The sequence below is a fragment of the Impatiens glandulifera genome, chromosome 2, assembly GCF_907164915.1.
Source record: "Impatiens glandulifera chromosome 2, dImpGla2.1, whole genome shotgun sequence".
Lineage (NCBI taxonomy): Eukaryota > Viridiplantae > Streptophyta > Magnoliopsida > Ericales > Balsaminaceae > Impatiens > Impatiens glandulifera.
The window spans coordinates 13087297-13159385 of record NC_061863.1 but is presented as its reverse complement, the minus strand read 5'-3'; the positions used below and the strand labels follow the sequence as shown (position 1 = coordinate 13159385).

At 31.3% G+C, this 72089-nt stretch overlaps 1 protein-coding gene, 1 non-coding gene and 2 pseudogenes across 2 annotated transcripts; 3 read left to right on the top strand and 1 right to left on the bottom strand.

The window, feature by feature from the left end:
• Positions 1-19339: 19339 nt before the first annotated feature.
• On the bottom strand, positions 19340-22525 carry LOC124925762 (cysteine proteinase 15A-like). The gene is made up of 4 exons (XM_047465846.1): positions 22052-22525; positions 21844-21963; positions 19898-20141; positions 19340-19744 (listed from the first exon to the last, which is right to left on the bottom strand). Exons 1-4 carry the CDS (start codon positions 22502-22504, stop codon positions 19455-19457), a joined length of 1107 nt encoding a protein of 368 aa, XP_047321802.1. The 5' UTR covers positions 22505-22525; the 3' UTR covers positions 19340-19454.
• A 3303-nt stretch (positions 22526-25828) lies between these two features.
• Positions 25829-52062, top strand: LOC124924370 (annotated as a pseudogene).
• Positions 33713-33784, top strand: TRNAM-CAU. Its single transcript has one exon. It is a non-coding gene; the product is annotated as a tRNA-Met (tRNA).
• Positions 52063-52129: 67 nt separating the features above from the next.
• LOC124924369 lies at positions 52130-62434 on the top strand (annotated as a pseudogene).
• The last annotated feature ends 9655 nt before the right edge of the window (positions 62435-72089 follow it).

Here is a 72089-nt window from a genome sequence, read left to right as displayed (position 1 = left end):
TGAGGTAAACTAAACCTAACGAAATTGGTTCAAGCCGAATAAAAACGAACCTATCACGGGTTTCAAAACCGTCAATTCAGTTTGTCATTCAGTGAAAGTCGAAGCGCATAACCTATCGATTATAGTTAAATTTTAAACATATGCATAATTTGATTATAACCGATCATTTAGACTTAAACCGTTCTCGTTAAGAGTTATACTTAACCTCTTTGTTAATATTTAAAGTTCTCTAAGTAAAATACAATACATGTTTAATATATATAATAATAACAATAAAATGTTTTACGGATGAATAAGAAATTAAGTATGGTCAGAGCGCATTTGAGAAACATATTAAGATAATATAAATCGGACTAAAAAAAATCCAAGAGGGCAGTTTACAAACTTTGCAATAACGTTAGTCACACTAGAAAATGAGTGGAAAAATAACAGGAAATTTTGAGAAATAAGTATCTTAGATCTTTGATTAGATGTGCACTACAAAATAAAAAAATAACTGAAATTGCAACATTTTATGCGATAAAAATTTTGAATCGTTAAACGTTACAAAATTAAATTTCAAATTTTAGTAACTTTATCAGCAACATTTAGACTACAATGTTTTAGTTTCGAAGTGCATAAATTTTGTTGATAAATTTGTTGCAAAATTTTGCATAATTTGTTTTAAATTGTTTATTAAGTTGTAAAGCCAATTTTTTTACAATATATATATATATATATATTTTTTTTTTCAAAAATAAGTTACAATTTTTTTTTTTGGGTTTCTTTAGTTGTATATTGAGTTTGTTTGTTTTTTTATTATTATTTTAATTATGACAAATCATGTTATAACTAACAAATCTATTTTTTTAGATGGATTTTAATATTTTATTCTTCAATTTTTTTAAAAAAAAAATAGATTAATAAAATTGTTCCACCTTTTCAACAAAATATACTTGTAAAGAAAAATCATTCACTATAAAATAATTTATATGAAATTATTATCATCAAGATACTAATATTTGTAACAAAAAAATAAAATTGATTAAACCAATGTTTTAATCGACCAATAAATGGAAACTAATAGATTCTAAATTTCTAAAACTGACGTCAATAGTATAATTGTGCATCCGAGCCTAATTGTTTATATCATTAGTCTAACAAACACTAATCAGACCACAAGTCAAATGATAGTTATCTAGAAATTATTTTAAAATTCTACTCTCAAATACATATATGACACAAATTAATAGACAAATGATGTAGAGGCTTCATGTAAGGATATGTGGGATCGATATATTTGAAATAGAGGGAAGTGATTCATATTGTAGATTTTATCATAAAAAAAAAAAAGGTATTTGAGTTTTAATTTGGTTTAATTACTATATTTAATTTCATTTATATTTTTTTAAATAAAGTTAAATTATGTAATAGAAAACAAACATCAAACAAGCTGCACAAGAAAAAAAGAATCTTTCCTTTTATGGTTTCTAGGAAAACATTTTAGAATTCTTAGATATACATGATAAATATTAAAGATAGTTGTCAGCTTCATGAAATGATGTGTTTTATGAGGAAAAAAATAAATTTGTTCATATATATATATTACTATGTAGATTTTATGTTAGGTTAATTAAATTAATAGAATAGTTTTATTTTATAATTAATAAAAAAATAACAGTTTAGTTGATTAAATGTTATGTTAATATATGTTGTGCATGGTTAATTGTTGAAAAATTATTAGTACACATTTGTTTTCTGTCCTCCATCAAAATGTCTTTGAGTGGAGTGTTGTCCAAGGTGTCATTCTGATTAATTAAAATAGGATTAGTTAGAAATACATTCTCATCTATAGTTATCGTTTTTGCAAAGAAAACAGAAGTTCACATTCTATATGTAGTCTTTATATAGTGAAGTGTGGATTAGATTTGGATAAGACTAGAAAATTAATGCAATTATCTAATAGTTAATAGTTGGCCATAAAAGTATAAAATAATTGACCCAAAGTGCTGCAAAAGATATTGATCCAGCATGAATGGACCCAAGATTTTCACACTATAAAATTGTAGGAAATGGCTTAGAACTAGTTCCCTCTTTAGGTTTAAAAATATTTTTTTTAAGCTTTCTCTCAAAAGAATTTTAAAGAATAAATAAGAGTTTTAATTCAAGAATGAACTTGAAGCAGATTTAACAGATTGAAGAACCAAAAAGACGAGCAAGAAAATGAGAGAGAATGTAGGATTGTCGAAGGATCGAAAACAAGTTTGGTATGGAGGCTTGTGGTTTGCGTCCGCACGATGAGTCAAAAGACAAAGAAGGTTGGTTTTTCATCGCTAGAAGTGGGCATAATGTTTGCTTGGTTAATGGGCGCCCGTATGTGAGGATTGAGTCATTTCTGTCATTGTCAACTTGAAGGGTGGAGGGATGGGGGTGGGGGGGAGAGCCGAAGGGTTGTGTAAACCGTTGATCTTCACTCGGGTGTCTATGAATCCCTAAAGGCCACCTCTAGAAGTCGGGTTCGAGAAAAAGAGATGGGAGAGTAGGAAAGGTAAGGAGGTGAAAATAGTTTTTGAATCTAGAGCTAAGGTTGGTAAGTTGAATTGGATGTGGGCTAAATTTGGATAGGAACTATAAGATCGAGGGCAACAAATGGTAAATTAAAGGTGGGGGTGCGAAGATGTTGGTCAACCTATTTTTTGTGTGTTCGATACTCTATCATATCCTAGTATTGTGAAGGGTGGTATGCGTGCAATTTGAAGCTATTGGTCCAAAATAGTAAAGACGAGACCGAAATTCTTCGAGTTCGCTTCGGTGATGAAGTAGACAAGAGTAGTGACTATTACTAAGATAAAGAATGACTAACAAAGGATAGTCGAGTTTGAGTTGAGGAATTTGAAATTGATTTGCAGATTCTTGTCTTCGTCAATTTGGACGATGTTGCTCTTTAGATTGGATTCCACACTACTTTGATTATGTCCCCTACAAAGATTTTAATTCATCTGGAAGTGGAAGGAATTCGTCATCTTAATAACTAATGAATTAATAATGGGAATAATGGAATGACTAATAGTCGATTGGTTGTTGATGTGGTGAACATGCACATGTAACTGAGTCGGATAATGATGGTAAAAGGTGCACGCTGAAACATTGTTTGTCCAAACTAAAGGGATTGGTGATACATGGATCTTACTATTTGGTTGCCTTCGACTTATTGGAGCTTTAAATATTTGAAGAGTGTGTGAGACGAATTATGTGAATTTGTGGAGATGAATAAAAATACATGGATGAAACGTGAGGTCAGGTGAGAGATGATTCAATTGGGATTAGTAGATCAATTTCCGAACACGACTGACATGGAAAATGGTATGTTAGTTTAATGAGTTGTAGTGTAGCCTTAAAGGTCATTGATTGGGTCGACGATGATTATTTTATGTCCGGATAGGGACAAAATTTGCCTCAGATTCCTCCTATAGATCTAGAGTAGAATAACGTATAGAATAACCTTAAGAAGTGTAACGAGAAAGTCGGGGTTATAGAGGATGTGTATTACCATCGTCGTGACGATGAACCACTTGTTACAAATATTTGCATATATATTTTATAGTGTTATAGTGGAGGTGAGTTGAGATAGCGAGGTTGAAAATGGATCGTCGAGTGGTGTGTTTGTGTTGGTTCATGAGATTTCACCTTCCTCATACAAGTCAGAAATCATCCTTCATGACACGAAAGGGGGTCATTTGGTCCTCATCAAAAGCGTACTTTTATGATGTTTTTGTTTCTTTATTTCTAAGAGTGTGGCCGTGAAAATGGAAAAAATTATGTACAAATTTCTTTTGGCATCCTCTAAGTCCTCCTTTGGTAATTTGGTGAGTTTGACTAAAGTGAAGAGATTCAAAGATTATAGACTCTTAAGAATTTGGAAGTTATATGCATTTAATAAATCTCTCTTATCAAAATGGCGCAACTTATTCTCTTTAGAGCTTAACTATTTATGGACTGATATGATCAGATGCAAGTATGAAATTGATTGGTCTAGATGGTTCATGAAAGCTAGCCCCCGACCAACTAGTTGTAGTGTTTGGAAAGACATCTCTACTATGTGGATGTCCTTTTGTGGACAGTTCAAATTTTCGGTAGGCGACGACTCATCGATCAACTTTTAGGACAATGTTTGATGTACTGTTAAAAGTCTCGCCTTATCATTCCTAACACTCGCTTCGATCGAAATTTGTAGAAAATTGTTACGACCGACTTCAACAATAGAAGGGGGTTGAATATTGTTGAATTAATTATCACTTTCAATTCGATATTAATCCTGTTAAAGATTAAAATATTTTTTTATTCTTCACAAATTGTCGCAAGCTCTTGAATGAGTTCAAGTGCGGAAATGCTTGCTAAATTTGAAGCGACAGATGCAAGACTAGAAGATGTAGAAATGAAATAACACAATAGTTTTATGGATGTTCGGAGATAAATCTTCTATGTCACCCCTTCTTCTGTTTCCAGAAGGATTTTTACTAAAAGACTTTGATTTGTATATCAACTACACAAATCCAGTCAGAACAAAAGACTTAACAACTGCCTGTTTCTGAACTCCTAGTTATCACTATGTTAAAAAGACAACGTTCTATTCAACTTACAATACTGAAAATACACTCAGGTAGAATAGTAAACAATAACTTAACTTAACTTAGAGAATTCGTAATACGCAATACGAAATGATCAAGATATTCAGAATCGAGAATAGAGAGTTCACCATTGTACTCTACTGCTCTTTTATATTGAAGCGTAGCAACTATCGAATATGAGTCTTGAATACGTGTCATCTTTCTAATGGATGTATGTCAGGTGTACATGATCGTACGTAAGAATATATTCGTTAAATCGTGGTGTAGCAGATTATACTACGGAATATTCGGTAGAACATGGTGTACTGGAAGGTACAACGTGGGCTAGTGGAATAGTTGAGTACGTGTAGTTAAGCGTATTAAGCTGACTTGGCAGATTGCTGATAACGAACACTGTTATTCGCCATACTGATGAGTAGTGCAGATAGACAGACGCTTCTTCAAATGGTTGTTGAAGCAAGACGTCTGCTCGCGCTTCTTCAGACTATTGTTGAAGCAAGACGACTGCTCGCGCACTTCTTCAGATCAGGGCGTTTGTTGAAGTGAGACATCGGCTCACGCACTTCTTTAGACTAGGGTGTCTGTTGAAGTGAGACGTTTGCTCGCGCACTTTTTCAAACCAGGGCGTTTGTTGAAGTGAGACGTCTACTCGCACACTTCTTTGGATCAGGGGTCTGTTGAAGTGAGACGTCTGCTCGCGTACTTCTTTAGACCAGGACGTCTGTTGAAGTGAGACGTCTGCTCGCTTACTTCTTCATACAAGAGCGTCTAATGAAGTGAAACGTCTGCTCGCGCACTTCTTCAGATGTATCTGCGCATAAACATTTACACAACTTAGTTTTGTTTATGAACACATCATTAAAATTATGTCGTATTGATTTAAACTTATTCACTTAAGTTTATTTTAATCAATTAAAAACATTTTCCCTTAATTAATTATTTCTCTTTTAATTAATTTTACTCTTTCTTAATTTAACTGAATCTAACAAAAATCTTCGATCAATGACATATTCGACCAACGTTCAAATAGTTTCATAGATAGAATTAAATACAGGAGAAGACTTAATGATTGGGAAATAACCTTACATGAAATAATGTTGTTCTTAGTGGGGCATAATGTCACATGCAGAAACTCGGTCACCGAATATTTCCTCGTCCCGCGCGACACTAGTCTAGATTACCACAATCCCAGCTAGTTGGCCTTCTAAAAGATTCAAGAAGATGGAATAATTGAGAGAGAAAGAGTTTAGAGAATATCTTGTTTATTTCTTTTCAAGAGTGAGGTATTAAAAGTGTTTAGTGTTCTTGGTTTATGGACAAGACTTGTTTATATACAAGTGGAGAGATTATTTTAGATCCTCCTTGACCTAGGGTTTTATAGACTCTTCTATAACCTAACCTAGACCCAAGAATTCCTAGAGACTTCTAGAGAATTCTACAAACTTCCTACTCTTGAGAACTCCTAGAGAATTCTAGAGAGTTCTCCTATCTGCATACTTTAGGAACTCCTAGAGAATTCTAGAGAGTGTCATGACCCTACTTACAAAAATGAACTCTTAGAGAAATCTAGAGAGTTCCACGACATTTTCTATAACTTGGAACTCCTAGAGAATTCTAGAGAGTTTCATAACCTACTTGTAACAAGGAACTCCAAGAGAATTCTAGAGAGTTCCACAAAAAGGAAAATCATACAAAAACCCAGAAACTTCTAGAAAATGCACCTTATGGGCTTGACATTTGCACCCTATTCCAATGGGCCATGACATTCCCCCCCACCTAAGTCTTGGTCGTCCTCGGTATGACCTTAGACTGGTGCTCGGTTCGATTTCTATTGGTCAACTCCAACCGATATGAGATGTTTCCCACACGTCCATCGATTTTGATCAATCCCTCGCATCTACGCACAAGCCCCTTGAGCACAAATCGTAGAGACTTCAACTGTTACGGGGTAACTTCCCCCTTTCTCGGTCCCCTTCATTGACTACATTCCCCTTCAGATCTACCCCTTTCTTCATCTTCTTGATGACTTCCTTTGAAGATGCCCGAGCACGATCTACTTCCTCTTCTACGGATTTCGCGAGAGCGAAGGCAGAATAACTTTGGCCAACATCACATGTGGCCAAACCTTGTGGAGGATATGGTTGTTTGGTGCCTTTAACCTTGAGCCCCTCAAAGACCTTGCACGCTATCTGGACTTCTTTGGGTTCTTCTCCTTTCCCTTGGAACCATCCCCATCATCCACCCTGGAAAAAGTGGAAAATGTTCCTTTACCATGTTTGCGACCTCGGTTGAATTGCATCGCCGAGCGCATGCCCATTCCCTTTGATTCCCTCCTTGTTGGTATCATGCTAGTCTTCCCGTGATCCAAAATGATTAGTGAATCGAAATAAGGAATTATACAAGCACATACCTGATCGAACCATAGTAGTCCTAACACTACATCGTTGTCTTCTATAGGGACTAAGGTAAACGAGACTATCCCATTCCAGTCTCCCATCTTAACTAATATATATATATATATATATATAATGCTTAATTTTTAAAGTGTCCGAATTGCCGGGTCGAGAGCTGTGGTTAATTTGTATATATATATATATATATGAGAGTAAATGGATACTTGAGTCAGATTGTGGGTTGACCCGCCCATAAACTTAAAACGGTTAAAAATAAAATTAAAAATGTTATATGTATGTTTCGAACTTGCAACATAATAAAACAAGTACAACCTTTTAACCAAGTGTAATTAGGATGTGGTTCGCCGATGGATAATATGCCGGTATCAATTGAAAGTGATTAAAAAAATATGAATCAAATATTTGATTGATCAAAGTGTGAGGTCACGAAGTTAAATATTAAAAAATATGAATCAAATAATGATTGACCAAAGTGAAAGTGTAAGGTCATGAGATGAAAGGTTTATTCGGAAAGAAATATGTTAGAAGATAAATTGTTTTACCGAAATGAATAAAATGTAGAATAAGAGCGTTCTATTTTTTATTTTAATACATTATTCGAGATTTATTAAGGATTTTTAAAATTAAATACATATTATTAATTTTTATTAAATTTATTTTATTTATATTTTTATCTGTGTGAATCTTCCTAGTTTATATTAATTATAGTTAGTTAAAATTTTAGAGAAAAGAGATTTTTTACATCACATTTGATTTTGGCACAAATATTGTTGGAACAAGTATTTACTGGATGTTACAATTTTGCAACCTGACTATTTATAATTTTTATGAATAATTACATTTTAGTTGCGAATGTCGTAAATATTACTAAAGAACACTTTTAATTGAAATAATGTCGCAAACTTTAGTGTTGCAAATCATAATTTTTTTTAGTAATGGAATAGTAAGTGTTTGTTGAAAGTGAAAATTTCCATTTGAAGAGCTAACGACAATGAGATTGTTATTCTCAAAAATCTTAGAAAATGACGTGTTGTCTTTTATCCGATTTGCAATTTTTGTAATAAGGAGATTAAGACAGTAAATCTCATTTTTCTCAAATGTGAAAATAATATGAACTTTTGAATTTTTTGGACATTAAAATATCCCGTCTCTATTGTGCATGTTGATGTTTCTCTAAAGCATTCCTTATTTGGGTGAACCAAAATCTTAAAATGACAAATATATATATAAAAAAATATATATATATTTATATATATATATATAATGATGCTTAATTTTGAAAGTGTCTGGATTGTCGGGTCGAGAGTTGTGGTTAATTTGAATATATATGTGAGAGTAAATGGATACTTGAGTCGGATTCTAAGTTGATCCGCCCATAAATTTAAAACGGTTAAAAATAAAATAAAAATGCTATAGGTATGTTTTGAAATCGCAACCTAACAATAAAAGTACAACTTTTTAACCAATTAGGCTAATAACACTTTTTATTTTTAATTCAACACCAAATTTGATGAATGCGGGACGTTGTAACAATATATTTTTTTCCGTGTGCATCGCACGAGGATCTTTCTAGTGATTATAAAAGATGAAATCGATGAGAGAAAATGAATAAAATGATTATAAATATATGTGAGAGAGTATGGTTGTAAATGAACCAAGACGCTCGCTTGCAGCTCATGTCATGCTCGACTTGAGCTTGACTTTGACAGACTTCGAGTTCATATAATACTTGTTTAATGGTTTGTCGAAGTTTTTCGAGCATGATAATATACAATATATTTTATTTATTTATTTTAATATTAAAAACTTGAAACACATATTTTTTTATTCTCTCTTTTTAAAGTCCACATGTCAAGTCCATGATCCATATTATTATATTTTATTATCCAGAAATTAAAAACTTCTTTATTTTTGACATGACCCTTCATTTTCACCATTCTCATTCATTCACAACTTCTTCATTTTTTTTATATATTATCTCTCATTTACAATATTTATCTCACTCATTTACGAGTTTCTTTATTTCTTTATATTATCTCTCACTTATTTTATTTCTCTCACTCGTTCACAAGAGATTGTTTCATTTTTTTTCCATATAATCTATCATTTATTCACAAGTTTAGTATTATCTTGGATTGATATTTTTATTTTATTTTAAGGAAATTCATCAACAAAGAAGGAAACAACTCTTTTATATACCATGTTTTGAATTTTTGAATAATTATGATGGTTTTATATTTTCATTTTAAAATATAATGTTTTGAATTTTGAATAGGTATGGAAGTTTGATATTTTCATTTTACAAATAAATTTTATTTTGAATTCCGAGCTCGATCTTGAGAATTTAATTTTTCTTCAAACTTCGAGTTGAGTTGAGCTTGTAGGTAAATAGTCGAGTCGAGCTCGAGCTCAAATTAATAAACATGTTCGAGTCAGATCAATCAAAATAATTAGGATGGTAACCAATTATGTAGGTCTATCATATTAGCCACATCAATTAAAATTTCCCAACTACTCAAAGGCTCAGGCATTACCCAATGAATCTCAATGCTACTCCACAAAAGACTCCATATACTAGTATCTTTAATGTGTGTATGAATATTTGAAGGCGACCAATTAAGTGACACTTCGAGGACAAGAACAATATAGTTCAATGATGGGTCGATCAAGCTCGTTATATGACTCCTGAAATCAATGACATTAAGAGCACTCACACAACCAAGTTTTCCTCATCAAATTCTAAATGACACAAAATGGAAGCAACATCCTAAAGGAATGGATTTTAAATTGTCCTCCAGTTTCTCCTTAAATAGGCAAAATGCAACGAAAATATTTGCTTTAGAGGACATCTGTCCAATTTCGGTTGGGTAAGTGCCAGAATAGTACATTATAGAATATGCGCTTTTGATCGTGGATGCACTTGAAGGACATAGTGCGTCGAATATCATTAATGAGATTGTGGTGTACTGGAAATGTACATCACATGAGATTTGAGTTGCTTTGACACGTGATAGTCTTCTATAGGATTAGTTTAACTTCGGTGACCGACCGCCAATATCGGATGCTTGATTAAATACCGAATTTAATCAAGTACCGGAAATGTTTCATAAAGCCGAACTCCTTATAAAACTGAAAGCATTCTAATATAATACCGAACTGGTAAAATATCGGAAGCTTATATAATACCGAACTAATATAAAACCGGAAGCGTCTTGATATAATACCGAACTGGTATAAAACCGAAAACGTCTTGATATAATACCAAACTGGTAAAAAACTGGAAGCTTATATAATACCGAACTGGTATAAAACCGGAAGCGTCCTGATATAAAACCGTTCTCGATATAAAACTGGATACACATCTTCACATAATACCGAAGTTGAATAAAATACTGATTTCGATATAAAATCGATCTTGATATAAAACTGGATACGCATCTACACATAATACCAAAGTTGAATAAAATACCGATTTCGATATAAAACCGGATAGCTTTCCGTTTCGATTTTTCTTCACTTTGATCCTACAAAATAAATAATATAACTTAGTTTTATTTATACACTGAGAATTGATCAAAACTTTAATTTAATATAGTCCTCCTTGCCTCATAATCCACACAATGGATAAGCCCTGCATTTTCTGCAAAAATCATCATTCTTATAGTTAGAGATTCTATGACATTGACGAATAAAAAAATGAGATAACGAATCCCCTTGTCTGATAGCTTAAAAGAAATGATGGAAGCTCCTTGATTTTGTTTTACGTCTTCTCATTGAAACAAAATCAACATAATATTAATAAATGTGATTTATTTTGATAAAAAAAAGTGAATATAATATAAATAAATGTGGTTTAATATAATTATATTTAATTAAAATATTATTAGGTATTATATTTCATAAATAGATGGAGATGGATGTCATGATTGCAGAGTAAGGCTAGCATCCTCCAATAGATTGATCTCCATTATATAATTAAAACTAAATAATAGTTAAATTAGTTTAATAAAACTGTTTCTAATATTTTCTACATTAAGATCCAAATTAACATCTCCTACACATACACTTGTCAAGAAATTTAACCTCTAAGTGGGTAGCACCTCCATTTAAAGCTGCTTTAGGATTTTTTTAGGACTTATTAATGTTGACAATTGATTAAGTCATCAAGATTAATGCAACATTAGCTTTACTAATATAGATCAATCAGGTTGTTTGTATATATGTTAAGAAATTTCTAGCATGAGAGACTTTATTGATGTTCTTGAAGATATAGCTACATCGAAAATGAAAGAATCAAATAATGGGAAGGTGGAATTTTGAGGATTATAAGGGGGGCCCGGCCGTAAAGCCTTCGTTTGGTGATTCATTGCCTAACCCATGTGATGTATCTTCACATGTACCCCTCACAACCTCTTTATGTTTATTCCCTCAAAAAAAGAAAAAAAATATATAGGGAGAGAGAAAACCTAATTTGTGATGGGTATATAATTTGTATAGGATAGGTGCATATGATAAAGAGACGAAAGGTACTAGCTTTCTACTATATAGGGTTGCTACATTTGGTTTTATATATATATAAAAAAAAGCAACTGCTAGATTAACTACATACCACCCTAGCTTTCCTTTGTACTGAAAACTTCAGTTTCAGCACAAACCTACCATCACTACTAGACTTGCTAACTTTGTATTTTGTAGGAAAGTTTATATATAGTCACTTTTTTCTTTAATAATATAACACTTATTTAAATAATTAGTATTTCATTTTAGAGATACTTTACAATAATTCATAATGAGTATATATATATGTAGAACAAAAATATATAGAACAAATCAATAATCAATCACTCAAATGATAGACTATTTATATATACATGAGAAAGTTTCACATATAAGTTCTTGTTAGGAGCTTGTTTGATCTTGAATTATTGGAACAAAAAAGGAATATTTGGAAACAATAATGTTTGATGTTTGGTTTTAAAAAGAAGAAGGTTATTTAGGTTTATATTTCATTTGATTTAAAATACACAGTTTATGAAAATGATGGATAACTTACTTTTTAAGTTAATAATTTAAATTATGTAATGAATAAAATAAATTATTTGAAAATAATCCACATCAAATAAGCTCCTAGGTCATTTTTGGAAACTAACCATTGATCCACACATGCCACAAACATATGTCAACTCCTCATTAATTAGTATGATTGGTATGAAATCTCATTTCTTTGGCATTCTAATCTCACTATAATATTGTTTAAATATAGTGACTTATTGGATTTCTTATTTGAAACGGTTGTGAACGAAATCATAAACAATTAATTAGAAAGTTAGCCAGTTTAATCTGAGCTCGTCGATTTCACTATTTATACATGCTTGTTTGTTTAAGAGTATGGACTAGAAATATCAACTTCCATTAGATAGATAACTCACACCTAATCTAAGAATTTATCTTTCCCTAACAATATATTACTTCCTTTCTCAGTTTAAGAAACTCATTCCTTAGATCTGACATTATTACATTTGAGTAATTGTTTAAGCAATATTTCTCAAAGTTATTCTTTTGTTCAAAGAGAAATAGTTAATACCGATCCCAAAGTTAATAATTTTTTAACTTATTTTTTAAAATTCTTTTGGCACGGAAAATGTGACCTACACGACCACCTATATCTATTATTTTATCCAGGGTCGTCTCTTGAGATACACAAATTACTTATTTTTTAAAATTTCTTGCTGGAGAAGGGAAGCTCGCGATCACTTACATCATGATATATAGCTACTTGTATTGTAAATGTATACTTTATATATGCTCAAACACCACCTCATATAGTCATAATCTTATGACTATCTTATCTTGATGTCAATTAAACACACAATTAAATCACGTGACAAAACAAGCACTGTCAAATTTGAGTTTAAAGATATATAGTTCAATGAGTCAAAATGTCGATGATATAATTGTTCACGGAAATGTTCCGATATGACATTCTAATGACCTTTACCACAATGACTTTTAAATTAGCATGTCAATTCTTAACAATTACTCATGTGTTTGTTCTAAGTATTAATATGTTGCCAACATAGTTAGGACTAGCTTGTCCTCTGTAGTAATAATATTCTCGGATCATTCATGAATAAATTTCTGGATCTAAATATGTAGATTAAGTTATCAATATTCTCATTTTTAATGTCGGATCTGAATTCAGTGTGTAACGTCAACGGAGCATCCGGGTTCGGAATAATTGATGAAAATTATTTAATATTATCACCGAGAGCAGAGCCTCAGTAAAAAAAAATTATCTCTGAGGACGAGGACGGTAAATACTCTCACAGATACTCTTTTTTCTTTTATCAACAACCGTATCACCAAGATGTTGTGAGAGCCCTTATCTCTCTCGATGAACACTATCACCGAAGTCATTTTCTCTTTCTCCAAAGGTTTTTCTCTCCTTAAAAATCAATAATTTTAACTAGTCATAAGTATTATATGATTATGATATTCTCATCACAGCCGCCTAAATATTTCAAATTTATATATTGGATTTATTTAGTCACATGTAATAAACAACTTTTAATAAATATGGTAAGCATATAGTACAAGATCAAAATTATAGAGGGAGTATGGGGGAAATTGTTTTGCTATAAGCTATATTAAATTGTGATGTTTTTGTTTTGTCTATGTTTTCACTATCCGTTACTATTAATGGGGTGTGTCATATTCATTGATGGTTTTTATATATGGTGACATTTGTGTAAAGGGTAAATATGGAACCTTACTTGCTAATCTTTTTAAGAGAATTGTGAAGTTTTAATTAACTCGTTTTACTAATTTTATTTTTTTAGATAAAAAGTAAAGTATTATATAAATTAAGTTTGCAATTATTGTTACAAATATTGGCAATAATTGTGTTCGGTAAAAAAAAAGAAAAGAAAGTGAACTACAATTGTTGTTGATATAACAAATGCTTTAAAAGATAAGATGAACAAAATAAGGGCATATGAGCCAACTCCATTTGAGTGTCTCCACATAAGTTCTCGAATTTAGAAGTCTTATTGGAACCGATCTTGGAATTTTTGTTTTGTCTCTATAAGTGACAACTAACTATTCGTTTATAATGAGAATTCAACTATTCTATATAAAGACAGTCATATAATGTTTAAAGCTTTCATTGCAAATCAAAAAATAGCAAACTGAAATATCTTCAATTGATCCAACTCTATTGAAATTATATGATGGTTGTGGATCAGCATAGGAGATATATGAATCTAGGGAATACCTTGTTTTTTTGAGTCTTCTTCGATGAGAAATAGATTTTTTTACCTATAACTGATTTTAATTGTTCGAAACTAAAATTCCTGTATACTGATTAGATTTCGATAGATATTTATTTTTTTCTATCCTACAAAATGAAGTATGAAAATGAGTCATCGAATCATTTTGAACTTGGTTTTTGAGAAAAAAAAAAAAAAAGAATTGAACTATATGTGATTGATTCTCTAGTCGGTCAAAATAAGTTTGAAAAACATAAAGTTTAATTTTCAAAACTAGTTATATTCATTGATTTTTTTAGTTGGCCACCAACGAGGAATGGGAAACATTTATTTGAAAGTTTTTATATATTCTTAATTAATTGAAGGGATTAGGAATGAGAGAGGACATAATACAGGCCTAGTGGTGGCAATAGGCCCAGGCCCATCGGCGTGCGAATCTTCGTTGTTAATTGTGGTCCATAAGCCCACATTTCTGACATTTTTTCTCATCCAGTTATCTGCCGACTTCCTTAACTATTTCCTAATTTTATATAAGAATTAGAAAAAAAATGTTTATATAAAAATTTAAACTATTTTATTTGATTTTGACTATCAAAGTCAAACATTTTTTAACTTTTTATTGGCGTGGTATACAAAATCTTATAAAATATTGCCTTTTATTTTTTACCTCTACCAATTCAATTTTTTTTTTTTTGGTCTATTAGGTAATCCTACTTAACTCAAGAATATCAACAAATAAAATATCACACAACTTGAAATCATAGCAAAAAAATGTTACTCGACAATCTCTCAAGCACGTGGACCATTGACCATTGAAAAGGTCGATAAACTCTCTAATCGATTTTATCAACTTTTTAGAACGAATATTAAAAAACGTCATAATAATAACAATATAATCTTTAAATATATTTTTTTAATTTCTTATAAAATTTAAAAATATAATGTTTTATTGTTAAAATTAAAAAAATAAAATCATTAATTATCTTCTTTATAATTTGAGATATAAATAATAATAATATTATGGATATCCACGTCGGCCCAAGTTTCAGGTAGGACAGTCCTAGTCGTGGTAGAAAGTGGTAGAAAATTATTTTTTATATATATATTTTTTTTTCTTAAGTGTAATTTAAAAAATTTATAAAAATAAATATTGCTTTGAGATTTGAACCTAGCATCACTAAAATTCTCTATTTTAATTTTGAACCGTTCTATTATAACTTTTATTAAATGGTCTGTCCAGATCCGAAGGTTTATTGGAATTAGTTAGAGGCGGCTTATTAGAGCCCAAATTTAATTACATCCATGATTTATATTTACTTCTATTGATATATAAATGATTAGGAAGGAAATTCGGTGAGTGAATGACTTGGCATAATCGCTTAAAAAATCAAATAATTTCTCTTTTTTTCTCTTTCCTCCCACTTTTACATTTGTGATGGCAAGTCATTCTCTTACCAAATTCTCTATATATCACTCCTTTTATATATATATATATATATAATAATGCTTAAAATATAATTATGAAGGTTTATAATATGCTCTTTTTACAATTATTCATATAATCAGGTAATTTCTTTTTTTAAGTTATATATCTTAATTATTTTATGTTTTTTTACTTATATTTATTTCTCCTAATATATATATATTTATATCTCTTAATTTCTCTATCTTATTTAATTTTTTTCTCCTTTTCCTTTTTATATATATATATATATATATATATATATATATATATATATATATATATATATATATATATATATATTTATTTATTTATTTAGATATAGAGTAGAGAGTTTAATTAATTAATAAATTAAATCTATAATAATTTTAACAATACAAGAATGAATTAATTTTATAAATGAAATTTAATTATATTATATAAAAATAATAATATTTATTATATATTTTAAAAATATAAATACATATATTTAAAGCTTTTTTTATTCCTTGACTCATTTAATTCTCTAATTAATAAATTAAATATATGATAACATTAACCATACAAAAAAATAATAAAATTTGTAAATAAAATTTTAATTATATTATATTAAAATAATAAATATTTATTAAATATTTTCAAATTCTTTCTCTTATTTAATTTCTAACTAATAAACTAAATATATAATAACAGCAAAATTTAATAAATTTTATAAATACAATTTTAATTTTAGTAAATTAAAATGATAAATATTTATTATATATTTTAAAAATACAACTATATAAATTTATATAACTAATAATATAAAAATTTATAATCAACCTTAACCTTACAAAAATTAATAAATTTTTAAAATAAAATATAAATTTAATTATTTTAAAATAAGAAAGAGTTTAATTAATTAATAAATTAGATATATAATAACTTCAAGAATCAATAAATTTTATAAATAAAAATTTAATTAAATTATATATATAATAATATTTAAATTTAAATTACTATTACTAAATTAGTGAGACTGATGGAGGCATCTGATTAATTTATAATATTTTAAAACATAAATAAATTTGAGTTCTTTCACTATTAATGATCCAATAAAATACAAAATGGAATGGAGTACAACAAGATAGAGATAGTGAGGAAGGGTGCTAGGTGTAAATTCCTTTGACACGTGCCAAAGAGAACACTTCCTAACCTTCATGATTCATTTTCCATTGTATTAATATTATCGATAAGAATACATATAACCAAAAACCAACATTTGGATGGGACAAGAATACATATGACGGTCTAACCAAAAAACAACATTTGGATAGAAAAAAAACATTTACCTAGCTAAAATGAATGAAATATGGCCAGTTCTTTGTCATATTACATAATCATGTTTTTGTTAGAAGCGACAAATTCTATCTTAAGAGTATACGAAGTTGTAAGTGTTTGTTTGACATTTTTCTAAGAAATAATTCCACCAACTAGTAAAAAAATTATAACTCGAAATAAATCTCATATTATTTTAACATCCCGAAAAATTGAACGTAAAACACCTATCGATCACGAGTCTATCTAAACTCCTATACATATAGCCAAACTTTGCTAAAGGTTCCCATGAGGTGTTAGAAGTCAAGGAGACTATTGTTAACTCTAATTTTGAGGGCATTCCAAATAGTTTTGGTATTTCTAATGGCTGGGCAATATGGAAAATGTGATTACGAGGAATCAGATAAAGAAATCATTATTTAAGATCCAAAGGCAAGAGATTGTGATTAATAAGGAAATAAGTATGCAATTAAGGATTCAATTCAATGTCCATTATCTTCCGGATTGGAACCTGTATATGTACGAGGAAGTGGTTAATTGGTCAGTCAAGGTGATGAAGGAAACGAGCAAATGAATGAAAACCAGGGTGTAATCTATTAGAAGCAATGTTAACCAGACTTGACAGAATAATAGGGTATGGCAGAATTCACTCCATCGAAAAGTCAAGATTTTTGACCACCCTTTTTAATTTGAAATCCCGCATGAGGTGGAGGAGCAGTGTGTAAATCAATGGGACAGTGTGGTCGTGGGAACTTAATGAGTAGGATTAAGGTTTCCTTTTAAAGTTGTCAAAGAGGTCTTGCTTGGCAGATGGGAAGTTCTTGGGCTAGAAAGAATAATGGTTAACGATTTTGACTATTATTTCCTTATCTTTCGCCAAGGCAGTGAAATAAATAAAGTAAAAATGCACGTGATTTAGCTTAGAGATCCCCACGCAGAAAGCTAGAGATGAGATATTGAGTCTTTGGAGAATGCGTGCACATTTGCTTAGATTCATAACATTTTGTACAATTCTTTATGTTCCCTCCTTCATTGATTCTCGAAATTTCACACGGAGAGCTGGAGACAAGACGCCACAAGCCTGTTTAGCTTATGATCCATGTTAAGTTGCACTTAAAACTCGAACTCTCCTTGTCGTTCCTTCTCGAAAAATCTTAAAATTCGGCTAAATGAAAGGAATCACTAGAAAAATTAACCATGCAACAATAGAGCAATGCATTGTAGATAAACGAACATGTGAAAAATATTAACTCGGTGTATAATATGAGAGATAATGCACTCTATTAAATGAGAAACTTATTACAATTCCAAGGAGAGTTTTAGAAAGAGTTCTCTACGTTTAGACGATGACATCACTAAACAGCTCAAATATGAAATGAAAGGGTAATAGAAACAATTTTCTTTAATCCTAGTCAAGTGATACTATTCAAAATTGTCTTTAGTGCAAAACTTCAACTTAATTAACCTTTCCTTATATTTACATTTTTATGCATATTTATCACCTACATTAATGATACGTTGGGTTATCATGAACTTTTTTTTAAAAAAAATAAAAGAGAACTAGCATGCCCCACCGCCATAATTTCGTTTAAAATCAGAGCGCTTTCAAATAAAATTAAACCTTTGACCTTTTCAAATAAAATTAAACCTTTGACCTTGGTCTCTCAACCCGTTACATCTCTCACTTTTAACTATCACCCTTCAGAGGTTTTTTTGAGAAGGAGTCTAGCCACGTGAGTCGCGAATTTCTTTTAAAAATGAACATTTGTACACGCTAAATTTACTCCTATTTTAATTTCTCAAGAAAAATTATGTGAGTCTCTTTTGTGCAATTTTTTTTTTCAAAATATTTGATTTAAAAAATCTGACATATAATATTAAAACCTGAAATTGCAAACAAAAGCTAACCAATAAAAATTAATGTGTATTATAACAGAAGTGCTTAGGATGCATTAAAGGAAAACAAATTAGAGGGGAAACATTAAGTGCTTATAAGCTACATATGTTTGTGGATTATTTCCGGTACCTTCTTAGAATGGTCTAACAAAGGCATTCAAAATATTAAAGTCAGAACCTCAAATCACACTATTGAAAATAAGTATAAAAAAGATTTCTAATTTGAACCAAAACAGGAATTGGGGCAAATAAAGTTTCATTAATTAAACCAGATAAGCTTGACATGATCATAGTCTTATATATATATTCAGTTGTAGAAAAGCACCATACACACCAACTATACTAATTTGTTGGATGATTGTTGTTGACACGTCAGATCCCTTTAGATATTGGTGATGACGTGGTAATTACGTGGCGTCACATAATTTCATTAAGATGCAATTAATAGTATTAAAACACCCACATAATATTTACATATAAACAATATGCCCATAAAAAACATAGCATTATACTAGTGTGAACCTGTATGAATAGCCGAGACACTCGAAACCATGGCATCGATCCCACATACATTCTTGCTGTGTTTTCCTCTGCAGATGTTGTAATAACCATTTTCTCCCCAGTTTGATCCCCATGAATTCTTTATAATCCAATATGGTTTCTCCTTCAATCTGATTCGTGCATAACCAGCAGATCCATAACCCACTAATAGGACACCATGGTCTAGATTACTCTTTGAGCAGATATATGGGCATGAGACCCCACCAACATATGTTTGCATATAGGCCGCATTGATTCCCACTGCATCATTAGAGTAAACGGAAATTCATTCACATCTACAACTTGTTTGATTTAGTTTCTTGATTTCTTTTCTAAAATCCATTTTTTTAAGAATAAGAGAACATTGTTTAGCTTCTTGGTTTATTTGTAAAAGCAAAGTTTGTGATAATTTACCTGCCAGAGGACCATACTTGACAAGATTTGCGGCGATTTGATCTTCATCGACAGAAATAACACTGAAATTTGAAACAGATGCAGCAATTTTGGTCTTGTCAAAGCTGCAAACACCATCTTTCCCTGTGTATGGGTAATCTGATTCTTTTACAAGTCCACCATTCTTTAGTGTGTACTCAAAGGCAGTGGTCATTAGGCCACCGTTACAACCTGAATCACAAGACCCATATTCTTGTGGATCGCACTGCAAAAAGTTAACACCTATTTAATGAGCTATTATACCCAAAAGCTATTTCTTCACACACTTCAGACCATGTCAAGATATTTAAGAGATAGCTTGTAGTTCCACATCAGCAAAATAATTGCCACATCAGCATTACATGGAATTACACGTCATAAGAAACCAAAGAGATCCAAATCATTTCTTTATAGTTTCGGCTTTTCTTAATATCCTTTCAGGGATTCAAGCAACACATACTCATTACCCTTCTAAACATTAAGGATAAGCCTTGTATTTGATCTGGGTTTATTTGAATGGGTTGAGTACTATAAAATAATATCAAATACAGTGTGTTGTTATTTGAGTAAAATGACATTAGGTAAGTTTTTAACATGGGTTTATATGAGGATAAGCCTGTTGTTATTTGATTCATGTTACACAAAATTTTCATTTTTAATCAGTGGACTTATAGTTATGTAGTTTGAGTTATTCTTTAATTAGATCCTAATATTGTGTCAGTTAGTTTTAGTTGTTTGCAAGGTTAAATATACTTAATTTTCTAACAATACAAGTATACTTTTGTTTTGAAGTTATATTGATATGTATAATAACCAACTTAAAACGACTACAAAGAAAGAGTGAAATCAAATCTTTAAAGTTAGGTCAAATTGAACAATTGAAATCCGATCGAATGATCGAAATTCAATCGTGAAAGATCAACGAATAAAGTTTGACTCTGAAAGAATGAAAAAAAGAACTGACTGAAGTTCGATTGTGAGGAAAAAGGTGAAGATATGCCGCGAATTTGTATATAAGAGAGAGATATCAAGCTTGATCCTCGGATTGAAGAGTAAGTTGCGAGTCTGGTTGAAAAAGAACAGGCTCGATCTTTAATTTTCAAGATTGAACTTCATTTATTCGATATCTCTTTTTTTCTCAAGACCGAGTTTTACTTACTCGATCATTCTCTCTCACGATCGAACTTAACTCGTTCGATCTTTCACTCTCTATCTCTCACGATCGAACGTTAGTAGTTCGATTTCACTCCCTCTGTTTGTTTTGAAGATAGCTCTAATATCAACTATTAAATAAACATAACTTCAAATAAAAGTATAATTGTATTATTAGAAAATGAAGCATAAATAGCCTTACAAACAACTAAATTAACCCCCCAAATTCACAAGCTACCAAAATAATAAGTGAAAAGCTACCTAAGTAACCCAATCATTGAGTTTATTAACTAAAAATGAAAAACATGCTAATCATGTAACAAAACTTAGTCCTTTATTCAATTAAAATTAGATATTATGCACATTATCTATAGTATTTGTGTAGAATCTCATTGTAATTTTAATCAAACTTCATATATATGCAAATCAAAAAAGCTAAACTTGTTTCTATAAAGCTTAAGGTACAAATCACTCAAGATAAGAGACAGTGAGGTTGAGAAATCATACTTCTAAGCAGTCAACCCTAGATGAAATGAACCTTTCAGGAACTCCCAAATTCTCTAATATGATGATCCATTCAACTATTTAGAACATAAATTTTAATATAATCATTATCATTCTTCACAGACTCATTTCTACTTCAATTAGATGAATGACTATGAACAATGATTTATCTCAAAACATCTAATTTCATCTTCTGTAAAAATTATTGCATCAAATTAAATAGAAAAGATTTTATCAACACTGCACATAAGTAAGAATTGATCATTATATACCTCCTTGTCGCAATCCACAAGTTGTTGTTCGCTGAGGCTAACAAGCTCCCCTGTTGCAATATAATGAGCTCCCTCCAAAGCACCTGTAGTACTAAAAGCCCAGCAAGATCCACAAGAACCCTAAATTTCACAATTGACCAAAAAAATCCACAATGAATACAATTTTAATCCTCTCAAAACTAATCTAACTCACATATGCAAAAATTACCTGATCTTTGACGTCAGTAACCGCACCTTTAACTCTCCAATCGAAATCTTCTGGCAGATCGTTGGTTGGGAGAATCGGAGCCTCATGTGCATCAGTTGGAAGGTTAAGGCCGCGGTTCATTCCGAGGTAGTTATGACGGAACTCTTCCGGAGTGAGATCAGAAAACTTCGTGACGCCATGGACGGCTGTAGGATCGATCGCCTGGTGGTTCTTGGCGCGGAGCAAGTTCTTTTTGAACACTAAGAATCTGTGATCGTGCTCCTCCTGAGTTGCGTAGCTTTTGCTGTACTTGGTTTTGAAGAGGGAAAAGTGATTATGAGCGTTGAGATGGTCATCTTTGCCGCCGGAAACAACCTGACGGATCAAAATATCGGTTGAATCATCAAGGTCAATGGAGATTGCAGCCGCCGATGAGAGGATGAGGAGGAGAGAGAGAAAGAAATATCTCGCCATTATTGGGTGGTGGAGAGAGATATGGTGATCATAGATTATTTATATTGAAGAATGAAGATCCATTTTCATGGAAAATGGTCCAGTGGGCCACTAAGATACTTGCACGTGTCGAGTAATTGGAAAGTTGAATTTTTATATTCTTTATTTTGATTTATTTGAGATTATTTTAAAGTAGTTAGATAATGTCAAACTTCAAATAATTCAATTTAAATTTAAATTAACATGTCAAATTTTATATAAAATCTTATTTTTCATAATTTCTTTATTTTGAGATGTTTGTATTCATTTATTACGTTTATTATTAATTTTAGATGTAATGTTGATATGAATAAAGATGTTGGTGGGTTTGATTATAATGTGTTAATATATATATATATATATATATATATTAATTTTATTACAACTAAGATTTGTTCGTTATAGGTTATTTAAATAACTTAAATTGAGAAAATAATAATTATGGGTGATGATTTTGAAAAACAAGTGATGATTTTGAGAAAATAATGATATTTTTTTTGGTAAAAAAATCATATATATATATATATAAAATAAATAATAATAATTTAAAATAAAAGTATTTTAGTATTTTGGTTAATTAATTGATTGATTTGATGGATAAGAGAGAAATGATGTGATAATTGATTTTGTTGAGTTATTTGAAAAATTCGAACAAGGCCCAACATTAATATATAAAATAAAAAATTATAAAAATTACCTTGCACAAAACAAAATATAAACAAATTAATTCCATAAAAGAACTCCACAGAATTGTTTAATTTTGTATTAAATAAGTCCAATATATATTTTTTTTAAACAAATAAATTACAAACAATAAAGTATAATAAAATTGTATAAATAATTTGGAACAAAACAAATAAAAGAAAATTAATAGAGAAAATTGTTTTCTTTTAACAGAGGAAGATATACTTAAAAATTTGATAAAATAATTATAGTAGTAGTAAATAAAGATTAAGTAATAAAATTAAAACTAATTATCTCAAAAGAAAAGAAGAAGATTTAAATCTAGTTATAACATCCATTATTTTTACCTACAAATTGAAACATATATATATTTTTAACCATGATAGTTTGGTTTGATGATTCGATCGTGACCAGACTGATCAACCGAACTTAATCATTTGGACCGGTCAATTTAGTTGATTTTCGGTTTGGTTTAATTATCCTTCGATTCAGTTTAAATCGGTTTAGTTGACAATTTAAGTTTGTGGTGATAACGGTTATTTAAACAATAGACAATAATAAGGTATTTATAAACAAAGACATCGACATAATTCAAACAAAGTTATGAGTGATACAATAAACATGATGATACCTTAATTTACGTGTCATTGAAATCTCGCTCTAATATACATATTTATTTTAAGGAAGTGATATGAGAAGAATTACGAAGAGTGACAGGGAAAAAAAATTAAAAAAGAGAACAAAATGACATCAAGTTATTGGGAAAGAAGAAAACAAAAATATATAAGGTGAGAGAGTAAATAGAGAACTTTTACTATTTTTTAGCTAATTTGATTGTGGTTCCTTATTCATTCACTTTATTCTTTTAATCATTTTTTATTTTAAATTCACTCTCTCAATCGTTTCTCATTTTTTAATGTGTTGAATTAAAACAAATAAAAAAATAATTAACAGAGAAAACATACTAATCTTTTTATAAGAAAAATAAGAGAAAATATACTTATAGATTGATAAAAATAATTATATTAATAGTAAATAAAGATTATTTAATAAATTAAAACTGAAGTCGGTTTGAAAAACCTTCAATTTTATAAGTAAATTTATGTATATATTTTAAGTCAGTTATCACTTTTTTTAATAAAATAATTATTTTAAAAGATTAAAACAAACCCTAACCGGTTTGAAATTAATTATAAAAATAATTAATTTGAATGGGTTAGATTAAGTTAAATAAAGAAAAAGGAGAAATTAATTAAAAGAAAATTAATTAATTAAATTGAAATAAGAAAAATATTTTTAATTGATTAAAATGAATATAGAACCATAAAACTAAGTTTAATCAATACGATATAATTTTGATGAAAAATTATAAGTGAATAAAACTAAGTTGTGCAAATGTTTAATGCGTAGGTACAACTCAAGAGGCATTGTCAGCAGTCTGAAGAAGTGCGAGCAGACGCCTTACTTCAGCAGCAGTCTGAAGAAGCGCGAGCAGACGCCTTACTTTAGCAGCAGTCTGAAGAAGCGCGAGCATACGCCTTGCTTCAACAACAATATGAAAAAGCGCGAGCAGACACCTTGCTTCAGCAACTGTCTGAAAAAGTGCGAGCAGACGCCTTGCTTCAACAGTCGTCTGAAGAAGCGCGAGAAGACGCCTTGCTTCAGCAACCGTCCGAAGAAGCGCGAGCAGAAGCCTTGCTTTAGCAGTAGTCTAAAGAAGCGCTTGCTTATATGAATAGCTCATTAGAATAGCGAATAACAACGTTCGTTATTAGCAGACTGCCTAGTTAGCTTAACACGACAAAAATGTACAACTGCCATGTACGCTATTATTCCACTAGCTCATGTTGTACCTTCCATTACACCACGTTCCAACGAATATATTCTTGCGTATGATCCCGTACACATGGCGTACATCTAATGGAAAGTTGACACGTATCTATCAGAAAGATTCGACCGTTGCTACGATTCAAAGAGAAAAAGGCATCAGAGTGCAACGACAAATCCCTCTTCACTCGCTTGTGCAATTTCGAATCTCTGTCTTCCGCACTCTTGACTGCACGACTTCATAATTGCTTAGCTCTTTGATTTACTCTCTCTAGTTTATTCTAAGAATCTCTAAGTTAAGCTGAGCAATAATTTACTGTTCTACCTAAGTGTATTTTCAGTATTGTAAGTTGAACAAAACGTTGTTTGTTCAACGGAGTGATACATAGGAGTTCAGAATAGACAGCTATTAAGTCTTGAGTTCTGATTGGGTTTGTGTAGGTGTTATACGAATCAAAGTCTTCTAGTGGAATCCTTTTAGAAACAAAAGAAGGGGTGACGTATGAGTTTTATCTCTAAACATCCATAAAACTCTTGTGTTATTTTCTTACTGCATCTTATAGTCCGTTATCTGCCACTTCAAATATAGCAAGCATTTCTGCACTTGAAATCGTTCAAGAGCTTGCGACAATTTGTGAAGAATAGAAACAAATTTTCATCTTTAACAAGATTAAAATCGAATTGAAAGTGATAATTAGTACAACAATATTCAACCCCTTCTATTGTTGTAGTTAATCATAACAAGTGGTATCAGAGCAATGTTTTTATTCTCAAGCAACCGCAGATATCTAAATCATGTCTCTTCTAAACAAAATATCAATGTTCTTAAAGGAAGATTATGATGATTGGATGATCAGGATGCAAGTTCATTTGTCCACTCAAGATGATGATATGTGGTATGTCATCATTGATGGTCCAATGAAGATTTTGAAGGTCAGCACAACCACAACTTCAACCGATGGTGCTCCTAAGATGAAGGAGAAACCAAGATTTGGGTGGACTGCTGAAGATAAGAGGAATGCCAACCTCGACAATGTGGCCAAAGACATTCTCTACAAGACTCTTGACAAGAACATGTTTAGCAAGATCAGGTTGTGTTCCACTGCCAAAGAGATTTGGGAGAAGCTGACTCAATTGTGTGAGGGCATCGACCAAACCAAAGAAAACAAATTAATGGTTGCCACACAGAAGTTTGACAACATCAAGATGTATCATAGAGAGACAATGACTTAATTTGATGAACGATTCAGCAAAATGTTCATTGAACTCTTCACTATGGAAAAGACATATATCAACATAGAGGTTGCCAATAAAGTCATGAGAGCTCTGCCCAGAGAATGGGACATCAAGACGATGGCGATAATGGAATCCAAAGATCTTAACAAGCTTGAGCTACATGACCTGTTCGTCGATCTAAAAACCTATGAATTGAAATAAACAAGGAATAAAGAGGATCCATCCACATCCGTCTCAACAAAAGCGCTGGTGACTGCTGAAGAGCCACCTACCGCGACAGCTGCGAAGTCTACTAAGCAGATCAAAAGCAATGCAATGTCACTCTTCATCAAGAAGTTTGACAAATTAATGAAGAAGACTCTTTCTAACTCTAATTCTAATAATAATTATTATAAGAATGAATTCAAAGTTAACTTGAAATGCTTTAACTGTGACAAACCAGATCACTTCAAGGCGGTCTGCAAAAAGCCCAAGAGGGATGATAAGAAGCCTTATGACAAGAAGAATAAAAAGGATCAAAAAGCTCTACTAACTGAGGAAAGCAAGAGCAAGTGGGCTGATAGTGATTCAGATGATAGCTCATTAGGAGAAAATGAGGATAAATGCGTTAAATGCTTCATGACAGACGACAATGAGGTATTTGACTTTTCTTCTGACGAGTTCACAAGAGATGATCTAACCACTACACTCAATGACATGGTCATTGAGTACAAGAAACTGTCAGACTCTTTTAATAAAATAAATTTGAAAAACAAATCTTACAGTACAAGTTCTTCCTCTCAAAACACTAAAGAAAAAGTTTTGAAAATAACTGAGCTCTCATCTAAGAATGAGAAGCTCAAGGAAACAATTCAAACTCTTTCTGTTGAAAACCAAAGGTTAAACTACGTGGTTAGTTCTTGGAAAAAATATGGAGATGCCGTCAGACAAGTTATTAGTTAGCAAAGGCATTCCAGATACAAATTCGGTTTATGGTTTGTTAATGGCAACCCAGATGAGTCCAACAAAAAGTTAAACCCAATAAAAGGTAAGCTTATACCCATAAGCTTTATGAAGGGAAATTTAACTAACAGTGGAACTAATCATAGCTGTGATAATTTGACTTTAAAAGATGAACTTAAGTATGTTAAGCCAACTGACCAAAAGTCAAGCTGGCTTAAGCTCAAGAGGCGGGAAGCCAACTGGTCTGGTAAAGAAAAACATGATAGAAAGTCAAAAAGTTCTCTTCAAAACTCATCTCCTAAAGTCAAGGGATCAACATCAGACAAGAAGACGTCTGCCAAATCTAAATCATTTACCTTATTAACCACACAAAATAGGAGATCCATAAAAATAACCCAAATATGGATCCCCAAGGGAGTGATCAACTGTGGACCCAAGTGAATATGTGTACCAAAGCTGTAAATATGTATATTTGTAGGTAAATCGGGACAACTTCCTGGAAGAATCTATTTGATATCTGAATAGTGGCTTCTCCAAATACATGACAAGCAACAGTCGGCTGATGACTGAAATAACAAAGTGCACATGACCAAAGATCATATTTGGTGATAACAGTAAAGGTAAAACCGTGGATAAGGGTAAGATTAATTGGACAACTGGTCACATTTGTTTGTTTGCTTAATATTATTATTATTCTAGCCCGGGTAAATTTTATGAATTTTTTTTAGCCCGAGTAAATTTCAAATTCTTGCTCCGCCTTTGAGCGTAAAATAATCAAATTTGAGTTAGACAACGAAAGCGTGGTGAGTCCTTAACACCACCAAATAAGTCGACGTTTAAAATCTCGCTCTAATATATATTTGTTTCTTATGATCAAAATAAATCATATTAAAAAAAATAATAGAAAAATATACAAATATTTTATAAAAGAAACAACGAAAAATATATTTAAAATGATAAATAAATAGTAATAATAAATTACAATTATTTATATAAAAAAATCAGAGTGGCGTAGTAAAAGCTTGGTGGACCCATAACTCATAGGTCTGAGGATCAAAACCTCTCTCTAATATTTTTTATTTTTACGTTTTCTGTTTGGTTTTGAATGTTCATTATTTTAATTGCACATTTAATTTAACATTTGAGTTTAATGTTTTATATAGTTTCTATCTATTTTAATAAGTTATTATTTTGACACAATTCCAACAAAAATTAGAGTGTCGCAATACAGAAGCGTATTCAAGGACAGATTTATGTGCAAGCCTACCCAGGTAGTTCAAAATATTTGTATGTTAATAACAATAATGACGGGAATATAACATCGTCATTAACAGTTTTTTTTCTTCGCTAAAGAGATTTTGCGAAAGTAACTAAGTATATTTTTTTTTGTTTAATATTATTATTATTCTAGCCCAATTATTTTTTATGATTTTTTTTAACCTAAGTAGATTTTAAATTATGGCTTTGCCCTTCTGCTTAATCCAACCAAATTAGAGTGATACAACAAAAGCGTGGTGAATCTTTAACCCCAAAGGTGTCCACGTTTGAAATCTCACTCTAATAAATGTTTTTTTATGGTCAAAATAAATCAAATTAATAAAAAATAATAGAAAATATATACAATTTTTATCATAATTTTATAAAGGAAAATATATTTAAAATGAATAACATAATTATATTAGTATAAAACTAAAAATTAAGTAATAAATTAAAACTATTTATCTCATCAAAGTCAAAGTGGTGCAACGGAAGCGTGGTGGGCCCATAACCCACAAGACTGAGGATTGAAACTTTGCATTGATATTCGTTGATTTTATGTTTTCGGTTTGTTTTAGAAAGTTAAATATTTTAGTTACACCTTTAATCCAACAATTGAGTTTAATGTTTTAGATAGTTTCTATCAATTTATTAAGTTAATTCTTTTGACACAATTCCAACAAAATTAGAGTGTCGCAAAACGGAAGCATAATCAAGGACATATTCTATTGTATGTAAATGACAATAGCCACGGGAAAATATCGCCGTCATTAAGACTTTTTCGTGCTAAAGAGAATTAGCGACATTAATTAAGTATATTTTATATTTATTTGCTTAATATTATTATTATTCTAGCCCGGCTAGATTTTATGAAAAAATTTTAGCCTGAGAAAATTTCAAATTCTTGTTCTGCCTTTGAGCGTAATCTAACCAAATTAGAGCTACGCAACGAAAGCGTGGTGAGTCCTTAATAGGGATGGTTAGGGGGCGGTTCGGGGCGAGGATTGCATTTATCATCTCCGTCCCATTTTTATTTTGAGATTTTTTTTAATACCATCCCCGCCCCGTTCGGTTGTGTTCGGTTTCGGGGAATCCCCGCGGGGCACCGTAATAAAATATTTATAAAAAAATTATAAAATAATATTGTATAAACGAATTTTTTAATATAAGATATATGGTAATATATTGAAATTTTATATTATTATAAAGAAATAAACTTACAATTCTTATAAAATATAGTGAATAAATAAATATATGGGTGATTTAATATATTAAATAATAATTTATAGTATTCGGGGCATAATTAGGGTGAGATCGGGGCGGGTCGGGTTAGGGGACACAAATACCATCCCGCCCTATCCCTGTTCGGTTTCGGGGAAAACCGTCCCAAACGGGGCAATTCGGTCCGGTTTTCGCGGGCGGTTTCAAATTGTCATCCTTAGTCCTTAACCCCAAGTAAGTCGACGTTTGAAATCTCGCTCTAATATATATTTCTTTTTTATTGTCAAAATAAATCAAATTAAAAACAATAATAGAAAAAAATACAAATATTTTAAAAACAAACAACGAAATATATTTAAAATGAATAACATAATAATATTAGTATAAAAAATAAAAATTAAGTAATAAATTAAAACTATTTATCTTATCAAAGTTAAAGTGGCGCAACGAAAGCATGGTGGGCCCATAACCCACAAGACTGAGTATCGAAACTTTGCATTGATATTTGTTGATTTTACGTTTTCGGTTTGTTTTAGAAAGTTAAATATTTTAGTTACACCTTTATTGTAACAGTTGTGTTTAATGTTTTAGATAGTTTCTATCAATTTATTAAGTTAATTATTTTGACACAATTCCAACAAAATTAGTGTCACACCCTAAAATGCATATTTGACCGAATGCCTTCGGTCCTGGCCAAGACCAAACACCCTTGTGATTGGAAATTAGGACCGAGGCAAATATGAATCTTAGGACCGATGATGTATGTGTTATGACCGATGATTTATGTGTTAGGACCGAGAAATATGTGTTTGGGCCGAGAAATATGTGTCAGGGCCGAGAAATATGTGTTAAGACCGAGTATATATGTGTTAGGACCGAGTATATATGTTTTAGGACCAAGGAAATATATGTTAGGACCGAGGAAATATGTTAGGACCGAGTAAATATGTGTTATGACCGAGAATATATGTCTTAGGACCGAGGAATTCTAGTTAGGACCGAGGGGTCCGACCAAGAGATCTGACCGAGACTTATACCCTTGCTTTTCTTAGCCACCTCATGCTTAGTACACCTCATGCTTAAATACACCTCATGCTTAGACACCTCATGCTTAACCACCTCATGTTTAGCCACCTCATGCTTAAATACACCTCGTGCTTAAATACACCTCATGCTTAAATACACCTCATGCTTAACCACCTCATGCTTAAATACACCTCATGCTTAGCCACCTCATGCTTAAATACACCTCATGCTTAAATACACCTCATGCTTAAATACACCTCATGCTTAAGTACACCTCATGCTTAAATACACCTCATGCTTAGCCACCTCATGCTTAGGTTTCTTCATTAACAATGTATCAACCCATGCCTATGACAAGTAAGTGACCAGTCCTTTTTATTTAACCCATGTCATGACAAGTAGGTGACCAGCCCTTTTTATTTAACCCATTCCTTGACAAGTAGGTGACCAACCCTTTTTATTAAACCCATGCTATGACAAGTAGGTGACTAGCCCCTTCATCACCTTTTTATTAATCACATGCTTATGACCAGCAGGTGACAAGCCCTCTACATTAGTAAAGTATCCTCCCCATGCTATGACAAGCCTATTACCAACACCCTTAATGATTAAGTATCCACCTCATGCTAGATATACCCATGCTTTGCAATCTTAATTATCAAGATACCACCTCATGTTGTCATAACCGACCTTAGCTCTTTATATTTATATACTTCACCATGGATTCTTTAAAGGATATCAATACATTTCTCTCTACATTAAGAATAAATAGACATCCGCTAGAAGTCTTAAAGAACAACAACTCTTCATATTAAGATCAATCCTTAGCATCTTCAAAGTATAAGGCAAAAAAACATTTCTATATCACTTTTTAGAAACCCACACATGCTTATATAATTCATGTATATTCTATAAATTATGCATACTGTTTTATACCATGATTTCATTGCATATTCATATCTTTAAACAATGAATAAAGTATGAACTGTTTTCTAAAGGATGAACTATTTTCTAAAGAAGGAATATGTTTTTATAAACAAGGGTCTGTTTTCTTAAAGAAGGGTCTCTTTTATAAAGAAGGACTGTTTTATAAACAAGGGTCTGTTTTCTAAATAAGGGTCTGTTTTCAAAAGAAGGATCTATTTTCCAAAGTATGAAACGTTTTATGGAATCATTGTGAACAATGATGTATGAGAATTGACGGAATGGGAGGAGGGCTACTCAGAATGAGCTCTAGTAGTCTAATTCCAAAATATGTGCTGATGTTTCTATTGGGACTGGACTTCGGGGATGAGCTCTTGAAGATCCTACGCACACAGACAAGTGTCGAACTAGGTTGTGGGATTTAGGGATAGACTCCGAAGAGTGCCTATCCAAATATGTGCTCAAACCGGATTCCTAACTTTCAGGATCAACTCTGAATTGTAAAGGGCCAAATATGTGCTCAAGAATGTAACTGTACAATCACTATGATAAACCACTTTATAAACCGGCATATGGGTTCAAAGAAGCTTTTAAAAGTGTTTTCTATAAATCTTTTTATATCTTGATGGGTCTTTAGACTCACTATGCTTGTGTGGTGTAGGTACACAGTCATAGTCTTTTTATGTCAAGTGAAGGGAGGCTTGGAGTGGGGCAAGGTACAGAGATGTGTGTAAAAGGAGGGACCAAGACAGAAGACCAAGTCCTTTGTTGGGTCTATTATTAAAAGTATGTATTTTATAAGCAAAGGACCTTGTCTTGTTTTTATAAACCGAAATTTTATAGCACAACTTTTATAAATGACAAAACGCTTCCGCACATGTTTCTGTTTTTCCGCTTATGTATGTACGTTTTCAAACATCCCTCACTCGGTCTAAGTAATTTAGGAGTGAGGGGTGTCACAATTAGAGTGTCGCAAAACAGAAGCATAATCAAGGACAGATTATATTGTATGTAAATGACAATAGCCACGGGAAAATATCGCCGTCATTAAGACTTTTTCGTGCTAAAGAGAATTTGCGACATTAACTAAGTATATTTCAAATTAGAGTTACACAACGAAAACGTGGTGAGTCCTTAACCCCAAATAAGTCGACGTTTGAAATGTTGCTCTAATATATATTTGTTTTTTATGGTCAAAATAAATCAAATTAAAAACTATAATAGAAAAAAATACAAATATTTTATAAAAAAACAACAGAAAATATATTTAAAATGAAAAACATAATTATATTAGTATAAAAATAAATACTAAGTAATAAATTACAACTATTTATATAATCAAAGTCATAGTGATAGTGGTGCAGCGGAAGCGTGATGGGCTCGTAACTCATAGGTTTGAGAATTGAAACCATTCTCTGATATTTTTTGTTTTTACGTTTTCGGTTTGGTTAAAATTATTCATTATTTTAATTGCACATTTAATTTAACATTTGAGTTTAATGTTTCATATTGTTTTTTTTATCTTTTTTTAATAAGTTAATTCTTCCAACAAAATAAGAGTGCCGCAAAACAGAAGCGTATTCAAGGACAAATCTAAGTGCAAGCCTACTCGGCAGTTTATAATATTTTGTATGTTATTAACAATAACGACAAAAAAATAGCATCGTCATTAACAGTTTTACGTCACTAAAGAGAATTAGCGAAAGTAACTAATTATATATATTTTTTTGCTTAATATTATTATTATTCTAGACCAATTATTTTTTATGAATTTTTTTTAACCTAGGTATATTTTAAATTATGGCTCTGCCCTTCAGCATAATCCAACCAAATTAGAGTGATGCAGTAAAAGTGTGGTCAATCTTTAACCCTAGAGGTGTGACGTTTGAAATCTCATTCTAATATAAATGTTTTTCTTATGGTCAAAATAAATCAAATTAAAAAAAAAGAGAAAATATATACAATTTTTATCTTAAAAAAATAACGGAAAATATATTTAAAATGAATAACATAATTATATTAGTATAAAAAATAAAAATCAAGTAATAAATTACAACTATTTATCTCAACAAAATCAGAGTGGCGCAGCGGAAGCGTGGTGGGCCCATAACCCACAGGTCCGAGGATCGAAACCTCGCTCTGATATTTGTTGATATTATTTTTTCGCTTGGTTTTAGAAATTTCAATATTTTAGTTACACCTTTAATCTAACATTTGAATTTAATGTTTTAGATAGTTTCTATCTATTTTAATAAGTTAATTCATTTGACACAATTCCAACAAAATTAGAGTGCCGTAAAACAAAAGCGTATTCAAGGACAAATCTATGTGCAAGCCTACCTAGGCAGTTCAAAATATGTTGTATGTTAATAGTCCGGATTGCCGGGTCTAGAACTGTGATTAATTTGGATATATATGTGAGAGTAAATGGATACTTGGGTCGGATTGTGGGTTGACCCGCTCATAAACTTCAAATGATTAAAAATAAAATGAAAAATGTTATATATATATATATATGTTTCGAATTTGCAACCTAACAAAACAAGTACCCTTTAACCATGTGTGATTGACATGTGTTTTGTCGAGGATTAATAGATCGGTATCAATTGAAATTGGTTAAAAAATATGAATCAAAGACTAAAGTGTGAGGTCATGATGTTAAATGTTAAAAAACTATAAATCAAATATTTGATTGACCAATGTGAATGTGTAAGGTCACGAGATGAGAGGTTTATTGGAAAAATATGTAATAAGATATGTGAGAAGATAAGTTGTTTATCGAAGTGAAATAAAATGTGGAATGAGAGTGTTCTATTTTTTATTCTAATATATTATTCATGATTTATTAAGAATTTTAAACATTGAATACATATTATCATTTTTTATTAAATTTATTTTATTTATATTAACTAGCATTTATTCCGTGCATTTGCACGAGTATTACGGTAAATATGATATCATTTTTAATTTTATTTTTAACCGTTTTATGTTTATGGGCGGGTGAACCCACAATCCGACCTAAGTATCAATTTAATATAACATATATATCCAAATTAACCACAGCTCTCGACCCGACAATCCGAACACTTTAAAAATTAATCATCATTATATAGAGAGAGAGATAAGTCAACATTTGAAATCTCTCTCTAATATATATTTGTTTTTTATGGTCAAAATAAATCAAATTAAAAATAATAATTGAAAAAATTTACAAATATTTTATGTTGATGATATCTTGCTGGCTACTAATGATATTGGTTTATTACATGAAATTAAAAGTTTCTCTCTAATAACTTTGAAATGAAAGATATGGGTGAGGAATCCTATGTGATTGGAATTGAAATATTCCATGATAGATCACAAGAATTGTTAGGCTTGTCTTAGAAAGCATATATAAATAAAGTTCTAGAGAGATTTAAGATGGATAAATACTCTTCAAGTGTTGTCCCAATTCAGAAAGAAGATAAATTTAGTCTCAATCAATGTCCAAAGAATGAATTGAAACAAAGTCAAATGGAACAAATTCATTATGCATCCATGATTGGAAGTTTGATGTATGTTTAAACTTATACGAGACCAGATACCAGTTTTGTTGTTGAAATGTTGGGAAGATATCAAAGTAATCCTAGATTGGATCATTGGAAAGCTGTAAATAAAGTATTGAGGTACCTGCAGGAACAAAATCACTTAGGGTGTGTTTGATGAGGGGGAATTGGAATTGGAATTGGCATTGGAATTCTAATTCCAATTCCAAGAGAATTGGCATTGAATTACAATTCAATTCCTATGTTTGGAAAATGATAGAATTGTAATTCAATTTCAATTCCTATGTTTGTGAAAATGATAGAATTGTAATTCAATTCTAATTCCAATTCCAATGTTTGTAAAATAAAATATCGGTTCAAAATGTTAACTTTTAAAATATGTTTTCACGTTTTGGCACGTTTAATACGTTTTTGATATCTTTTCATATTTTCACACGTTTTTCACGTTTTCCACACGTTTTAAGACGTTTTTCACATTTTCACACGTTTTTTACGTTTTTCACACGTTTTAACACGTTTTTCACGTTTTTCAAACGTTTTTCACGTTTTTCACATGTTTTTCACGTTTTTCACGTTTTTCACTTTTTCACACGTTTTAACACGTTTTTTTACACGTTTTCACGTTATTTACACGTTTTAACACGTTTTCACGTTTTTCACACATTTTAACACGTTTTCACACGTTTTTTACGTTTTTCACACGTTTTTCACGTTTTCACGTTTTTCACGTTTTTCACGTTTTTCACGTTTTAACACGTTTTTCACGTTTTCAAACGTTTTCATGTTTTTTACACGTTTAACACGTTTTTTACGTTTTACACACGTTTTAACAAGTTTTTCACATTTTCACACATCTTTCATATTTTTTTACACGTTTTCACAAGTTTTAACACGTTTTCACGTTTTTCACACGTTTTAACACGTTTTTTACACGTTTTAACACGTTTTCACGTTTTTTCACATGTTTTCCACATTTTTTGCACATTTAACATGTTTTTGACATTTTTAATATATTTCACATGTTTTTCACACGTTTTGATAGGTTTAAAACGTGTTAAACCTATCAAAAACATAAAAACATGTTAAACGTATCAAAAATGTGTTAAATGTGTCAAATAAGTGAAAAACTTGTTAAACGTGCCAAAACGTGAAAAACGTGTTAAACGTGTTAAATGTGTTAAAAATGTGTCAAACGTGTCAAAAACGTAAAAAAACATGTGAAACGTGTCAACAACGTGTTAAACGTGTTAAAAACGTTTTAAACGTGTTAAAAACATGAAAACGTGTCAAAAACGTGTTAAACGTTCCAAACATGTGAAAATTTTTTTAAACATGCCAAAACGTGAAAAACGTGTTAAACGTGTCAAAAACGTAAAAAAAAGTGTTAAATGTGTTAAAAACATGAAAACATATTAAACGTGTCAAAAACGTAAAAAAATGTGTTCAATGTGTCAAAAACGTGTTAAATATGTGAAAAACTTGTTAAACATGCCAAAACATGTTAAACGTGTCAAAAATGTGGTAAATGTGTCAAAAATGTAAAAAAAATGTGTTAAATGTGTCAAAACGTGAAAACGTGTTAAACGTGTCAAAAACATGTTAAATATGTGAAAAAACTTGTTAAACGTGCTAAAACGTGAAAAACGTGTAAAACGTGTCAAAAATGTCAAAAATGTGGTAAATGTGTCAAAAACGTAAAAAAAACGTGTTAAATGTGTCAAAAACGTGAAAACGCGTTAAACATGTCAAAAACGTAAAAAAGTGTTAAATGTGTCAAAAACGTGAAAACGTGTTAAACGCGTCAAAAACGTGTTAAATATGTGAAAAACTTGTTAAACGTGCCAAAACGTGCAAAATGTGCCAAAATATAAAAAACGTGTTAAAAACGTGAAAATCATGTTAAACGTGTCAAAAACGTGTTAAACGTGTCAAAGACATGAAAAACGTGTTAAATGTGTCAAAAACGTGTTAAACATGTCAAGGACGTGAAAAACGTGTTAAATGTGTCAAAACGTGTTAAACATGACAAAAACGTGTTAAACGTGCCAAAAACGTGTTAAACGTGTTAAAAACGTGAAAATCATGTTAAACGTGTCAAAAACGTGTTAGACGTGTCAAGGACGTGAAAAACGTGTTAAATGTGTCAAAACGTGTTAAACGTGCCAAAAACGTGTTAAACGTGTTAAACGTGCCAAAATATGAAAATATGTTAAACGTGTGTAAAACGTGTTTAATGTGTGAAAAACGTGTTAAACATGTCAAAAACATGAAAAACGTGTTAATTTGGAATTACAATTCCGAACTAAAATGATAGGAATTGAGAACTATCAAATTACCCTTAGAGGAGATGTGATCATCTTGAAGCAATTGGATATTCATATTATGATTTTGTTGGATGTGTAGATACCCGAAAATCCACATTTTACTATTTGTTTCTTTTAGCCGGAGGAGCAATTTTATGGAAAATTGTGAAGTTGTCTATTGTCGTTGCGTCCACTATGGAAGTTGAATTTGTGGCATGTGTTTGAGACCATTATTCAGGGTTTATGGCTGTAGAACTTTATTTCAGGACTTGGAATTGTCGATTCTATTGCCAAGCCACTGACAACTTTATTTCAGTCTTCTTTTCTAAAAACGACAAGTATTCTAAAGAAGAAGTTTATAAACAAAGAGTGTCAATCGAGCACATTAGCACAAAACTTATGGTTGAGGATCCGTTAACTAAAGGGTTACCACCAATGACATTTAATGAACATTTCGAAAGAACGGGCAATATTGACAACCGTTATTGACGTTACATTTATTTAAGAAGTAAAGTAAAAATTATTACTTTTGCATGGCTTTTCTTATGTTCATCATTCATATGCCCAAGGAAATCAACTTTGGTCATTTTTTGATAAAAATTGTATAGCCTGATTTTAGAAACAACTATCACTACAAAAAAACGCCTAAATAGCGACGCACAATTACCGACGTTTAATTAACGTCGGAAACATGCGACGAATATTTCGATGGTGTAATCGACGAAAAATATGAACCGTCGCAAATATTATTGAATGAAGAAAACTTTGTTGTAAAAAACAAAGATATTTTACATATGATCAATCAATGTCGCTAAAATAAAAGGTTAAATTCCGTCACAAAATTCATAAATGAATTCATAGTATATTTTAGATTAAATTTACAACTAAAATTATTGAGCGTCAAAATAATTTTAGTTAGTCGAGAAAATAGTTTAAAAAATCTGCTATATGAAAAATTCCTCGAAAAGTAGATGAGAAAAGAACTTACCAGGTTCTATATTGTTTCAAATTGTTAGACCTTATTTTTTTTTTATTAGTGGATTTTAAAAAGTAACTTTTGTTTTAATAATAAAAAATATATATTTATCAAACATTAAAACAAAATTAAAGATTCCATTTAGATGAAGTATTATATAACTCTAAGGAATAATTAAAATTAAATAATAATAAATAATATTGAGCATTATTTTAATTTATTTCATTATAATATTGAGCTATCGTCGTCGCAAATGCAGTAGAAAAATAGAATCGTCGCAGATTCCGTAGAAACTCATAGCCGTCGCAAATTCCGTAGAAACTCATAGCCATCGCAGATTTCGTAGAAACTAATAGCCGTCACAGATTCCGTTGAAACTCACCGCCGTCGCAGATTCCGTAGAAACTCAGAGTCGTAACCGAATACGTAGAAAACCGTAGAAATTTTTTATAGAAAATCAACCGATAATAATCTCATAAAAATAATAAAACATATTAAATATAATTATTTTAACTATTTTTTATATAAAGAGTTAACTCTAATTAGTTTAATAAATTATATATAATTAATTTATAAATAATATAAATTAAAATCAAATAATATAATAAATTTAATGTATAATTAATTTAATTTATAAATAATATAATATAAATTAAATTAAATAATATGTGAGTCGTCGAAAAGAAGATAGAAAATCTAAAGAGTACTGCATTTTTTCTTCTTTTACTTTGTCATTTATGTCTCTCTACGCGGGAGATCAACTCCATTTCTTTGTCTAAACACCGTATAAACTCTAAATAGAAGGGAAATTTGATGTAATGGCCCCCATAACAGGGGAAATTCCAAAAAGGGCCCCCGCCTACTAAAGTTGGCAAAAAGGGCCCTTTTGCCCCGCGAAATGTCGGAAATACCCCTTCGGCAATTTCAAACATTTTTGATTGTTTACCTTTTTTTGCACTGGATTCTTTGAATTACAAGATGATGATGAAGTGTAATTGTTTGCACAACATCTTATATTCAAATAATGCAAAATACAGAAATGAAGTTAACACCAGTAGTACATAATAGATCCATATATCAATTGTGCATATCATTCATTCTTATGAGTTAGGACCCATAATTGGACTATAATATAGTTAACTATAGTTTCAAACATTGCCTCCTAATGTGAATAAACAAAGTTTCTATCTATTCTTTAGGTACTTATTGACAATATTATATTAGGCAATTGTGGGAAAATGTTAATCTCTTTGTATACTAAGTTTACTCTTTCTTATTGAGAATATTCTATTGGTACTTTTTTTCTAATTATATTTTTTTTATCCTCTGTTTGGCTCTAGATCATTGAAGAAGAAAGTGACAAAGTTTTAGAGGTGAGTGTGATCAATTTTATCAGGTATTCTATATCACTTTGTGCTTACTTTTCTTTTTATATAAGATACTTGTGTTAATTTTTTCTGATTTTTTTATAATTAATTTTGAATTTGATTTAAATTGATCACAGGCTCGAGATTTGTTCCGTCGTCGTTTATATTATATGTGTTGATATACTTGGTGCTAAAGAAACCAATGCGTTTATGGATTGTATTAGTTTAACATTAGTCGTTTTAAAAATATCATTTGATTTTGTGTTTAAAGTTTAATTAGTATATTTTGTGATAATAAGTTATTGTAAATTTTGAAATTTCTTTGTTTATATTTATTTTTATTATATTTTATTTTACATGGAATACAAAAATAACGAGGTAAAAATATAAAATAATAAAATATTTATGAAAAAAAATTGCGACGGTTATTTCTATAAATAAGTTGTGATGAAAAAAAAAAAAACGAAATAATGTCGAAAATTTTTAGAATTTTTTTATTATTCCGTAGGATATGTCGTCAAAATATTTGACATAAATATCGTTCTAAATTCTGTCGCTAAAACTTTTCGACTAAAAGTAGGTCCGTCGGAGTATTAGCGACACATATTTGCAAATATTCAGATGAAAAAAATGTCGCAAATTATATATTCGTAAAATATTTCGTCAGTAAATTCCGTCACAAATACGTTGTTTTCTTGTAGTGTATTCATTAAATTATACAAACTTGACATGTAGTCTAGCTAATAAAGTAAAATAAAAAATACAAATCAAATAGAAACTAACCATTCTATTTTATTCAACAGATCAACCGGACATAAAGAAGATTGTCAGGTTTCGGTTACTTCTTTAATTTAAGCTCAAACAAACACAAATATATGAAATCAAACCCATTACGGTCGTTTATCTAATTTATCAGTTAAGTCAACATCAAACTCTATTTTTATTGTTTTTGTGTTTATATGATTAAAACAAATCCAAAGATTTTATTTTAATCTAGAATTAAAAGATTGAATTATAATACATCTTTATTTTGTAATATCAACTAAGAAGCCTCTCTCAAGATATAATTTAAAGGAGATGACTAACAATGAAATCTTCTTTATGCCTTGTTTATATAGTTAAAAAAGAATTTGATATTCAATTACATGATTGATTGCTTTCATTGTCTTAAGCATAAAAAATATCACATTAAGTTTGTAATTTCACCTTGGTAAAGCTTGTTTACTTTGTCTTTACACCTTATAATTGCAAATCTTCTTGGGTTATGATATTTTGTATCTACCAAATTGAAGATAAATTACAATACAATACAATACAATCTTGGTGATACAATTTGCCAATAGTGTAGAAATATATATGCAATAAGACAAAGTATTAGCAACTGAACTTCATCCCACATAAATAAGAATTGAAAGTTTTCAGTTGTTTGAGATTTTATTTGTACATTGTATATTCATAAATTCAATTGATGAACGAATCTTCTTTTATAATTATTTATTCTTTTAGTACTATTGATAACATAAATTAGCATACACAAAATTTTAAAATTTGTTCAGTTTATTCTATCAGTTGATAATCATTCTACATTCATCACTTGAATAAGAATTGAATATCTCACTTGTAATTTTGTTGTATGTACAATTTTTCTACATTTTTAGAGTTAAACTTTTATTCTAAATTAAAATTATTATTAACAAAAATTAATTATATATATATATGTTTGAAAAATAACATGTCTAATAAAACAAATAAAAACATAATAGTGAGTAGCCTGAATTATAGCATGGTAAAGTATGAGCAGGGTCAGTCTAAGGACGTGATTGCCCATGCCTAGGGACAGACCTACCACTATAAGCCCAATGACCTAACTTAAAATAATTATTTTATTTTATTTCTCTTTCACTCTCTTCCTCCCCCTCTTCTTCTGAATTAAAATTTAAAAATCAGCCCAGTTTCTTTTTATTTATTTACCTATAAAACTATTTCATATATCATATATATATTTACAAAATTTTGCTCTTGGTTTCCTTTGAGTTTTGAGAAATAATTTATTTTGTGGATAGTTAGGTAAAATAAATATAAGGGTATAAATTTATAATTAGAATATATATATAAATATTATTTGAATATTTTAGTAATGAATTATTTCAGATTAGAATATTCTCAAACCAAACAAGGCAATTTTTTTTTATTCGTGAGCTTTCACTTTAGGCTAGTTGAAAAGGAAAGAAATATAAACTTTAGAAACAGTTATAATAATTGTTTAGTTTATTGTTATATATATCAACTTCTATATTTTTTAGGATAAAAAGTAAAAATTGCATGTAAATATTTTTACATTTTTCAGAGAGTGTTATTTAGTTATATTAGGATTTAATGCCGTTTAAAATATTTGTTTCTGGTTTGATTACTACTAATTAAGTTCTTTAGAATCGTTTTATTTTAATATTTTAATCATAAATAAAGTTTGTTTAGCTTTGATTTTTAACGTTTCCATTTTTTAGATTTTAATGAAATGGTTTTAACAATTTTAAAAAAAAAACTTATATCCCTTTAAAAAAATAATTATAACCCATCATGTAATTAGTCAATTTCTAAGGAACTAAATGCTACAAATTAGATTGTTATTTAAAACGTAATTCACTGTACTTAACTTTTTATATTAAAACAAATAAATAGTCATAGTGATAAATTTTTTGTCAATATATATAATACACATTTTATATTATAGTTAAATGAGTAAAAACAAATGGGCTGAATTATCAAATTGTAATTTGGAAAGCTCTAGTAAAAGAAAAGAAAAGAATTTGTAGTTTGTTTTCAAATACTATAATATCATTATCATTGATAGAAAAATTTAGAATGATAGGTTGAGACGAAACACATTTGATGGAAAATTAGGATTATTAATTGAATTTGTTTTCTTAATAGGTTAAAACCTCAATTTTTAGAATTCAAGAAACAAGAAGTAGTTACTTGTTTTAATATTTAATGTGAATATTGTCTGCTCTTATTATATATAAAAAGTGAAATGGTGATATATATTTACTGAATTCAATTTCTATTTAATGTTCAAACTATATTTTTTTTATTAATCAATACTTTTTATATTATTTTAAAAAAGTTCAGGTAATATGATATAAATAAGCGCACTTTACGTTTTCACTGACTTAATAAAAAAAAGTTGTTCAAAAATAACTGTTCATGTTTCTGTAGTACAATTTTTATTATTTTCACCAATATTATTGTCTCTCATCAATTTTATCTTTTAGCATAACAAACACATGATTTGTGCCTCATAATTTCAGGGATAACAATGTATTAACAATTGATTTCAAAGAAAGAATGGCAATGTCATCACACAGTTTAAAAAAAATAAAAAAAAGTGACAAATTAATAATTAATAAGTAAATCTATTTTATTATTATTCTTTTAGTTAGCTTTTTTAATTAATCATTTATTAATTAAAATTTTAATTAATCCTAATAATATATATAAATGATTCTAACATTTATTCAGTAAAATTTATGATTAATTTACTTTTCAAAACTCCATTAAATACCTCTTATTTATTTTTACACCATCTATTCTAAAATCAAAACTTTATATCAAAGCTTAATAATTTCGGTATATTTTGAATTTGTTTTCGAAGTTCCATTAACCTTGCAAACCTTGCCTTAGATTGAGTCATGAATGTCTTTCTAAGACATTCTAAGGTTAGTAAGGAGTGTTGTATGTAGCATCTTGGCTTAGAACCAGTAATGAAATAGTCTCAATTATCTGATGTGCCTCTAGTCTTTCTAGATCCAATTTTGTAGTTTGTATTTGGTCGGACTCACGTGACTCCATTTTTTGTTACCTCATCTGTTTTGGCTGGAGTCTTAGTATCTCCATTTATCACCTTATATAAGTTGCAAGCAGGGTCGAGTCTGGAACGAGCCAATGAGTTAGGGCAGACCACTATAGGCAGCCTATTGACCCATCTTAAATTTTTATGTTTTTACCTTTCTCTCCATCTTTCTTTCTTTTCATTGTAATGGTTTGCAATTTTCAAAAGACAAATTTGTTTTTGTCACACGGACAAAGAAAAGTAATTTCGACAGCTCGGGCCATAGAAACATGTTAGAAAATATTGTATATATTTTTTTTTGTATGATCTTTAGTCGTTACAATGACATTTCTTAAATAAGAGAATTAAAAAAAAATATAACTATAAACTTAGGAAAAAAATGATATATTTTATTTTGATGATATATATATTCTCCTTCTCTTAAATGGTAACTGATGGGCTGATTTTATATTCTCCTTATTTGGGTTTCAGCATTGGGCTGAGGCCCATTGTATAAAATACTATTAATAGGGTAAATTGATATTGTATTTCAGTTTCCAAACACTCTAGGACCTTTGCATTTGAATGAGGCAGTTTTGATAAAAGGCATATAGAAAGATTAATTAATTAAAAATGTGAGATTAAAATTTCACTAAAAATTAACTAAAAATAATCTTTATTTGATAAAATATATCAAAATTTCATTTATATCACATTTTCTAACTGATAACAAAATAAAACAAAAAATCATCTCAAAATGTTAAAATCAAAAAAAAAATCATACATCAATGAACATCTACATATTACAACGAAGCTTTTATTTGTTACTTGTTAGATCCACTTATTCTCATGATATTTAGTTATATTTGGAAGGAAATTAAATAATTTACTTGTTTTGTTGCTTTATGAATAAGATCATTAATAGCTTGTTTAAAAGGAAAAACTTACATTTGACATAAATATCATTTTCACAATAAATTTGAATGAGAATACACAAATTTAGATAAATCACATTTCTCATATTAACAATTTTAAATTATGCATTTTACAATTTAATTGTGGTTATGATAAATATTGATATTTAAATATGCTCAATGTTAATTAAGAAAAACCATAAATTTAAATATGTGATGTCACATAATTAGGATGTTTATCGGAAAATAGGCACTCGGATTGTAAACATGCAAACATTAGATTTTTGAACTGATTATAGGGCATTGTTTGCGCCATACAATACGCAACGATTATTTATAGCTATGGCACATGCATGCCTCCACATGTTATATGTAACACCCTTTCACGTCCATTTCATGCTATTTTTTACATACAATTTTATTGATTTCGGAATAGATGGATTTGTCTATTCATGACATAGTTTGATAATCTCAAATATTTGGTCTTTACACTATAGGCTTATTATCTGCTTATCAAATTGTCAATATAACATAAATTTTGGTATAATTTTTTTGTTTAAAGAATACTTTTCATTAATTCACTTAGTTGTCATAATAGCATAAATTTTGATATCTTATCTCATTTTGTCTTCAAGAGTAAGATAACCATTATTGATACCAATTAAATATCAGTAATGGTTATTCTAAAACCGTTACAGATACCCTAATAAAACACAATTAAACTATTTTTTTTTTATTTTTCCTTTTTTCTTCTCCCGTCCTCTTTTACCGTTGAAGTTGCCGTCGTTACTCGGACTGCTGTCATTGCCGTTTCTCTGTCTCCGGTCACTTTATTCACCGCCGGCGGAAACAGCTTGCACCTCATCATTCCGACTTCTCTCATGCGTACTCTTCCGACAATATCCCACCACCTGTGTCTTCTGCTTCCTTCCCACTGAAGAAGCTCCAACGCCTCTCTCCCGCTACGATTTCTCACGCACAATATCATTATTCTGTTCCATCTTTCCTGAAGCTCAGAAGTCAAAGGTTTCTCATCCGCAATGGGATTCTTTACGAGCAGAGGATAAGGCGCAAGGCCAAGGATCATCCTCGTCTCAACGGGATCCTTCATCCAATACGGAGAATCAGATTCAGGTTGATTTCATGGCCTTTATAGCTTCAAATATACATCGCAGTTATTTTGCAACAAAACTAATTAGCAAGTTTTCATGGTTAGTTGACTATACGAGCTCGAAATATTTTGAAGCAGCATACCAACCAAAGACTGACTGATTTAGTGAAAGCCCTAGCAATTGGTGCTGCTACGGCAATTGGTGCAGCTGCTATTAATCATTCATGGATTGCTGCTAATCAGGTTATCCATCCTATCCGGTTTGAAATTCGAAACCATAATCATCAATATGAACAAATCAAGGTTTCCTTCCATGCAGAATGTGGCAATGGCACTGTTGTTTACAATGGGATACACATGCATGCATCATCTTTGAAGAATCACTTTCCTTCAATAAAAGTGGGGTTGGTTTATTGATGGCTGTGAGTTTGTGGTTTGTTAGGAGTATCGGTGTAAGATTCAATAGAACCTTAAATAGTTTCCTTTTAATACATCTGTTTCAACATTTTTGTTATGCTTTTGACATGACTTTCCTTTATTCAAAGGTTCCTTCTACTGGTATAGCTGTTTCGGAGTTATCACATGCAACTTCTGAAGTGAGCGAGATTTTGTTTTTCTTTCTTGGTGCAATGACCATTATTGAGATAGTTGATGCTTATCAAGGATTTAAACTGGTTACTAACAACATAACCACCAGAAAGACAAAGACTCTTCTTTGGGTGGTTCGTTCTTTATTTATTTTTGTGCTCCCTTCTTCCCTAACTACTGGCCTTTTGAGAAAATTAAATCCATTTTCAGGTTGGTTTTATGACATTCTTGCTGAGTTCAGTCCTCGACAAACTTACCTCTACCATTGTTATGGTCTCCTTATCGCGGAAGCTAGTACCTCCATCAGAATATGGCAAGTATGAAAGAATCGTAGTATAATTACTGTCAGTTTCCTTATTTGAACCGTTACAACATGTTTATAGGTTTCTAGGAGCTGTTGTTGTAATAGTAGTGAATGTTGGTGGAGCATGGACGCCTATTGGCGATGTTACTACTACTATGTTGTAGATACATGGTCAAATATCCACTCTACCGACAAATAGAATATACAAGTTCTTAGGTCTTACCCACCAAGGTAGCTCAAGCGGTAAGAGTCTTGAACCAAAAGCACTTTGATTGAAGTGGCTTGTTGTACTAGCCTTTTAGATCTAAAAAAGGAAAAATACACGTTCTTGTAAAAATGAGGAATTGGTTCTATTTACTTACAGGACTTGGTTATACCTTCTATTGTATCATTGGCTGTGCAATTGACACCAATGTCATTCACTAGGTAATCTTCTTCTTTTTTTAGATAGAAAGTGATTTTCTTTTTGCTGTATGGATTCATCAACCTGAGCTGTAAATATTATTGTTTAGTGAAGTTAATTGGAAAGGATTGGAAACATCGGATCTTTTGTCATCTGAACAAATGGCCCCAAGAGGAAAGTTAGTATTGGTTTTCTTTGGATTCTAACTGACGCAATTCACTACGGAGAACCCAAAAGACAGAAATTGAAGGTGCCACAAGCATTATCCCGCATCGACACTCAAGGAGTTCTTTTCTTCCTCGGGATTTTGTTGTCTGTCTGTAGGTAAATCTGTTGGTGCGGAAAATATTATAACTAAGAAAATAGGATTTTATTGATAGAATTCTTTAAGTAGCTACAGCTCACTTAATTTTGAGATATTAAAAAACTAATGAGAAACTCTCAATTTAAAGGATAAAATAGAATAATCTAGAACTCAAAATAAATGCAATTCATGACATTAAATAATGCATCTCTTGAGCTTCATCTTCCTCTCACGATCGATCTTCTCTTGAGATTCATCATCACATTTAATGTTTTCCAAGATTATTAATTATTTATTATTTTTAACACCCCCTCTTAATTAGTAATCTTGAGTTTCTTCTTGAATTTGTCGAACTTGTCAATCGTGACGGCTTTGGTCATGATATCTGCTGGCTGATCCTCTGTCTTGATAAACTTCATGGAAATTACTTCTTGAGTAACCAAATCTCGAATAAAATGATGTCGTAGTTCAATATGTTTGGACCGAGCATGAAAAACAGGATTCTTTGTCATTGCAATAGCTGACATATTGTCACAATGAATAATTGTCGGCTCACATTGCTCAAACTTCATATCCTTTAAAATTCTTTGAAGCCAAACAGCTTCACAAGCTGCATCGGTACATGCTATATACTCTGCTTCGGCTGATGACAATGCCACAGATTTCTGCTTTCTTGAACTCCATGATATTACATTTGATCCAAGACAAAAGATATAACCGGAGGTACTTTTTCGATCATCAATCGAGCCTGCCCAATCACTATCTGTATAACCAACCAGCTTACATTCACTTTCCTTTTTGAATTCAATGCCTTGAGTTTTTGTGCCTTTAAGATATCTAAGGATTCTTTTTGCGGCTGCAAAATGAATTTGACTTGGCTCATTCAAAAATCTAGAAAGCAAGCTTACCGAATGTGTGATATCCGGTCTCGTGTTGAGATAGATTAATGAACCAATCAACTTTCTATAACTAGTTGAATCAGCTTTCTCACCGTCGTCGTTAACTTGAAATTTTTCATTCAACGCCATAGGAGTGGAGAGGGGCTTGCATTGACTCATATTGAATTTCTTGAGCAGATCTTCAATATATTTTTCTTGAGATAGAAAGATTCTTCCTGGACTTTGCTTAACTTGTATACCAAGAAAATATTTCATGAGTCCCAAGTCTGTCATCTCAAAATCTTTCATCATTTGATTCTTGAATTCTGCCACCATAGCTTTGTTTGTTCCAAAATAGATGAGATCATCTACATATAAACATACAATCAAGAAATCTTTGTCAATAGTCTTCACATAGAGAGATGATTCACTTGTACTTCGATTAAAGCCTTTCTTGATGAAATAGCTATTGATTTTGCTGTTCCACGATCGGGGTGCCTGCTTTAACCCATACAATGCCTTTTTTAGTCGATAAACTTTCTTCTCTTCTTCTTTGATCTCAAAACCTTCGGGCTGCTCAACATACACCTCTTCTTGAATTTCTCCATTTAGAAAAGCTGATTTTACATCAAGTTGAAATATATTTACCTCCAACTGAGCTGCAATGGCTACACAAGTACGGATTGTCTCCATTCTTGCAACAGGAGCATACGTTTCTGAGAAGTCAACTCCCGGTTGTTGAGAATAACCCTTTGCAACAAGTCGAGCTTTATGTTTTTGAATCAAACCATCCTCACTGTACTTTACTTTGTAGACCCATTTTAAACCAATAGTTTTCTTTCCATTTGGCAAGTCCACGAGTTCCCATGTTGAATTTTTCTCAATTGTAGATAACTCGTCCTTCATTGCTTTTTGCCAATATTCCTTTTGAGAAGTTTCTTGGAATGACTGTGGCTCACAAGAAAATAATCCAAACTCAATTTCATCATAAATGTCTTGAACCATTCGGGTCTTTCTTGGAGGACTATCTGAATCAGGTTCTGAGTCTTGTGCAGAAGGTTGAGATGAGCTAGCTTGGGATGTACTAGCTTGGGATGCAATTGGATCAGTAAATGGTTGTGATCCCAAGTCTTCAACTTCTTTCCCCTTCCAATTCCAAGTAGCCTTTTCATCGAAAACAACATCTCGAGATACAATAATTTTGTTGTTCAATGGATTCATCAATCGATATCCCTTGGATTCATCACTGTAGCCAATGAACACAAGTTTTTGGCCTTTCTCTTCAAACTTCTCCCGACTTTGAGATGGGATTAGAGCATAAGCAATACTCCCAAATATTTTTAAATGATCAATGACGGGCTTTTTATCATACCAAGCTTCAAATGGAGTCTTATTTCTGACCGCTTTGGTTGGTGATCGATTGAGAATATATATAGCTGTGTGAACAGCTTCAGCCCAATATAGATTTGGAATTCCATTTCCTTTCAGCATGCTTCTCGCCATCTCTACAATCGTACGGTTTTTTCGTTCAGCTACGCCGTTTTGTTGTGGAGATCTACTGACGGTTAATTGTCTTTTGATACCATTTTCTTTGCAATATTCTGTAAAGGAATTTGAGAGATATTCTCCTCCACGATCAGTTCTCAAGCACTTCATTATATGACCACTTTCCTTTTCAGCTAGAGACTTGAATCGTAAGAAAATAGAAAATGCTTCGGACTTTTGATTAAGAAAATAAATCCACATCATTCTTGTATAGTCATCAACAAAGAGAATGAAATACCTCTTATCTCCAGGAGTAGGAGTTTGCATCGGGCCACATATATCAGAATGGACAAGTTCAAGTGGTGCTTTTGCTCGCCATGTAGTTTTGGGAAATGGGAGCTTGTGCATCTTTCCATAAATACAACCTTCACATATATCATTCATCACTTGAATAGAAGGAAGTCCAACCACCATATTTTTCTCTTTTAGCAGCTGAAGTCCCCGTTGATTTAGATGACCATATCGAAGATGCCAAAGCTTAGACAAATCTTCATTTTCAACTCTTAATGCACAATCATTTTTCAATGGAAACGTGAGAGAAAAAGTCTTATCTTTCATTTCGACAGTTGCCACAACCACATTCTTCTTTTTGTCAAATATTTTGCATCTTCCATCATCAAAATATACCGAGAAGTCCTTCTTAATAAGTTGTCCAATACTAAGAAGATTATATGAAATATTAGGGACATAAAGAACATCCGTGATAAGCTTTTTATTACCTCCCGAAGTTGGAACAGCAATGGTTCCTTTTCCTTTCGCATCTTGATAAGAACCATCTCCAAGAACAACGGTTGAAGTAATGTCTGAGTTGAGCTCCACAAACATATCTTTATTGCTGGTCATATGGTTGCTAGCACCGCTATCAAGATACCATCGACTGTTTAACTTCTCTTCACCATTCAGAGAAACAAACATAACGTCATAATCTTCTTTCACAAATTTTGCATCATCTTCTTTCTTCTCCTGATTTTGAAATCGACAATCCCTTTGAGAATGATTAGGGATTTTGCATCTTTTGCATTTGAAATAACAATCTTTTGACTCATGATTTGTTTTCTTGCAAATGATACAGAAATAAGAATCACCAGATTGTTGTGGTGCTTTGCCTTTCCAACCGAATGCCTTTTCATTTTTCTTACCAAATTTGTTGTGATGACTTCTTGAAAACGCTTCTGGTACTTGCTTGGATTTGAAGGCTTGATCAGTTGATGGAGTACAAGAACGATTAATTCTTTGCTCATGTGCTAGAAGAGATCCAGTCAACTCATATATTGTCATTTTGGACAAATCTTTTGATTCTTCAATCGCAGCAGCAACATGATCAAACTTTTGAGGAAGGCTTCGAAGAACCTTTTCAACAACCTTTTTGTCTTTGATTTCATCTCCGCTGCTTTTTATTTGATTGACAATAGTAGAAACACGAGAAGAAAAATCTTGTACCTTTTCTCGATCTTCCATCTTTAGATTGTCAAAATCTTTCCATAGGGCTTGGAGTTTTAATGCGATCGTCTTCTCCGTACCTTGAAATTCCTTTTTCAATATCACCCAAGCATCTTGAGCCTTTTTTACTCCAAAAATACGAGGGAATATGGTTTTCCCAACTCCTTGTTGAATATAGCGCAAAGCTAATGCATCTCGTTTTTTGAGATCCTTTTCAAATTTCGCATATCCTTCGTCGTCTTCATCGGGCACATCGAGTTCTTCTTCATCTATCATATCCCAAAGACCTAGGGATATGAAAAATGTTTCCATTTGGCTGCTCCAGAATTCATAGAATTCACCTTCAAAGATAGGAACTTGACTTGGAGAGTATGAGAATAGAGTAGATGCCATTTCAAAATTGAAAGGTAACCTTGCTCTGATACCAAATTTGTTGGTGCGGAAAATATTATAACTAAGAAAATAGGATTTTATTGATAGAATTCTTTAAGTAGCTACAGCTCACTTAATTTTGAGATATTAAAAAACTAATGAGAAACTCTCAATTTAAAGGATAAAATAGAATAATCTAGAACTCAAAATAAATGCAATTCATGACATTAAATAATGCATCTCTTGAGCTTCATCTTCCTCTCACGATCGATCTTCTCTTGAGATTCATCATCACATTTAATGTTTTCCAAGATTATTAATTATTTATTATTTTTAACAAAATCACCCAAAGACATATGGCCCAATTGTTTTCAGATACAGAAACAAAAACAATAACTGTTTATTTCTTGTGTTTTAACTTTTAACCAGTCAGGAGGCAGCTGGGATATTGAGGGAATTGGCGAACTATCTTGATGCACATATACACAACACTGAATTGATAACAAGATTTATAACTGATCCCCCAATTCCAATTCTGTCTTAATCATATTATATACATTCAATTCCATTTGAATTATGTTTCATTTCTCAGATGTGGGCGGTTTGCACTAATGGTGAGGTCAGTCGTACATGTAGATGGAAGGTTCGAGCATGTGGTTCTCTCTTGTAATGCGACCTCTGATCATGCCATCATTTGGATGGAGAAAGAAGCTCAAAGGGCTTTGGATGTGAGTTCTCAATATAGTTTTGAATTATTACTGTGATGATAGTGGTTTTTGAGGATGGATGATTGTGATTTTTGAATTATATTAATGGTTTTGGCAAAATGGTTTTGGATTATTATTGTTTATATAGGTACAAAATATGAAATATTAAAAAAAAAAACGATTATGTTTTTTAGTAACGCTATTAAGCTTAAAGAAACCGTTATTAATATTATATTAGTAGCGATTTTAAGCATTAGAAAACTGTTACTATTAATATATCAGATATTAAACATAACAAAACCGTTACTATTAATATATTAATAACGGTTTTAAACATAACAAAATCGTTACTAAACCTGTATCAGTAACGGTTTTATCTTGTTAAACCCTTTACTGATACTCATTTTTTTTACTATATAGTTAAATGAGTAAAAACAAATGGACTGAATTTTCAAATTGTAATTTGGAAGATTAGTAAAAGAAAAGAAAAGAATTTGTAGTTTGTTTTCAAATATTACAATATCATTATATTGATAGCAAATTTAGATTGATAGGTTGAGACGAAACACATTAGTTGGAAAATTAGGATTATTAATTGAATTTGTTTTCTTAATAGGTGAAAGCCTCAAATTTTTAGAATTCAAAAAACAAGACGTAGTTACTTGTTTTAATATTTAATGTGAATATTGTCTGCTCTTATTATATATAAGAAGTGAAAGGGTGATATTTACCCATCAAAAGTATATTTTTTATTTTATTTTAAAAAAAAGTTTATGTAATATGATATAAATAAGAGCTGTTTACATTTTTTTTCAATTATATAGTGTAATAATATTATATGACATTTTTATATTTTGAAACGTATCAAAAATATTAAAATCAATTTTCACTAACTTAATAAAAATATTGCTCATAAATAATTATGTTCTTGTGGTACAGTTTTATAGAAAACAAGTGATAGATATCTTAATGATATTAGTATGGTCTCCCTCATCAATTTTATCTTTTAGCATAACAAACACATGATTTGTGCCTCATAATTTCAGGGATAACAATGTATTAACAATTGATTTCAAAGAAAGAATGGGCAATGTCATCACAATATAAACAAAATAAAAAAAAAAATGACATTAATAATTAATAAGTAAATCTATTTTATTATTCTTCTTTTAATTAATCATTTATTAATTAAAATTTTAATTAATCCTATTAATATATAAATGATTCTAGCATTTATTCAGTAAAAATTATGAGTTAATTTACTTTTCAAAACTCAATTAAATAGCTCTATGATACACCATCTATTCTAAAATCAAACATTATATCAAAGCTTAATAATTTCGGTATATTTTGAATTTGTTTTCGATGTTTCATTAACATTGCATTAGATTGAGTCATGAATGTCTTTCTAAGACATTCTTCGGTTAGTAAGGAGTGTTGTATGTAGCATCTTGGCTTAGAACTAGTAATGAAATAGTTAGTCTCAATCATCCCTAGGCCTCTAGTCTTTCAAGATCCAATTTTGTAGCTTTTATTTGGTCGGACACATGTGATTCCGTTTTTTGTTACCTCGTCTGTTTTGGCTGGAGTCTTAGTAGCTCCATTTATCGCCTTATATAAGTTGTAAGCAGGATCGGGTCGGGTTGGGAACGACCTTCACGACCCAATGAGTTAGGTCAGCTATAGGCAGCTTATTGACCCATCTTAAAATTTTATTTTATTTTACTTTTCTGTTCCTCTTTTATTTATTTTTTTCATTGTAATGGTTTGCGATTTTCAATTCAAAAGACAAATTTATTTTGGTCAAACGGACAAATAAAAGTAATTTTGACAGCTCGGACCATATAAACATGTTAGAAAATATTATATATATATATATATATATTTGTATGATCTTTAGTCATTACAATTACATTGCTTAAATAAGAGATTAAAAAATGTAACAATTATAAACTTAGGAAATAATGATATATTTTATTCTCCTTCTCTTGATTCTAATGGTAACTGATGGGCTGATTTTATATTCTCCTTATTTGGGTTTCTGCATTGGGCTGAGGCCCATTGTATAAAATACTATTTATAGGGTAAATTGAGACTGTCTTTCAGTTTCCGAACACTCTAGGACCTTTGCATTTGAATGAGGCAGTATTGATAAAAGGCATATAGAAAGATTAACTAATTAAAAATGTGAGATAAAATTTCACTAAAAATAATCTTTATTTGATAAAATATATCAAAAATTAATTTCTCTCACATTTTCTAACTGATAACAAAAATAAAATAAAAAATCATACATAAATGAACATCTACATATTAAAATCATTCAAGCTTTTATTTGTTACTTGTTAAATCCACTTATTCTCATGATGTTTAGTTATATTTGGAAGGAAATTAAATAATTTACTTGTTTTGTTGCTTTAGGAATAAGATCATTAATAGCTTGTTTCATAAAGCTTTTTGTTAATTTTAAAGGAAAAACCTACATTTGACATAAATATCATTTTCACAATAAATTTGAATGACAATACACAAATTTAGATAAATCACATTTCTCATATTAGCAATTTAAAATCATTTTAAATTATGCATTTTACAATTTAATTGTGGTTACAATAAATATTGATATTTAAATATGCTCAATGTTAACTAAGAAAAACCATAAATTTAAATATGTGATGTCACATAATTAGGATGTTTATCGGAAAATAGGCACGCAGATTGTGAACATACAAACATTAGATTTTTGAGCTGATTATAGGGCATTGTTTGCGTCATACAATACGCAACGGTTATTTATAGCTATGACACATGCATGTCTCCACGTGTTATATGTAACACCCTTTCACCGTCCATTTCATGATATTTTTTACATACAATTTTATTGATTTCGGAATAGATGGATTTGTCTATTCATGACATAGTTTGACAATCTCAAATATCGGGTCTTTACACTATATGTTTATTATCTGCTTATCAAATTGTCAATATAACATAAATTTTGGTATAATTTTTTTGTTTAAAGAATACTTTTCATTAATTCACTTAGTTGTCATAATAGCATAAATTTTGATATCTTATCTCATTTTGTCTTCAAGAGTAAGATAACCATTATTGATACCAATTAAATATCAGTAATGGTTATTCTAAAACCGTTACAGATACCCTAATAAAACACAATTAAACTATTTTTTTTTTATTTTTCCTTTTTTCTTCTCCCGTCCTCTTTTACCGTTGAAGTTGCCGTCGTTACTCGGACTGCTGTCATTGCCGTTTCTCTGTCTCCGGTCACTTTATTCACCGCCGGCGGAAACAGCTTGCACCTCATCATTCCGACTTCTCTCATGCGTACTCTTCCGACAATATCCCACCACCTGTGTCTTCTGCTTCCTTCCCACTGAAGAAGCTCCAACGCCTCTCTCCCGCTACGATTTCTCACGCACAATATCATTATTCTGTTCCATCTTTCCTGAAGCTCAGAAGTCAAAGGTTTCTCATCCGCAATGGGATTCTTTACGAGCAGAGGATAAGGCGCAAGGCCAAGGATCATCCTCGTCTCAACGGGATCCTTCATCCAATACGGAGAATCAGATTCAGGTTGATTTCATGGCCTTTATAGCTTCAAATATACATCGCAGTTATTTTGCAACAAAACTAATTAGCAAGTTTTCATGGTTAGTTGACTATACGAGCTCGAAATATTTTGAAGCAGCATACCAACCAAAGACTGACTGATTTAGTGAAAGCCCTAGCAATTGGTGCTGCTACGGCAATTGGTGCAGCTGCTATTAATCATTCATGGATTGCTGCTAATCAGGTTATCCATCCTATCCGGTTTGAAATTCGAAACCATAATCATCAATATGAACAAATCAAGGTTTCCTTCCATGCAGAATGTGGCAATGGCACTGTTGTTTACAATGGGATACACATGCATGCATCATCTTTGAAGAATCACTTTCCTTCAATAAAAGTGGGGTTGGTTTATTGATGGCTGTGAGTTTGTGGTTTGTTAGGAGTATCGGTGTAAGATTCAATAGAACCTTAAATAGTTTCCTTTTAATACATCTGTTTCAACATTTTTGTTATGCTTTTGACATGACTTTCCTTTATTCAAAGGTTCCTTCTACTGGTATAGCTGTTTCGGAGTTATCACATGCAACTTCTGAAGTGAGCGAGATTTTGTTTTTCTTTCTTGGTGCAATGACCATTATTGAGATAGTTGATGCTTATCAAGGATTTAAACTGGTTACTAACAACATAACCACCAGAAAGACAAAGACTCTTCTTTGGGTGGTTCGTTCTTTATTTATTTTTGTGCTCCCTTCTTCCCTAACTACTGGCCTTTTGAGAAAATTAAATCCATTTTCAGGTTGGTTTTATGACATTCTTGCTGAGTTCAGTCCTCGACAAACTTACCTCTACCATTGTTATGGTCTCCTTATCGCGGAAGCTAGTACCTCCATCAGAATATGGCAAGTATGAAAGAATCGTAGTATAATTACTGTCAGTTTCCTTATTTGAACCGTTACAACATGTTTATAGGTTTCTAGGAGCTGTTGTTGTAATAGTAGTGAATGTTGGTGGAGCATGGACGCCTATTGGCGATGTTACTACTACTATGTTGTAGATACATGGTCAAATATCCACTCTACCGACAAATAGAATATACAAGTTCTTAGGTCTTACCCACCAAGGTAGCTCAAGCGGTAAGAGTCTTGAACCAAAAGCACTTTGATTGAAGTGGCTTGTTGTACTAGCCTTTTAGATCTAAAAAAGGAAAAATACACGTTCTTGTAAAAATGAGGAATTGGTTCTATTTACTTACAGGACTTGGTTATACCTTCTATTGTATCATTGGCTGTGCAATTGACACCAATGTCATTCACTAGGTAATCTTCTTCTTTTTTTAGATAGAAAGTGATTTTCTTTTTGCTGTATGGATTCATCAACCTGAGCTGTAAATATTATTGTTTAGTGAAGTTAATTGGAAAGGATTGGAAACATCGGATCTTTTGTCATCTGAACAAATGGCCCCAAGAGGAAAGTTAGTATTGGTTTTCTTTGGATTCTAACTGACGCAATTCACTACGGAGAACCCAAAAGACAGAAATTGAAGGTGCCACAAGCATTATCCCGCATCGACACTCAAGGAGTTCTTTTCTTCCTCGGGATTTTGTTGTCTGTCTGTAGGTAAATCTGTTGGTGCGGAAAATATTATAACTAAGAAAATAGGATTTTATTGATAGAATTCTTTAAGTAGCTACAGCTCACTTAATTTTGAGATATTAAAAAACTAATGAGAAACTCTCAATTTAAAGGATAAAATAGAATAATCTAGAACTCAAAATAAATGCAATTCATGACATTAAATAATGCATCTCTTGAGCTTCATCTTCCTCTCACGATCGATCTTCTCTTGAGATTCATCATCACATTTAATGTTTTCCAAGATTATTAATTATTTATTATTTTTAACACCCCCTCTTAATTAGTAATCTTGAGTTTCTTCTTGAATTTGTCGAACTTGTCAATCGTGACGGCTTTGGTCATGATATATGCTGGCTGATCCTCTGTCTTGATAAACTTCATGGAAATTACTTCTTGAGTAACCAAATCTCGAATAAAATGATGTCGTAGTTCAATATGTTTGGACCGAGCATGAAAAACAGGATTCTTTGTCATTGCAATAGCTGACATATTGTCACAATGAATAATTGTCGGCTCACATTGCTCAAACTTCATATCCTTTAAAATTCTTTGAAGCCAAACAGCTTCACAAGCTGCATCGGTACATGCTATATACTCTGCTTCGGCTGATGACAATGCCACAGATTTCTGCTTTCTTGAACTCCATGATATTACATTTGATCCAAGACAAAAGATATAACCGGAGGTACTTTTTCGATCATCAATCGAGCCTGCCCAATCACTATCTGTATAACCAACCAGCTTACATTCACTTTCCTTTTTGAATTCAATGCCTTGAGTTTTTGTGCCTTTAAGATATCTAAGGATTCTTTTTGCGGCTGCAAAATGAATTTGACTTGGCTCATTCAAAAATCTAGAAAGCAAGCTTACCGAATGTGTGATATCCGGTCTCGTGTTGAGATAGATTAATGAACCAATCAACTTTCTATAACTAGTTGAATCAGCTTTCTCACCGTCGTCGTTAACTTGAAATTTTTCATTCAACGCCATAGGAGTGGAGAGGGGCTTGCATTGACTCATATTGAATTTCTTGAGCAGATCTTCAATATATTTTTCTTGAGATAGAAAGATTCTTCCTGGACTTTGCTTAACTTGTATACCAAGAAAATATTTCATGAGTCCCAAGTCTGTCATCTCAAAATCTTTCATCATTTGATTCTTGAATTCTGCCACCATAGCTTTGTTTGTTCCAAAATAGATGAGATCATCTACATATAAACATACAATCAAGAAATCTTTGTCAATAGTCTTCACATAGAGAGATGATTCACTTGTACTTCGATTAAAGCCTTTCTTGATGAAATAGCTATTGATTTTGCTGTTCCACGATCGGGGTGCCTGCTTTAACCCATACAATGCCTTTTTTAGTCGATAAACTTTCTTCTCTTCTTCTTTGATCTCAAAACCTTCGGGCTGCTCAACATACACCTCTTCTTGAATTTCTCCATTTAGAAAAGCTGATTTTACATCAAGTTGAAATATATTTACCTCCAACTGAGCTGCAATGGCTACACAAGTACGGATTGTCTCCATTCTTGCAACAGGAGCATACGTTTCTGAGAAGTCAACTCCCGGTAGTTGAGAATAACCCTTTGCAACAAGTCGAGCTTTATGTTTTTGAATCAAACCATCCTCACTGTACTTTACTTTGTAGACCCATTTTAAACCAATAGTTTTCTTTCCATTTGGCAAGTCCACGAGTTCCCATGTTGAATTTTTCTCAATTGTAGATAACTCGTCCTTCATTGCTTTTTGCCAATATTCCTTTTGAGAAGTTTCTTGGAATGACTGTGGCTCACAAGAAAATAATCCAAACTCAATTTCATCATAAATGTCTTGAACCATTCGGGTCTTTCTTGGAGGACTATCTGAATCAGGTTCTGAGTCTTGTGCAGAAGGTTGAGATGAGCTAGCTTGGGATGTACTAGCTTGGGATGCAATTGGATCAGTAAATGGTTGTGATCCCAAGTCTTCAACTTCTTTCCCCTTCCAATTCCAAGTAGCCTTTTCATCGAAAACAACATCTCGAGATACAATAATTTTGTTGTTCAATGGATTCATCAATCGATATCCCTTGGATTCATCACTGTAGCCAATGAACACAAGTTTTTGGCCTTTCTCTTCAAACTTCTCCCGACTTTGAGATGGGATTAGAGCATAAGCAATACTCCCAAATATTTTTAAATGATCAATGACGGGCTTTTTATCATACCAAGCTTCAAATGGAGTCTTATTTCTGACCGCTTTGGTTGGTGATCGATTGAGAATATATATAGCTGTGTGAACAGCTTCAGCCCAATATAGATTTGGAATTCCATTTCCTTTCAGCATGCTTCTCGCCATCTCTACAATCGTACGGTTTTTTTCGTTCAGCTACGCCGTTTTGTTGTGGAGATCTACTGACGGTTAATTGTCTTTTGATACCATTTTCTTTGCAATATTCTGTAAAGGAATTTGAGAGATATTCTCCTCCACGATCAGTTCTCAAGCACTTCATTATATGACCACTTTCCTTTTCAGCTAGAGACTTGAATCGTAAGAAAATAGAAAATGCTTCGGACTTTTGATTAAGAAAATAAATCCACATCATTCTTGTATAGTCATCAACAAAGAGAATGAAATACCTCTTATCTCCAGGAGTAGGAGTTTGCATCGGGCCACATATATCAGAATGGACAAGTTCAAGTGGTGCTTTTGCTCGCCATGTAGTTTTGGGAAATGGGAGCTTGTGCATCTTTCCATAAATACAACCTTCACATATATCATTCATCACTTGAATAGAAGGAAGTCCAACCACCATATTTTTCTCTTTTAGCAGCTGAAGTCCCCGTTGATTTAGATGACCATATCGAAGATGCCAAAGCTTAGACAAATCTTCATTTTCAACTCTTAATGCACAATCATTTTTCAATGGAAACGTGAGAGAAAAAGTCTTATCTTTCATTTCGACAGTTGCCACAACCACATTCTTCTTTTTGTCAAATATTTTGCATCTTCCATCATCAAAATATACCGAGAAGTCCTTCTTAATAAGTTGTCCAATACTAAGAAGATTATATGAAATATTAGGGACATAAAGAACATCCGTGATAAGCTTTTTATTACCTCCCGAAGTTGGAACAGCAATGGTTCCTTTTCCTTTCGCATCTTGATAAGAACCATCTCCAAGAACAACGGTTGAAGTAATGTCTGAGTTGAGCTCCACAAACATATCTTTATTGCTGGTCATATGGTTGCTAGCACCGCTATCAAGATACCATCGACTGTTTAACTTCTCTTCACCATTCAGAGAAACAAACATAACGTCATAATCTTCTTTCACAAATTTTGCATCATCTTCTTTCTTCTCCTGATTTTGAAATCGACAATCCCTTTGAGAATGATTAGGGATTTTGCATCTTTTGCATTTGAAATAACAATCTTTTGACTCATGATTTGTTTTCTTGCAAATGATACAGAAATAAGAATCACCAGATTGTTGTGGTGCTTTGCCTTTCCAACCGAATGCCTTTTCATTTTTCTTACCAAATTTGTTGTGATGACTTCTTGAAAACGCTTCTGGTACTTGCTTGGATTTGAAGGCTTGATCAGTTGATGGAGTACAAGAACGATTAATTCTTTGCTCATGTGCTAGAAGAGATCCAGTCAACTCATATATTGTCATTTTGGACAAATCTTTTGATTCTTCAATCGCAGCAGCAACATGATCAAACTTTTGAGGAAGGCTTCGAAGAACCTTTTCAACAACCTTTTTGTCTTTGATTTCATCTCCGCTGCTTTTTATTTGATTGACAATAGTAGAAACACGAGAAGAAAAATCTTGTACCTTTTCTCGATCTTCCATCTTTAGATTGTCAAAATCTTTCCATAGGGCTTGGAGTTTTAATGCGATCGTCTTCTCCGTACCTTGAAATTCCTTTTTCAATATCACCCAAGCATCTTGAGCCTTTTTTACTCCAAAAATACGAGGGAATATGGTTTTCCCAACTCCTTGTTGAATATAGCGCAAAGCTAATGCATCTCGTTTTTTGAGATCCTTTTCAAATTTCGCATATCCTTCGTCGTCTTCATCGGGCACATCGAGTTCTTCTTCATCTATCATATCCCAAAGACCTAGGGATATGAAAAATGTTTCCATTTGGCTGCTCCAGAATTCATAGAATTCACCTTCAAAGATAGGAACTTGACTTGGAGAGTATGAGAATAGAGTAGATGCCATTTCAAAATTGAAAGGTAACCTTGCTCTGATACCAAATTTGTTGGTGCGGAAAATATTATAACTAAGAAAATAGGATTTTATTGATAGAATTCTTTAAGTAGCTACAGCTCACTTAATTTTGAGATATTAAAAAACTAATGAGAAACTCTCAATTTAAAGGATAAAATAGAATAATCTAGAACTCAAAATAAATGCAATTCATGACATTAAATAATGCATCTCTTGAGCTTCATCTTCCTCTCACGATCGATCTTCTCTTGAGATTCATCATCACATTTAATGTTTTCCAAGATTATTAATTATTTATTATTTTTAACAAAATCACCCAAAGACATATGGCCCAATTGTTTTCAGATACAGAAACAAAAACAATAACTGTTTATTTCTTGTGTTTTAACTTTTAACCAGTCAGGAGGCAGCTGGGATATTGAGGGAATTGGCGAACTATCTTGATGCACATATACACAACACTGAATTGATAACAAGATTTATAACTGATCCCCCAATTCCAATTCTGTCTTAATCATATTATATACATTCAATTCCATTTGAATTATGTTTCATTTCTCAGATGTGGGCGGTTTGCACTAATGGTGAGGTCAGTCGTACATGTAGATGGAAGGTTCGAGCATGTGGTTCTCTCTTGTAATGCGACCTCTGATCATGCCATCATTTGGATGGAGAAAGAAGCTCAAAGGGCTTTGGATGTGAGTTCTCAATATAGTTTTGAATTATTACTGTGATGATAGTGGTTTTTGAGGATGGATGATTGTGATTTTTGAATTATATTAATGGTTTTGGCAAAATGGTTTTGGATTATTATTGTTTATATAGGTACAAAATATGAAATATTAAAAAAAAAAACGATTATGTTTTTTAGTAACGCTATTAAGCTTAAAGAAACCGTTATTAATATTATATTAGTAGCGATTTTAAGCATTAGAAAACTGTTACTATTAATATATCAGATATTAAACATAACAAAACCGTTACTATTAATATATTAATAACGGTTTTAAACATAACAAAATCGTTACTAAACCTGTATCAGTAACGGTTTTATCTTGTTAAACCCTTTACTGATACTCATTTTTTTTACTATATAGTTAAATGAGTAAAAACAAATGGACTGAATTTTCAAATTGTAATTTGGAAGATTAGTAAAAGAAAAGAAAAGAATTTGTAGTTTGTTTTCAAATATTACAATATCATTATATTGATAGCAAATTTAGATTGATAGGTTGAGACGAAACACATTAGTTGGAAAATTAGGATTATTAATTGAATTTGTTTTCTTAATAGGTGAAAGCCTCAAATTTTTAGAATTCAAAAAACAAGACGTAGTTACTTGTTTTAATATTTAATGTGAATATTGTCTGCTCTTATTATATATAAGAAGTGAAAGGGTGATATTTACCCATCAAAAGTATATTTTTTATTTTATTTTAAAAAAAAGTTTATGTAATATGATATAAATAAGAGCTGTTTACATTTTTTTTCAATTATATAGTGTAATAATATTATATGACATTTTTATATTTTGAAACGTATCAAAAATATTAAAATCAATTTTCACTAACTTAATAAAAATATTGCTCATAAATAATTATGTTCTTGTGGTACAGTTTTATAGAAAACAAGTGATAGATATCTTAATGATATTAGTATGGTCTCCCTCATCAATTTTATCTTTTAGCATAACAAACACATGATTTGTGCCTCATAATTTCAGGGATAACAATGTATTAACAATTGATTTCAAAGAAAGAATGGGCAATGTCATCACAATATAAACAAAATAAAAAAAAAAAATGACATTAATAATTAATAAGTAAATCTATTTTATTATTCTTCTTTTAATTAATCATTTATTAATTAAAATTTTAATTAATCCTATTAATATATAAATGATTCTAGCATTTATTCAGTAAAAATTATGAGTTAATTTACTTTTCAAAACTCAATTAAATAGCTCTATGATACACCATCTATTCTAAAATCAAACATTATATCAAAGCTTAATAATTTCGGTATATTTTGAATTTGTTTTCGATGTTTCATTAACATTGCATTAGATTGAGTCATGAATGTCTTTCTAAGACATTCTTCGGTTAGTAAGGAGTGTTGTATGTAGCATCTTGGCTTAGAACTAGTAATGAAATAGTTAGTCTCAATCATCCCTAGGCCTCTAGTCTTTCAAGATCCAATTTTGTAGCTTTTATTTGGTCGGACACATGTGATTCCGTTTTTTGTTACCTCGTCTGTTTTGGCTGGAGTCTTAGTAGCTCCATTTATCGCCTTATATAAGTTGTAAGCAGGATCGGGTCGGGTTGGGAACGACCTTCACGACCCAATGAGTTAGGTCAGCTATAGGCAGCTTATTGACCCATCTTAAAATTTTATTTTATTTTACTTTTCTGTTCCTCTTTTATTTATTTTTTTCATTGTAATGGTTTGCGATTTTCAATTCAAAAGACAAATTTATTTTGGTCAAACGGACAAATAAAAGTAATTTTGACAGCTCGGACCATATAAACATGTTAGAAAATATTATATATATATATATATATATTTGTATGATCTTTAGTCATTACAATTACATTGCTTAAATAAGAGATTAAAAAATGTAACAATTATAAACTTAGGAAATAATGATATATTTTATTCTCCTTCTCTTGATTCTAATGGTAACTGATGGGCTGATTTTATATTCTCCTTATTTGGGTTTCTGCATTGGGCTGAGGCCCATTGTATAAAATACTATTTATAGGGTAAATTGAGACTGTCTTTCAGTTTCCGAACACTCTAGGACCTTTGCATTTGAATGAGGCAGTATTGATAAAAGGCATATAGAAAGATTAACTAATTAAAAATGTGAGATAAAATTTCACTAAAAATAATCTTTATTTGATAAAATATATCAAAAATTAATTTCTCTCACATTTTCTAACTGATAACAAAAATAAAATAAAAAATCATACATAAATGAACATCTACATATTAAAATCATTCAAGCTTTTATTTGTTACTTGTTAAATCCACTTATTCTCATGATGTTTAGTTATATTTGGAAGGAAATTAAATAATTTACTTGTTTTGTTGCTTTAGGAATAAGATCATTAATAGCTTGTTTCATAAAGCTTTTTGTTAATTTTAAAGGAAAAACCTACATTTGACATAAATATCATTTTCACAATAAATTTGAATGACAATACACAAATTTAGATAAATCACATTTCTCATATTAGCAATTTAAAATCATTTTAAATTATGCATTTTACAATTTAATTGTGGTTACAATAAATATTGATATTTAAATATGCTCAATGTTAACTAAGAAAAACCATAAATTTAAATATGTGATGTCACATAATTAGGATGTTTATCGGAAAATAGGCACGCAGATTGTGAACATACAAACATTAGATTTTTGAGCTGATTATAGGGCATTGTTTGCGTCATACAATACGCAACGGTTATTTATAGCTATGACACATGCATGTCTCCACGTGTTATATGTAACACCCTTTCACCGTCCATTTCATGATATTTTTTACATACAATTTTATTGATTTCGGAATAGATGGATTTGTCTATTCATGACATAGTTTGACAATCTCAAATATCGGGTCTTTACACTATATGTTTATTATCTGCTTATCAAATTGTCAATATAACATAAATTTTGATATATATTTTTTTTTTGTTTAAAGAATACTTTTCATTAACCTACTTAGTTGTGAAGTTAACGACTCAATGGCAGAAACTGAAACACAAAATATATAGTGAAGATACCTTTTACAATATAAGCAAACAACCAGGCACATGCCTCCGTTGGAGGCAAACAAGAGCCACCTCAAATAAAAACAAGACAAATAATTCAAAAGATGAAAAAAAAACATAATAAATAGATCTAACCGAAAACAAATATTTGTTCACACATATGATCCCTTCTGCCTTTTCCCAGTATCAGCGTTAGTCCAACCATTATGAAAGATGCATTGATTCCTCTATTTCCAATCATTTAGAAGTGCACTGCGATTTTGAAGTTTTGGTCATAACTCGATGTTCCAAGTCCTACCCATTCTAGTAATAAGATGCGGAAGTTATATGGAAGAATTTAACCGTGATAAGATTTATCCATCGCCCCAATCCATGTAAAAGAAGATAGATCAAGCTATTCTTTAAGATGTTAATAATATTAGTGACCAAAATCATGTTGGATTGTTTTATTGAAAAAAAAAAAAAATTGATCATATTACATGGTTACATACTATCAAAATTCTACAATTCTCTCTTTGTTCATGAAGTAATGAATGGGAAGCCCCGGTCCCGTAACATTATATCAAACAAATTAATGTATATGATATTGGATTATTTTAATAATATTTTAGATATCCGACTTTGTACACAAAAAACGCATCATGTTTATAAACTTATTTTAAAACATTAATAAAAACAAAATAGAGTATAAATAATATTTTAAAACATATTTTCTTATTAAATAAAGACGAAAAATTCAAGTTTATAACTAATAATAGTAAATAAAATTTATTAAGAATTGTTCGGTTGAGATTATTTAAATAACTCAATCTAATAAAACAATATTACACTTATTCTCTTATCTATTATATCACTCAATTCATCAACCAAAATAATAAAATACCTTTTATTTTTTATAATATCATTACATATTAATACCCTTTAAAAAAATTTACCACAAAATTCCTCACATAAAATCATTACTTTTAAAGTAAACTAAACTACCTGAATCCGAACCTAAATAAATATAACGATAAATAGAAGACTTAAATACAAATAATTGAATTTTTTTTTATCAAATATTAGAGTCAACAAACAAACAAAAAAAAATCAAACATAATTTTTGTTTTCTCAGATTTAAAATAATATATAGATAATAAAATATTTAATGTTATAAATGTTAATTACAAATAAATTAAATCTTAATTACAAATTTTATTATATTACAAGTTGGTTTATATCTACAAATATTTTTTTCCATCACAACATTAATATATTTTGAGTGTTTATAGATTATTTCGGTTATTTAATTAATTATATTACACATCTAAGATTAATATATCAGTTTTATTACATAAAAAATAAATATATAGATGTTCAAATATTTATGAGTTTATAGTCTACATAGGGATTGATTTGAATGGTCACTAAGGATGACAATTTGAGACCGTTCCGCGAAAATCGAATCGAATTGTCCTGTTTAGGACGGTTTTTCCCCGAAACCGAATGAGGATGGAGCGGGGATGATAATTGCGCCCCGATTTCATCCCGCCCAGCACCAATTTCACCCCGACCCGCCCCGATTTCATCCCGATTCTGCCCTGAATACCATAAACATAATTAAATATATTAAATCACCAATATATTTATTTATTCACTATATTTATAAGAGTAATAAGGTTATTTCATAATAATAATAATATAAAATTTTAATATATTACAATATATATTATATTAAAAAAACCGTTTATATAATTTAATTGTATAATTTTTATTTATTTTAATTTTTTTTTATTAACGGTGCCCCGCGGGATCCCCCAAAACCAAAAAAAATCGAACGGGGCGGGGATGGTATTAAAAAAATTCCCGAAATTAAAACGGGGCGGGAATGGTAATTGCATTCCCCGCCTCGAACCGCCCCATTGCTATCCTTAATGGTCACCATAATTAAAAACACAAAATAATATTTGTAGGTAGAAATATTTGAAGCAATTAGAAATTCATTAGTGATGATAAAAGAAAAATGAAAAAATGCTCTCTTTTTTAAAGGCTAAAAGGCGAATGTATAAAGTTCTAAGATGTCGAAGATGTTTCGATCTCAAGTCATCTAGAAAGAATATTCAACGTCTTTTCAAATTCTAAAAACATGCATTTAAAACAAATGCAATAAAACCCCAGTTCAAAATTATGTATGCCATTTAAAAAATGTAATAAATCTTAATCGAAGACTAGGTGTATTTTTCAAAAAAATAAAAATCATTCATTAAACCCTAGTTCATACACTAAGGGTATTTTTTTAGAAATCTCTAAGATTGAAGCTCTAGATCGAAAACTAGGAGAATTTTTGAGAAACACTTGATGAAACTCTAATTCGAACACTAGGTGTCCTTTTTGAATCATATAGCTTAAACCCTAGTACGAACACTAGGTGCTTTTCTAAATGCCATAGTTAAACTCTAGTTCACAATAAGTACTTTTCTGTATTGAATGTTAAAACCCTAGTACAAATACTACATATGTACTTGTTCAAATCACATGATGAAACCCTAATTTCAAACACTAAGCGTTTTTCTAAGATGCATGTGAAAACTCTAGTTTCGAATACTAGGTGCTTTATAAGAAAAAAAATATTGAAACCTAGTTTCAAATAATAGTATGTGATTTTTATGAGACGCATATCAAAACACTAGTTTCAAACAATAGGTACTTCTCTAGATCACGTGTCAAAATCCTTGTTTTGAACACTAGGTGCTTTAAAAAAAAGTTTTTGAAGCAACCTCATCTAAGGCTGGGATTCCCTTATTCACAAATTCTTGTGCTTGTATAGGTCTGTCGTCATAAAATAGTTGGAGTTTTATACTTTTGATTAATATCACTATCACACTATTAGGACTTTTAGCTCATGTATAAACTAACATTTTGTCGGGTCAAAAGTCGATTAGACCCATCTAGGATTCAAATGTTACTAGAAAACAAGTAATGACATTATGGATTGCAGCATTGGACACATCAACGAGAATGATCACTAACTTATGAGTAATCAGGTATTGAGTTCTCTAGATTATGGTTATTTCAAAAATATCATGAGGGTAAGCATCAACTTCGAAATGATTATAGAACATCGAGATTTTTGAATTGTGCAGCAGCATTGGAAACATCATTGAGAATGATCATTGAATTATGATTGATCATTAGGCATTAAGTTCTCCAATTTATGACTATTTTAGAAACGCTGTCTAGTGTAATCATCAACTTCTGAATGATTATCCGACATTGAGTTTTTTGAATTATGCAACATTAACGTCATCGAGAATGATCATTAACTTAGGAGTGATAATTGGGTATTGAGTTCTCTAGATTATGATGTAAACACCTCAAAATTAAAATACATATGTCCAGTCTAGTATGATGATCATACTTGATTTTCTAAAATGACTTGCAATGATATTTTTAAAGCGGTCCAAACACCTTTAGAATGACCAATTTAGAAAATAATAAATTTTGAGTTTAATATTTTCGTTGGGAAAAATGTACATAACAACCATTTCAAGGCTTGTTTTTGCAATCAAGCATCATGTTTTATAAAAGTCGAAATTTTGGAGATCTAATACATTCATATTAACCGGTTCGAGAATTAATAAATTTTGAGTATAATATTGCTATTTGCAATTTTGTGTAGAAGTAGTTGAAAAGGAAAAAAAAGTAAAAAACTGAGTTAAACCGGACGATTGAATGCTATGTCAACGAAAGTCAACACATAATTCCCACACGTCCAGACATTCAAATGAACAGGTGACGTCATCCTAACGTCAGCAAGCGCTTCAATTGAAAAAAATCCAAATTTCCTTTGTTTGACATTTCTTCAATTGAAGGAAGATCAACAAGAATTCTTAACGTAAAAAATTCACCCATATCTCTACACTTGATGGTTTTGGATGTTCTTAGATATTTTGAAAAGGTTGAAGAGTTCTATACAAGATTCATTTGATTCCCGTTTCGTATTAATGCTCTTAACCACGAAAAATCGACAATACAAGACAATGTGTACGAAGTAGAAATTCATAACTTGGGCCATATGGCCTCAAAATTGGAATGCTAAAGATGGTTGGAAAGCTAAGACACAACTCGATCGAATAGTACTAGTCCTGAGTCTCCATTCTACGGCTAATGTGGTCTATGCAACCCAACAATATGATGCAAGTACACCAACTTCAATTTTGGAACGAACTTAAGTTAGGCGTTACTTCATAAATTCATATTTTTTTATCCACTCGACCATTTGGTGCAAATGAGCTACCATTGGATTTTGGAAGATCGTTGAGTTGGGTTTCTATTGATAATAAGTAGCACTCATGGCTCGACCCATAGCCTACGTTAGGTCGCCCGTAATCCAGACTATCAATATCGAGGCCAACCATGTTCCATCAAAAATTGCATGGACCTGCAACTTGTCTTGAACTTCATGGGAAAGACAAAACTTTTAGCTAACTCGAATATCTTTCCAACGCTTCATGTCTCAGCCTCAATGGTGATCCGAGTAAAAAATTATATTTCTTAGAAGGTTCGGTTGAAACATGAAGACCAAAAACGAGACAAAAAAGGTTGAACTTAAAAAATGTGTAACTTGTCTTACACTAAACCATTTGGCTAGTTTCAAAGTGGAGTGCAGCTAGACTGGTTACCTACAAAACTGTATTCGGACAAGACTCGACTGAGAACAAATCAAGGTCCGTTCAACTCGCCTAATGAGTTAACAGTTCCTAAAATAAAATATTCCAAAATTACCCTTAGCCTAAGGGTATATAAGAATTATTACTCATTTAATTCAGGCAGCTCTGGCCATTTGCCAATCACACTTAGAGAGGAAGAGAGACTACTGGTGAGTTGGAGAGACTAAGTAGATAACATCCGCAAAGGGATTCCGACGAGAACTTTGCTTCTCCGGCGAACTCCATTTTGCAATCGTTCCTTCTACTTCGTCTCTTACATGTAGGTCCTTGACCTCTCTATAATCTTCATTCAATTACAGCACCATAGATTGAATCATTAGTGTATTAATCGATACATTGATTATCATTTTCGAATTCATTGTTTAATTTATGAAGTGTTCATTAAATTGGTTATCCATAGCGGCTATAATCCTAAGTTAGAATCGTGTGTCTAGTTTAGGAAGAATCTAGATTAAGAATAGCCTCGAACCTTAACCTCTATCGGCATTGCCGAGTTCTTCATACATCAACGCTAGAGAATAAATTGTCGAGCATTTCTTCAGGTGAGCTCAAGAGAGCCTCCAAGTCTTGGCGAAGGCTCATTCTAATTAGCTTGATGATGCGAATGAGATGATGTCGAAAACGAACAAGAAAGAGCAAGGGATTCTTCATCCGACGCTTCTTTCTTTCCTTTCCAGTGAACATCATCTTCAATTAATGAAGCTTAAACTTAAAGCAACGGAAAGGTGTGACGAGGCAAGTCCTTGAAGCAGCAGACTCCACGGCTCAAAGTGATAGCAAGGCGAGATGAGGCATCCTTCGACAAAACAGATCCTCGATCCAGAAGGTAGAGCTTTGCTCTGTTCTTCGTTGCCAATTTTGTTCGCAACCCTCTAAGAGCTAGGTGAAAACAAATGGCGAGGTGTTTATGAGGAGACTTTTGAGTAGTAGAATCCCTGCGCGTAGATGCAACTGTTGGGAATTTTGAAATGAAGATTACTTTTATACTGTAATCTAGCAATGTGAGATGGGTAAATGCACAGGTTATCCAAGCCTAAAACAGAAGATCAAGCACATAACAAAACAACCCAGATTTACGTGGAAAACCCTCTCAACCTGGAGGGTAAAAAACCACGGGGCCAACCAGCAAATTTCACTATAAGCAAGAGACAGATACAAATGTTCTTCTCAACTTTAAACCCAAAGTTGAGGCATACAAACAGAGAAAAACCAGATTCATTCAGACTTAAGCTAGTCTAGATATAAGATAACAAGAGATTGAAACCTGAAGGTGAAAATGTAAGAGATCTACTGCCTCTTTCTCTTCTTCTTCCTCTGTTTCTTCTTCTCTGTTTCTTCTCTTCTTTTCAGAATGACTTCTCTCTCTAGAAGTGATAGAATGAGCAGCATTCTTAGGGTTTTGCTTGTTTTATTAAATGCCTAATTGGGCCGGACCCAAAGGCCAACAATCTCCCCCTCCAGCCCACGGAGAGAGGTACACCGATCTTCAAGTCATCACTTGGTATTCATGCCGACAAGCCGACAACAGAGCTCGAGCTTGTCTTTTGGAACAATCTTCGTAAACATGTCTGACGGGTTCTTATCCGTGTGGATTTTCTTCAACTACATCTGCTGGTTTTCTATTACATCTCTTAACCAATGAAACCTCACATCAATATGCTTAGTTCTGGAATGATATGTAGCATTCTTGCTCAAATCTATGGCACTCTGGCTATCACAGAAAACAATTGCATCTTCTTGTTGCATACCAAGCTCTAGGAGAAATCTAATCATCCACAATAAATCCTTACCAGCTTCAGTTGCTGCAATGTATTCTGCTTCTGTTGTTGATAAAGCCACACATTTCTGCAATTTGGATTGCCATGACACGGCTCCCCCTGCAAAAGTAAACACATAACCCGAAGTGGATTTTCTGTGATCTAGATCTCCAGCCATATCAGCATCT

What these genes read in the sequence shown, in the direction of transcription:
- LOC124925762 (XM_047465846.1), bottom strand. Translation starts at nt 22,504, where the DNA reads ATGGCGAGATATTTCTTTCTCTCTCTCCTCCTCATCCTCTCATCGGCG. An exon ending in TTGTGGATTGCGACAAGGAG is followed by an intron (nt 20,142 to 21,843) that starts GTATATAATGAT and finishes AACTTTTTGCAG; the next exon opens with TGCGATCCACAAGAATATGG. An exon ending in CAAGTATGGTCCTCTGGCAG is followed by an intron (nt 19,745 to 19,897) that starts GTAAATTATCAC and finishes CTAATGATGCAG; the next exon opens with TGGGAATCAATGCGGCCTAT.